The 72089-nt window shown below is 43.3% G+C and overlaps 1 protein-coding gene across 1 annotated transcript; it reads left to right on the plus strand.

Moving 5' to 3' along the window:
- The first annotated feature begins 21775 nt into the window (after positions 1–21775).
- Positions 21776–24833, plus strand: LOC124701051 (tryptamine benzoyltransferase 1-like). Its single transcript, XM_047233106.1, has 3 exons — positions 21776–22135; positions 22217–22321; positions 23973–24833. The coding sequence occupies exons 1-3, from the start codon at positions 21776–21778 to the stop codon at positions 24831–24833; spliced, it is 1326 nt and encodes a 441-aa protein (XP_047089062.1).
- The last annotated feature ends 47256 nt before the right edge of the window (positions 24834–72089 follow it).

The raw sequence follows: 72089 nt of genomic DNA on the forward strand, positions 1-72089 counted from the left end.
GAATTGGACGAAATCAACGCCCAGGTTCCTATTTTGCCCGGAAGCATCCAGAACACCCGAGAGTCGCGAGAGGGGGGCCACACAGGCCCCAGATGATAGGCCGGCGCGGCCCACCCCCTGGCCGCGCCGCCTTATGGTGTCGTCGCCTCGTTGACCTTCCGACTCCGCCTCTTCGCCTATTTAAAGGTCCCTGACCTAAAACCTCGATACGGAAAAGCCACGGTACGAGAAACCTTCCAGAGCCGCCGCCATCGCGAAGCCAAGATCCGGGGGACAGGAGTCTCTGTTCCGCACGCCGCCGGACGGGGAAGTGCCCCGGAAGGCTTCTCCATCGACACCACCGCCATCTTCATCAACGCCGTTGTCTCCCATGAGGAGGGAGTAGTTCTCCATCGAGGCTCGGGGCTGTACCGGTAGCTATGTGGTTAATCTCTCTCCTATGTACTTCAATACAATGATCTCATGAGCTGCTTTACATGATTGAGATCCATATGATGAGCTTTGTATCGCTACTAGTTGTGTGCTACTCATGTGATGTTATTAAAGTAGTCTATTCCTCCTTCATGGTGTAAAGGTGACTAGTGTGTGCACCATGTGGTTCTTGTCGTAGGCTATGATCATGATCTCTTGTAGATTGTGGAGTTAATTATCATTATGATAGTATTGATGTGATCTATTCCACCTTCATAGTGTAATGTGGACAGTGTGTGCACTATGTTAGTTCTTGGTTTATTTTGCAATGATCTATTATGCTCTAAGGTTATTTAAATATGAACATTGAATTGTGGAGCTTGTTAACTCCGGCATTGAGGGTTCGTGTAATCCTACGCAATGTGTTCATCATCCAACAAAAGAGTGTATGTAGCACATATGAGAAAGAGTTATTTATTATGCGATCAATGTTGAGAGTGTCCACTAGTGAAAGTGTAATCCCTAGGCCTTGTTCCTAAATATCGCTATCGCTCGCTTGTTTACTCGTTTTACTTGCGTTACTACTGCTCATACTTATTCATACCACCTGTATTTCACTATCTCTTCGCCGAACTAGTGCACCTATTAGGTGTGTTGGGGACAGAAGAGACTTCTTGCTTTGTGGTTGCAGGGTTGCATGAGAGGGATATCTTTGACCTCTTTCTCCCTAAGTTCGATAAACCTTGAGTGATCCACTTAAGGGAAACTTGCTGCTGTTCTACAAACCTCTGCTCTTGGAGGCCCAACACTGTCTACAAGAATAGAAGCACCCGTAGACATCAGCTACCTTTAAAATTCCATCATTCGCCTTTGCAATATATAGCTCATGGGACAAATAGCTTAAAAACTATTGTGGTATTGAATATGTACTTATGCACTTTATCTCTTATTAAGTTGCTTGTTGTGCGATAACCATGTTTCTGGGGACGCCATCAACTATTCTTTGTTGAATATCATGTGAGTTGCTATGCATGTCCGTCTTTTCTGAAGTAAGAGAGATCTACCACCTTAATGGTTGGAGCATGCATATTGTTAGAGAAGAACATTGGGCCGCTAACTAAAGCCATGATTCATGGTGGAAGTTTCAGTTTTGGACATATATCCTCAATCTCATATGAGAATAATATTTGTTGCCACATGCTTATGCATTAAAGAGGAGTCCATTATCTGTTGTCCATGTTGTCCCGGTATGGATGTCTAAGTTGAGAATAATCAAAAGCGAGAAATCCAAAATGCGAGCTTTCTCCTTAGACCTTTGTACGAGCGGCATGGAGGTACCCCATTGTGACACTTGGTTAAAACATGTGTATTGCGATGATCCGGTAGTCCAAGCTAATTAGGACAAGGTGCGGGCACTATTAGTATACTATGCATGAGGCTTGCAACTTGTAAGATATAATTTACATAACTCATATGATTTATTACTACCGTTGACAAAATTGTTTCATGTTTTCAAAAAAAAAGCTCTAGCACAAATATAGCAATCGATGCTTTCCTCTTTGAAGGACCTTTCTTTTTACTTTTATGTTGAGTCAGTTCACCTATTTCTCTCCACCTCAAGAAGCAAACACTTGTGTGAACCGTGCATTGATTCCTACATACTTGCATATTGCACTTGTTATATTACTCTATGTTGACAATTATCCATGAGATACACATGTTATAAGTTGAAAGCAACCGCTGAAACTTAATCTTCCTTTGTGTTGCTTCAATACCTTTACTTTGATTTATTGCCTTATGAGTTAACTCTTATGCAAGACTTATTGATGCTTGTCTTGAAGTACTATTCATGAAAAGTCTTTGCTTTATGATTCACTTGTTTACTCATGTCATTACCATTGTTTTGATCGCTGCATTCATTACATATGTTTACAAATAGTATGATCAAGGTTATGATGGCATGTCACTTCAGAAATTATCTTTGTTATCGTTTTACCTGCTCGGGATGAGCAGAACTAAGCTTGGGGATGCTGATACGTCTCCAACGTATCGATAATTTCTTATGTTCCATGCCACATTATTGATGATATCTACATGTTTTATGCACACTTTATGTCATATTCGTGCATTTTATGGAACTAACCTATTAACAAGATGCCGAAGAGCCAGTTGCTGTTTTCTGCTGTTTTTGGTTTCAGAAATCCTAGTAACGAAATATTCTCGGAATTGGACGAAATCAACGCCCAGGGTCCTATTTTCCCACGAAGCTTCCAGAAGATCGAAGGAGAGTCGAAGTGGGGCCACGAGGTGGCGTAACACCAGGGCGGCGCGGCCCAGGCCCTGGCCGTGCCGACCTATGGTGTGGGCCCCTCGTGCCGCCTCTTTACCTGCCCTTCCGCCTACAAATAGCCTCCGTCGCGAAACCCCCAGTACCGAGAGCCACGATACGGAAAACCTTACTGAGACGCCGTCGCCGCCAATCCCATCTCGGGGGATTCTCGAGATCTCCTCCGGCACCCCGCCGGAGAGGGGATTCATCTCCCGGAGGACTCTTCACCGCCATGGTCGCCTCCGGAGTGATGAGTGAGTAGTTCACCCCTGGACTATGGGTCCATAGCAGTAGCTAGATGGTTGTCTTCTCCTCATTGTGCTTCATTGTTGGATCTTGTGAGCTGCCTAACATGATCAAGATCATCTATCCGTAATACTATATGTTGTGTTTGTCGGGATCCGATGGATAGAGAATACTATGTTATGTTAATTATCAAGTTATTACCTATGTGTTGTTTAAGATCTTGCATGCTCTCCGTTATTAGTAGAGGCTCCGGCCAAGTTTTCGCTATTAACTCCAAGAGGGAGTATTTATGCTCGATAGTGGGTTCATGTCTCCGTGAATCCGGGGAGTGACAGAAACCCCTAAGGTTATGGATGTGCTCGTTGCCACTAGGGATAAAACATTGATGCTATGTCCGAGGATGTAGTTATTGATTACATTACGCACCATACTTAATGCAATTGTCCGTTGTTTTGCAACTTAATACCGGAAGGGGTTCGGACGATAACCTCGAAGGTGGACTTTTTAGGCATAGATGCATGCTGGATAGCGGTCTATGTACTTTGTTGTAATGCCCAATTAAATCTCACTATATTTATCATGACATGTATGTGCATTGTTATGCCCTCTCTATTTGTCAATTGCCCGACTGTAATTTGTTCACCCAACATGCTTTTATCTTATGGGAGAGACACCTCTAGTGAACCGTGGACCCCGGTCCTATTCTTTACATCGCATACAATCTATCGCAATACTTGTTTCTATCGTTTTCTGCAAACAATCATCCTCCACACAATACGGTTAACCCTTTGTTACAGCAAGCCGGTGAGATTGACAACCTCACTGTTTCGTTGGGGCAAAGTACTTTGGTTGTGTTGTGCAGGTTCCACGTTGGCGCCGAATCTCCGGTGTTGCGCCGCACTACATCCCGCCGCCATCAACCTTCAACGTGCTTCTTGACTCCTACCGGTTTCGATTAAACCTTGGTTTCTTACTGAGGGAAACTTGCCGCTGTGCGCATCACACCTTCCTCTTGGGGTTCCCAACGGACGTGTCAACTACACGCATCAGTCCTCAGATCTATTTTTTAAATTTAAACTTTTTCAGATATAAAAAGGAAAAAAAAACTGATGAAGAAACCTATTCCGGATAGTTGGGCCGCCCGAGCAGGGGCGAGCCGAGACGACCCGCTGCGTGCTGCATTATTCCCGCAAGCGAGCGGGGAATAGGGCGCCCCCTCGGATGGGGTACTGATATAATGAAATTTCTATTTGTTTTCTGAATATTTTTAAAACATTTTAAAAATATGAATAAAAAATTAGCACAAAATTTTTGAACAAATTTTATTTCTGAACAAAAACAATTTAATTTTTTTGTGAACAAATTTTATTTTTGAACAAAAAATTTATGAACAAATTTTTTTAGCAAAAATGCTAAAATAAATAGGTTATCAGATCTAATTTTTTTTTAATTTAAACTTTTTTCAGATATAAAAAGGAAAAAAAAACTGATGAAGAAACCCGTTCCGGATAGCTGGGCCGCCCAAGCAGGGGCGAGCCGAGACGAGCCGCTGCGTGCATGCATTATTGATGCGTGTAGTTGACACGTCCGTTGGGAACCCCAAGAGGAAGGTGTGATGCGCACAGCGGCAAGTTTCCCTCAGTAAGAAACCAAGGTTTAATCGAACCAGTAGGAGTCAAGAAGCACGTTGAAGGTTGATGGCGGCGGGATGTAGTGCGGCGCAACACCGGAGATTCCGGCGCCAACGTGGAACCTGCACAACACAACCAAAGTACTTTGCCCCAACGAAACAGATGAGGTTGTCAATCTCACCGGCTTGCTGTAACAAAGGATTAACCGTATTGTGTGGAAGATGATTGTTTGCAGAGAAAATAGTAAAAACAAGTATTGCAGCAGATTTGTATTTCAGTATTAAAAGAATGGACCGGGGTCCACAGTTCACTAGAGGTGTCTCTCCCATAGGATAAAAGCATGTTGGGTGAACAAATTACAGTCGGGCAATTGACAAATAGAGAGGGCATAACAATGCACATACATGACATGATAAGTATAGTGAGATTTAATTGGGCATTACGACAAAGTACATAGACCGCCATCCAACTGCATCTATGCCTAAAAAGTCCACCTTCAGAGTTATCATCCGAACCCCTCCAAGTATTAAGTTGCTAAATAACGGACAATTGCATTAAGTATGGTGCGTAATGTAATCAACAACTACATCCTCGGACATAGCGCCAATGTTTTATCCCTAGTGGCAACAAGACAACACAACCTTAGAACTTTCTCACATCGTCCTGGTGTCAATGCAGGCATGAACCCACTATCGAGCATAAGTACTCCCTCTTGGAGTTAAAAGTAAAAACTTGGCCGAGCCTCTACTAGAAACGGAGAGCATGCAAGATCATAAACAACACATGTATAATAACTTGATAATTAACATGACATAGTATTCTCTATCCATCGGATCCCGACAAACACAACATATAGAATTACGGATAGATGATCTTGATCATGTTAGGCAGCTCACAAGATCCAACAATGAAGCACAATGAGGAGAAGACAACCATCTAGCTACTGCTATGGACCCATAGTCCAGGGGTGAACTACTCACTCATCACTCCGGAGGCGACCATGGCGGTGTAGAGTCCTCCGGGAGATGATTCCCCTCTCCGGCAGGGTGCCGGAGGCGATCTCCTGGATCCCCGAGATGGGATCGGCGGCGGCGGCGTCTCGGCAAGGTTTTCCGTATCGTGGCTCTCGGTACTGGGGGTTTCGTCACGGAGGCTTTAAGTAGGCGGAAGGGCAAGTCAAGAGGCGGCACGGAGGGCCCACACCATAGGCCGGCGCGGCCAGGGGTGGGGCCGCGCCGCCCTAGGGTTTGGCCACCCCGTGGCCCCTCTTCGTCTCGTCTTCGGACTTCCGGAAGCTTCGTGGAAAAATAGGCCCTCGGGCGTTGATTTCGTCCAATTCCGAGAATATTTCCTTACTAGGATTTCGAAACCAAAAACAGCAGAAAACAAGAATCGGCACTTCGGCATCTTGTTAATAGGTTAGTTCCGTAAAATGCACGAATATGACATAAAGTGTGCATAAAACATGTAGGTATCATCAATAATATGGCATAGAACATAAGAAATTATCGATACGTCGGAGACGTATCAAGCATCCCCAAGCTTAGTTCTCGCTCGTCCCGAGCAGGTAAAACGATAACAAAGATAATTTCTGAAGTGATATGCCATCATAACCTTGATCATACTATTTGTAAACATATGTAGTGGATGCAGCGATCAAAACAATGGTGATGACATGAGTAAACAGGTGAATCATATAGCAAAGACTTTTCATGAATAGTACTTCAAGACAAGCATCAATAAGTCTTGCATAAGAGTTAACTCATAAAGCAATAAATCAAAGTAAAGGTATTGAAGCAACACAAAGGAAGATTAAGTTTCAGCGGTTGCTTTCAACTTGTAACATGTATATCTCATGGATAATAGTCAACATAGAGTAATATAACAAGTACAATATGCAAGTATGTAGGAATCAATGCACGGTTCACACAAGTGTTTGCTTCTTGAGGTGGAGAGAGATAGGTGAACTGACTCAACATAAAAGTAAAGAGAATGGTCCTTCAAAGAGGAAAGCATCGATTGCTATATTTGTGCTAGAGCTTTTATTTTGAAAACATGAAACAATTTTGTCAACGGTAGTAATAAAGCATATGAGTTATGAAAGTTATATCTTACAAGTTGCAAGTCTCATGCATAGTATACTAATAGTGCCCGCACCTTGTCCTAATTAACTTGGACTACCGGATCTTTGCAATGCACATGTTTTGACCAAGTGTCACAATGGGGTACCTCCATGCCGCCTCGTACAAAGGTCTAAGGAGAAAGCTCGCATTTTGGATTTCTCGCTTCGATTATTCTCAACTTAGACATCCATACCGGGACAACATGGACAACAGATAATGGACTCCTCTTTAATGCATAAGCATGTGGCAACAATTTTTATTCTCATATGAGATTGAGGATATGTGTCCAAACTGAAACTTCCACCATGAATCATGGCTTTAGTTAGCGGCCCAAAGTTCTTCTCTAACAATATGCATGCTCCAACCATGAAGGTGGTAGATCTCTCTTGCTTCGGACAAGACGGACATGCATAGCAACTCACATGATATCCAACAATAGTTGATGGCGTCCCCGTAAACATGGTTATCGCTCAACAAGCAACTTAATAAGAGATAAAGTGCATAAGTACATATTCAATACTACAATAGTTTTTAAGCTATTTGTCCCATGAGCTATATATTGCAAAGGTGAATGATGGAATTTTAAAGGTAGCACTCAAGCAATTTACTTTGGAATGGCGGATAAATACCATGTAGTAGGTAGGTATGGTGGACACAAATGGCATAGTGGTTGGCTCAAGTATTTTGGATGCATGAGAAGTATTCCCTCTCGATACAAGATTTAGGCTAGCAAGGTTATTTGAAACAAACACAAGGATGAACGGTACAGCAAAACCCACATAAAAGACATATGGTAAACATTATAAGACTCCATACCGTCTTCCTTGTTGTTCAAAACTCAATACTAGATGTTATCTAGACTCTAGAGAAACCAAATATGCAAACCAAATTAGCAAGCTCTAAGTATTTCTTCATTAATGGGTGCAAAGTATATGATGCAAGAGCTTAAACATGAGCACAACAATTGCCAAGTATCAAATTATCCAAGACATTTTAGAGTTACTACATGTAGCATTTTCCAATTCCAACCATATAACAATTTAACGAAGGAGAAACTTCGCCATGAATACTATGAGTAGAGCCTAAGGACATATTTGTCCATATGCAACAACGGAGCGTGTCTCTCTCCCATAAAGTGAATGCTAGGATCCATTTTATTCAAACAAAACAAAAAACAAAAACAAACCGACGCTCCAAGCAAAGTACATAAGATGTGGCCGAATAAAAATATAGTTTCGAGGGAGGAACTCGATAATGTTGTCGATGAAGAAGGGGATGCCTTGGGCATCCCCAAGCTTAGACGCTTGAGTCTTCTTAATATATGCAGGGGTGAACCACCGGGGCATCCCCAAGCTTAGAGCTTTCACTCTCCTTAATCATATTGCATCATACTCCTCTCTTGATCCTTGAAAACTTCCTCCACACCAAACTCGAAACAACTCATTAGAGGGTTAGTGCATAATAAAAATTCATATGTTCAGAGGTGACACAATCATTCTTAACACTTCTGGACATTGCATAAAGCTACTGGACATTAATGTATCAAAGAAATTCATCCAACATAGCAAAAGAGGCAATGCGAAATAAAAGACAGAATCTGTCAAAACAGAACAGATCCGTAAAGATGGATTTTATTAGGCCACCAGACTTGCTCAAACGAAAATGCTCAAATTGAATGAAAGTTGCGTACATATCTGAGGATCATGCTCGTAAATTGGCATAATTTTCTGAGCTACCTACAGGGAGATAGACCCAGATTCGTGACAGAAAAAGAATTCTGAAACTGCGCAGTAATCCAAATCTAGTACTTACTTTTCTATCAAAGACTTTACTTGGCACAACAAAACATAAAACTAAGATAAGGAGAGGTTGCTACAGTAGTAAACAACTTCCAAGACACAAATATAAAACAAAGTACTGTAGTAAAAACATGGGTTGTCTCCCGTAAGCGCTTTTCTTTAACGCCTTTCAGCTAGGCGCAGAAAGTGTAACTCAAGTAACATCAAGAGACGAAGCATCAACATCATTACCAGCGGTGTTGGGAGTTTTATCAATTTTAGGCCTATAGTAATTCTTTGGTTTAGGCACCTTAGAGACATACATGAATTTTTGCTCCTTACCCACATAAGCTTTCTCATTAAATTTAAGAGAAGAAAAAGTTGAACCCAATTTTCTCATAGCTTCTTCAAGTTTACCAATTCTATGGGTTTGATTATCATGGATAGCACAAGTTTCTAGAGTAGCAATTCTTTCATTAATTCCTCCTAGGATTTTATCAAGTTTATCAGTATTATCAAGTAATATTTCCAATTTAGTTTCAACGCTACAATTTTTCTCTATGGTTTCCAATTTTTTTATAACATCCTCAAGGGAGGTTTCACTTTTAGTTTCATTAACAGGTGGTGTTCCAAATAAACTCTCAATAACGCAGCTAGCTTCTAAAGCGGGAGCACCTAGGAAGTTACCTCCCGCGAGACAATCAAGAACATATCTATTCCAGCTAGAGATACCAACATAAAAATTCCTGAGTAGAATAGTAGTGGAGTGTTTCTTACTGCACCTATTATGGGCATCACTAATTCTATACCAAGCATCTTTTAAACATTCTCCCCCTTGTTGCTTAAATGAACGAACTTCAACTTCGGGATTACTCATTTTAGCGATAGTAAATAAAGCAAACTAGATAAAGTAAATGCAAGTAAACTAATTTTTTTGTGTTTTTGATATAGCAAACAAGACAGTAAATAAAGTAAAGCTAGCAACTAATTTTTTTGTATTTTGATATAAGTGCAGCAAACAAAGTAGTAAATAAAATAAAGCAAGACAAAAACAAAGTAAAGAGATTGAGAAGTGGAGACTCCCCTTGCGAGCGTGTCTTGATCTCCCCGGCAACGGCGCCGGAAATTTGCTTGATGCGTGTAGTTGACACGTCCGTTGGGAACCCCAAGAGGAAGGTGTGATGCGCACAGCGGCAAGTTTCCCTCGATAAGAAACCAAGGTTTAATCGAACCGAGTAGGAGTCAAGAAGCACGTTGAAGGTTGATGGCGGCGGGATGTAGTGCGGCGCAACACCGGAGATTCCGGCGCCAACGTGGAACCTGCACAACACAACCAAAGTACTTTGCCCCAACGAAACGAGTGAGGTTGTCAATCTCACCGGCTTGCTGTAACAAAGGGTTAACCGTATTGTGTGGAAGATGATTGTTTGCAGAGAAAATAGTAAAAACAAGTATTGCAGCAGATTTGTATTTCAGTATTAAAAGAATGGACCGGGGTCCACAGTTCACTAGAGGTGTCTCTCCCATAGGATAAAAGCATGTTGGGTGAACAAATTACAGTCGGGCAATTGACAAATAGAGAGGGCATAACAATGCACATACATGACATGATAAGTATAGTGAGATTTAATTGGGCATTACGACAAAGTACATAGACCGCCATCCAACCGCATCTATGCCTAAAAAGTCCACCTTCGAGGTTATCATCCGAACCCCCTCCAGTATTAAGTTGCTAAACAACAGACAATTGCATTAAGTATGGTGCGTAATGTAATCAACAACTACATCCTCGGACATAGCGCCAATGTTTTATCCCTAGTGGCAACAGCACAACACAACCTTAGAACTTTCTTTCACTGTCCCAGGTGTCAATGCGGGCATGAACCCACTATCGAGCATAAGTACTCCCTCTTGGAGTTAAAAGTAAAAACTTGGCCAGAGCCTCTACTAGAAACGGAGAGCATGCAAGATCATAAACAACACATGTATAATAACTTGATAATTAACATGACATAGTATTCTCTATCCATCGGATCCCGACAAACACAACATATAGAATTACGGATAGATGATCTTGATCATGTTAGGCAGCTCACAAGATCCAACAATGAAGCACAATGAGGAGAAGACAACCATCTAGCTACTGCTATGGACCCATAGTCCAGGGGTGAACTACTCACTCATCACTCCGGAGGCGACCATGGCGGTGTAGAGTCCTCCGGGAGATGATTCCCCTCTCCGGCAGGGTGCCGGAGGCGATCTCCTGGATCCCCCGAGATGGGATCGGCGGCGGCGGCGTCTCAGTAAGGTTTTCCGTATCGTGGCTCTCGGTACCGGGGGTTTCGTCACGGAGGCTTTAAGTAGGCGGAAGGGCAAGTCAAGAGGCGGCACGGGGGCCCACACCATAGGCCGGCGCGGCCGGGGGTGGGGCCGCGCCGCCCTAGGGTTTGGCCACCCCGTGGCCCCTCTTCGTCTCGTCTTCGGACTTCCGGAAGCTTCGTGGAAAAATAGGCCCCCGGGCGTTGATTTCGTCCAATTCCGAGAATATTTCCTTACTAGGATTTCGAAACCAAAAACAGCAGAAAACAAGCAATCGGCACTTCGGCATCTTGTTAATAGGTTAGTTCCAGAAAATGCACGAATATGACATAAAGTGTGCATAAAACATGTAGGTATCATCAATAATATGGCATAGAACATAAGAAATTATCGATACGTCGGAGACGTATCAATTATTCCCGAAAGCGAGCGGGGAATAGGGCGCCTGATGACCCACAAGTATAGTGGGTGTATCGTAGTACTTTCGATAAATAAGAGTGTCGAACCCAACGAGGAGCAGAAGGTGTTGACAAGCAGTTTCGATGAAGGATTCACTGTAAATGCTCACAGACAAATATTCAGGGGGTTTTGATATAGCAAATAAATAAAATACAATTAAGTAAAATGCGAGAGTAATAATTGCAGCGAGTGGCCCAATCCTTTTTAACACAAAGGACAAGCCGGTTTGTTTACTTATGATTACCAAACGTTCTTGAGGACACACGGGAATTTAGTCTAATGCTTTCGCTTCATATAGTTGATTAATCTTCATTGTTTTGATAAGTGTTGTGTGGGTGAACCTATGCTAATGCACCGCCCTTCCTAGGACTAATACATACTTGTGATTAAACCACTTGCAAGCATCCGCAAATACAAGAAAGTAATTAAGATAAATCTAACCACAGCCTTAAACTCTGAGATCCTGCTATCCCTCATGCATCGATATATCAACGGGTATTCAGGTTGCTGTCACTCCGGCAACCCCACAATTAGCAAACGAATACAAGATGCATTCCCCTATGCCCATAAAGGTGAAGTATCATGTAGTCGACGTTCACATGACACCACTAGAAGAATAACACCACAACTTAAATATCAAACCATTAAATATTACTCAACATAGTTCACTACTAACATTTAGACTTCACCCATGTCCTCAAGAACTAAACGAACTACTCACAAGACATCATATGGAACATGATCAGAGGTGATATGATGATGAATAACAATCTGAACATAAACATTGGTTCAATGGTTTCACTCAATAGCATCAATAACAACGAGTAATCAATACCGGGAGAGTTTCCCCTATGAAATAATCAAGATTCAACCCTAGATGTTACAACGGAGACGAGGTGCAGCGCTGGAGATGATGGTGTCGGCGGTGGAGATGATGGTGATGATGATCCCAATGAAGTCCAGCTCGATGGCGGTGACGATGGCGACGATTTCCCCCTTCGGGAGGGAATTTGCCCAGCAGATTTCAGCCTGCCGGAGAGCGCTTTTCTCTCTGGTATTTTCCGCCCCGCAGAGGCGGCTGTGTCTATTCTCGATGATCCCCCGCAGCTTAGGGTTTTCGGGAGATGAAGTACGCGAAGGAGAGATGGCCGAGGGGGGTCATGGGCCCCCTCCCCACATGGCGGCGCGGCCAGGGTGGAGCCCGCGCCGGCCTATGGGAGGGCCCATGGCGGCCCTCCTCGGCCTCCCCTTTTGGTTGGCTCCGTCTTCTGGAAAAATAAGAGCTTCGGTATATTTTCCGTCAATTGTTGATCTTCAGAAATATTGTATCCTGACGGTGCTTTTTCCAGCAGAATTCTGACTCCGATGAGTGATTCTCCAATAATAATGAAACATGCAAAATAGGTGAAATAACATAAGTATAATCTCTAAATATAAAATATATCAATGAATAACAGTAAATTATGATATAAAATAGTGATGCAAAATGGACGTATCAGCGCCCCCCTCGGACGGGGTGCTGACATAATGAAATGGGCTTGGCACATTTAGCTAGCGATCGTGGACGAGCTGATTCTCTTTTCTTTTCCCACTTACGTTCACTATTGAGTTTTTTCTGGATTCGAACATTTTAAACAATTTTTGAACATCAATAAATTCTGAATCTCAACTTTTTTAAAAATTTAATATTTTTGAATTTCTTCGAATGTGATTGTTTTGAACAATTTTCAAATATCAAAAAAATTAATTTTTAAAAAATTTGAACCTTTTTCGAATTCCATCAGCTTTTTGAATCTCATCAATTTATGAATCTGAACAGTTTTCGAATCTGATCAAAATATTCGAATCTGAACATTTTTTGCATTTGAATTTTTTTGAATATGAACAGTTTTTGAAAACAAACAATTTTTGAAATCCCAAAATCCAGACAGAAACCCAGAAAAGCCGGAAAAACCATAAAAAAAACTGCAAATCCCGGGAAAAAAACAAGATTCACGAACAATGGGCCCAGGCCCATGTACTGCGGCGGGGTGTGCGACGCCTCACGGTGGCCGACCTTTGCGGCGTATAGGAATTGCCCTGGGACGCCTATGCGTTCGGCCTCGAATCTGCGGCCTCGCCAGCCCATTCAAGTGGGCCTATTATACAAAGGGAGATTGTCTTTGCTTCGCCAGCTTGACAGGGGAGCTCCTATTGCCCGCATTGAGCGGGAGCGAGTCTCCCTCCCGCCTGAAGCACCAGCTTATGGGCCTCCCTGCAGCGGCCCAATAAAAGGTACTTCCTCTTTTTTCGTTATCTTTTTCTTTCTGTTTTTTTCATTTGTAAAGCATTTTAAATCTGAAGTTTTAGAAAACCGAACATTTTTCATAATTATTTTTTAAAAGAGTAAACATTTTTTAGAATGAACAAATTTCAAAGTAAACATTTTTTTAAACTGAACTTTTTCAAAATCTAAACAATTTTTAATTTTGAACAATTTTTAAATCTGAATAATTTTTAAATTTGAGAAAAGTTCAAAATTCAAATCTGAGCATATTTAAATAAAAAACGAAATCTGAACAAATTTCGAATATGAACAAATTTCATAGTCTGAACAAATTTCGAAATTTGAATAAATTTTAAATCTAAACAAATTTTAAATCTGAACAAATTTTTGAAAAGTTCGAAATTGAAAAATTTATAGGTTCGAAATAAACTGAATAGAAAACCCTTTTTTTAACATGAGAACATAAAATCGTTAAAAAACCTAAATTCTGAAGGAAAGGAAACAACGAAAAAACAGAACCTGAAGGGGACGAAGCAGTCTCCTTAGATGGGCCCGGCCCATAACTGGCTTCCCTAAGCGGCGTCCCAGATAACGTCCGCAATGAGCGGATAATAGGTTTTGCCGCCAGCTTGCGTCTCTACACTGTTCGCAATTGGGCCAGCCAATCCGGATCCGCTTGAGCCTACTCGACCGGTCGGGATTTCTCAGCCGAAACAACATTCAGATGGGACGGTAGCTTGGACTGTTACCTGCATGGCTCATGTGGCTGATCGTATTGCGTCTAAACCCAAAGATCTTTGTGCTGCTCTTTAGACTAGTTACTAGGAATCTGCTTGCTGAATACTTGGCATGATAAAGAATAACACCTGGCAGCTTGCTCCTCCCCGACCGGGTATACATGTGATTGATTCAAAGTGGGTGTTTAAAATCAAGAAAAATTCTACGTCAAAAAAAAATCAAGAAAAATTCAGATGGATCTATTCATTGCTATAAAGCCTTGTTGCTAAAGGATTTCGGCAGAGTTATGAGCTGGACTATGATGACACGTTTAGTCCGGTTGTCAAACCAACTAGCGTTCGGATATTCAGATTGCAAAAGTATCCGGAATCTCCATTGGCAGCAAGCAGTTCCCTTTCTTTTCTCGAGGCAGGAGGGAATGAAAGGCGAATTAAAGCTACAATATGACCTGGAAAAAGAGACTAACAGCTGCTGAAGGTGATATTTTAGGATCGATTCATCAGGTAGGATGAAATGAGAGAAAGGGAAGATGCTGCCTCGACATCTGTTTTTCAGTGGTTACAATATCCGAATGGTACGTATACTTGAGGAGGAGGTGTTTATGCGACAACCTACAGGTTTTGAGGATCCATCACGACCGCCACATTTGTGTCAGCTTCAGAAGGCTATTTATGGAGTTAAGCAAGCTTCGCTTGGCATGCTCGCCTCAGTTCTGTGCTTGGCTCTCTTGATTTTCGTGCTTCTACCACTGATACTTCACTATTCATTCTGACTAGGCCTGATCTCACTATGTTTGTACTGTTTTATGTTGATGATATCATTGTGATCAGTTCCTCTACATCAGCTACTCCTAAGCTGATTTGTGAGATGCATACTGAGTTTGCTGTCAAAGATCTTTGTGATCTTCACTATTCCCTTGGTATTGAGGTACATTATCAGTCTTCCGGCCTTATACTTACTCAGAAAAAATATGCTATGAAGCTTCTTCAGCGTGTTGGTATGCTCAAGTGTACCCCAGCTTCTACTCCGATGACTATTGTTGACAATTCTGCACATGAGGGTGTTCTCCTATCTGCTGATGACGCTACTCGCTATCGTAGTGTCGTTGGAGATTTACAGTAACTTACTCTCACATGACCAAATTTTTCCTTTGATGTCAACAAAGTCTGTCAGTTCTTGCATGCTCCTAGAGATCCTTATTGGACAGCTGTTAAGCGCATTCTTCGATATGTTCGACTCACTGTTTCACATGGATTGACTCTTCGACTTACGCCCTTCTTTGATGCAGACTAGGCTGGTAATTCTAACGACGGGCGATCCACCGGGGGATATGCTCTCTTTTATGGAGGTAACTTGATCGCCTGGAATGCGCGTAAGAAGGCCAATTTGTCACGATCTAGTACCTAGTCTGAGTATAAGGTACTAGAAACTGCAACAGATGAGATTATTTGGGTGGAATCTCTTATGCGAGAATTGGGTATATCACATGGTCGAGTACCTATATTGTGGTGTGATAATATTGGAATTATATATTTATCATTAAATCCAGTCTTTCATGCCCGTACTAAACATATTGAAGTTGATTATAACTTTGTAAGAGAAAGGATAGCCCAAGGCAACTTCAAATCAAGTTTATTTCTACTAAGGATCAAATAGGTGATATATTCCCGAAGCCTCTTGCATTACCTGTGTTTGAGGCATGTCGACATAATCTCAACCTTATGGAGCCAGTAGAGATTGAGAGATGGTGATAAACTCTGTATACTTCACGGTTAGCTTACTAACTAGCTAGGATAGGTGTAGGTTGATTCTTGTTCTTGTTGTATACAGCTGAATAAGCCCATGACGTGTGCCTTTGTATCTCATTGTAACCGAGCTATACTGATCAATATATACTCAGGACGTGACCTTTTGATAGGCACGATCCTTACCACTACACCACTCGTAACTTTATAAAAAAAAAATTGAATTCAAATTCAGGTTGAAAAAATCATTCGGTAAATTATGTTCGAATTCAATGCTTCTGTTCATATCATCAGAGGGATTTTAGATTATGTGCATGTTGATGTATGGGGATTTTCCCACAAGAATTCTCGTGGTGGTGCAAATTAAATGCTTACTATCATTGATGATTACTCCAAAAAAATGTGGTCTTTCTTTTTGAAACATAAATTTGATATATTTGATGCTTTTTCAAAGTAGAGAGTTATGGTAGAGAAGGAAACAGAAAAGAAAGTTAAATTGCTTCATATTGGCAATGGAATGTAGGTTTTGCAAGTTAACGGGATAGCGGAGTTAACATTAATCAGGGAGTTGCTGTGATTTTTTCAAGAATACACCCTGAAAGGTGTATCGATCATATAGAAGAAAGGCCAAGACGGCCGAAACAACGGCACAAAGCCTACAACTCCACTCCACGATACAACGGTACTCCATGGTACAACGTTACACCACGATACACCGCCAAGCGGTAGACAACACACCCTCTACAAACCCAATGATAAGCGACTCGCCTTGCCCACCACGAGTGGTGATAAGAGGAGCAGAAGGCCTCAGGATTGCGTCACGAACCAAGCAAGACACCCCATGGCATGTTCTCGACTCCAAGACAACCGGACAAACATACATCCCCTCATAAGCCTAGAGAGTCGGTGAGGAGGAGGCAGGGTCCGGATGGACTCGGGGAAAATGCCAAGGAGGAAGTGCCGCCATGCCGTACATTGCGCCCCTAAAGCGCAAGCTCAGGGTAGCAGCCAACACCGGTAGCGCATCAATGCCCGCAGACTCCAAATGTCGCATCGGCCACTCCCCTGATGTCCAAGACGACGTCTTCAAAAAGATGATGACATCGTGGTGCCGCCGCCACCCGGTCTGATCATCGTACCTAGGTTTTCCACCAGAATCTGATAGGAGGGGGCACGGTGAAGGCCATGAGCACGCCTTCAAGAAGGAAACGGCGCCCGCAGGCGTCGCCATGCTCTGCTTGGACTCCGCCTAGCCGGGCTTTCGCTCCGGCTGAACACCATGACCACAAGACTGCCCGAAGAAGGACTGGAGATGAAAGGGAAAAGATGATAGCCGCTGGTTTGCGCCACTACCGTCGAGAGGAGAGAAAACACCGGTGTAGGAGAAGGGCGCCGCCCACCATCGGCACCACCATGGCCACTGAAGCCTACACCGCCGCTGCCTGCACCACCTCGGTGCTAGCCAGCCGTAGCGGCGGTGCTAGCCAGCCGTAGCGGCCATGGGCAACCAACGCCACCACTCCGCATGCGTGCAACCGCCGCTAGAAATGCCGGCCCGCCCAAGCCCAACTCGGCCCAAGCCGGCCTGGAGCTCACTGTCGCCCTGCAGGAGCGCCTCCGATAAGAGGCGGCCGAGCCAGGTTGTTGTCGTCGACCGTGCACACCACCGGGAACCTGCAGTACCTCACCGCCGGGCCACGCGCCGTCGCCGCCCGAAACTGACGCCACCGCGTATGCGCTCGGATAGGTCCCTGCCGCCGGCGTTGCCGCCCGGTTGTTGAAATGTAAATCTTGATCGCCAAATCTGCTTTATATTATTTAAAGACTTTATATTCGTTATCACCCACTCCCCGAACACATCCAAACAAAACTTTCATTGGTTAACACCACTTTACACAGAACTAGCACACTGCCCGTGCTTCGCTACGGAATCGTAATAACAATAATATTCTAGTAATTTCATGACTTATGACTTGTAAAATATACATGCTCTATTAAAGATGCATAATATTGCATAATATTTAGTTACCCTAGACAATTTTAGATAAATCAAATGAACATGATTTTTCTTGCCTAGTGTGTACACTAATTCGCAGACGCTAATGCCCATTGTTAAACTATGCGAATTGTTGTAAGCCATTGCCTAGTTAGCTATAAGTTGTTGGATGCAATTGAACGGAAGATGAAGGTCATTACTATACCGATACAGTAATTATCGTACTGCAGGCGACGACACGTGCCAGATAGACATCAATGCTCTCTTTTCTTCCAGAAATTCCTTTTTTGTCCTGCAGCGATATAATGTTAATCGAGATATCATAAAACATCAATGTGCAACTTTCAGTGAATCCTATAATCACTCCACATAAGCAAGAAAATTGACCCCAAAAATGAAGGGGCTTCAGGTTTCAATATGTCATTTGTACTATATTAACTTTGCACGCACATAATTTTTTTTAATAGCCATAGCTTAAAAGATCACATGCTAACACTTTCAGTTATGCCACACTATATTCAACACGCAAAGGAAGAAACATCACTGAACCCTTTCTTGACATGTTGTATTTTCTTTACAGCGGGTAGAAAATCAATTATATGTCTAGCCTCGTTGATGCATGCGGAGCGCCGGACTTTATTCAATCAGAGTCGGCGTTGATTAGAGTGTGAATTGTAACACCATCAACTTCTCTCACGCATCTGCTCCAAGCCATCGCACTGTGGCTGAGCACCTGTTCCACTACCTCCAACTCGCGTCAATGGATGCCGCCGCGGTGGCTATGTCCAGGTTCTGCCGCTGCTTTCCATCCATGTAGTCGTCACCCCCGCTTTCGTCCAGGTCCTGCTTCCCGTCAGCGTAGTCACAGTCGTATGCTGCTTACTCCAGCCAGATCGATGATAAATCGACTGGGTTGCAGCGATGCACCATCAGCTGTTGGCTTCAGTCAGATGGAGGGAGGCGTTGTCGCGCGGGGGAGGCCTCCCTCGCCGTAGACACCCGCGCTTTTGACGAGGAAAATGGGGAGGAGGGGACGCGCGGTGGAGGCCGCACTTGCCGGCGGCAGTCTGCTGCAGTCGATGACGAGAAAATAGGGAGAGCTCGTCGGCGCTTGCCAGCGGCAGTCCATTGAGGCTGTCGAGGATAACTCGCTCTTCGACGCTGGTTGGCCGAAGCGCACCATCGGCGCAGGGGGTGCTGCGCGTCGTTGAGCCGGCCGATGGCGGAGCAGGGCCACGATGGGATCCTGGGAGGCAATCGGGAAGTGGATAGGGTCGAGGGCTATTCTATACCTATATCTAATTTGGACCTGGCCCGCTTGGCCCGTTCGGTAGCGAGGTCGTTCGATGGTGCGACGTACGCGTACGAACACACGGATCCAAATTTAATAGTAGAGATAGTCGGAAAGACAAGGGTTAATGTGTTCTCCAAAGTAACTCACCAACTCCGAAAAATACAAAATACAAGACTAATCCGACCCCCGACCCCCGACCCCAACCCCAACATATAGATTTACGTTTCAACAACCAAAATCAAACAACCTGCAGCACTTCACGGACGGTCAGGACAGATAATGATTTTTTAAAGATGGAAACATATAGTAGTCCAAAAAGTTATAGTCCATGTGGATGCGAATTTCTTACTCAAGGGTGCTATATACCCCCCAGAAACATCAAAATTTGTGGTAATTCCAAATGTTGAAAAAAAATAAGAATTCTCCCTGAAAACGAAAGATGATCAAGTATTATATTCGTATAAAAATATTTGGCTCGAAATGATGCCCATGATATCCTGGGGAAAAAGATAAATTTATGACTAATATAGCGTGAATAGTACATGGACATTGGACTTGTTTGATTTTGTTTTTTCTACCAGGATACCATGAGAATCATTTCAAGCCAAACATTTCTATACGAGTATAATACTTTATCATTTTTGGGTCTTAATTTTTTTTGGATTTTTTTGCCCTTTTAAAAATTACTATATATTTTTTAGAATGTCATGGGTGCTTGCTACCCATGAACATGGATGCATTTCTATTGTTCATATACTCATAATACATACTCCTTTCATCTATAATAAATGTCTCGACTTCACTAAAATTTAGATCTATCTGGAACCATTTTAACATGTAGGTACATCTTAATTTATCAAAGTTAAGATATATATCTTTTTATAATCTGAGGGAGTAATATTTTAGCTGCCTGCTCTCCCTGGAAGAACAGCAAAGAAAAATGGCCCAATCTAAACAAAGAGAAATGATCTCCGCATGGGTACTTAATTATTAGGACGCTGCTACGCGGTGCTATAGCACCGGTTAGTCTACCGGAGTGCCCCACCCAGATTAGGAAATAAATTAGTTCGGTACGCCCGCGTTTCCAGAAACAGAAATCCTAATCCCACACATTTCTCGTACCGTACTGACCGGGTCGGCACGCGAACTGTAGAGAACAGCATTCTCGTTTCCTATGCTGTAGGCAAGTTCTTGACAAGAATAAAAGAGGGAGGGAGCTGCCCCGTAAAAAATTCACTTGATCGATGAAGAAAAAAGATAAAGTTACATCCACATTAACCAAACCTGAGATCACAAAAGAATACTAGTGTTTACCTTTGATCCATTCAAACATTCTAGATGTAGAAAAATATTTAAAAATACATCCAAATACCTAAAATTTCATCTAAAATTGGGAGAAAACAGGTGAAATTTTTCATCAATCTGGATGTAGAAAGAAGGTGGGAAATACATCCGGTTACAAAACTAGACCCGTAATTGAGAGAAAAATCACTATTCTTACATCCAAATACCTTTACTTACAGAATTGAGAAAAAAAAGAGCAGGAAAGTACAACCCGGAATACCAAACTTACAACCAGCATGACAGCTCGTCCAATACTAGATGAAAAATCTACATCCCAAATTACTTCTCAAATCGAGCGGATCCAGATTCACCTGGGCTAGGATAGGCTGCGGGAGACTGGATGTCTGGAAGAAGGTAACAGCATCCGAGCTCGTGCACGCCTCCATCGCGGTGCGCCCGTCGGGAGCTCGTGCGCGCCGGGCCGGGCTGGTGAGTCCCCGGCGGAGGTCGTCGTTCCGGGCCGCGCTGGTAAGTCGCCAGCGGTGGTCGAGCACGTCAGGGCCGGGCGGCCGCCATGGGATGAGCATCACCGCGGCATCCAGTTTCTAGCCTTGGGGAGACGAGATGCGGATTTGCAGACGAAGACATCGCTCGAATACTAGGATGCTGATTTATTGCCTTTACAGGCTGGCCACGTGCCGCACATGATTCCCAAATCAACCACCGCTTCAGATGAAGCGTTAGATGGAGATCCGACGGACATGACCGGAGAGCACTGTGGAAGACAATAGAGTGCCCTGGCAACAATTAGAAATCGGGTAATTATTAGCCTACGACAGGGGACGCGCTGGCTGTTGCATCAACCTGCACTACGCCATGATTCGTCACCTTACTTTGTATCTAGTCAATTTTAATACTACGTTCGGTTCACTCATTTTAATTTATATGTAGTCTACTTTCAAATATTTAAAGTGTCTTATACTAACAGACAGATGAGTAGAGTTAGTATAATTTAATATCTACAAGATAACGTGGGGGTTTTCCTCAAGGTACGTACTCTGACCTGAACAAGATACAGTACATACTCTGACCTGAACAAAGCCCGCTGTTTACTCCAGCTTACGGTCAGCGTAAGCATAGGTAGAGGCTACAATTGATGGAGATTACGAGCCGCATGATGCTGAAGCCAGCATACTCCGCCGCGCACCCTCTCGCCGGGGAGAAGGTCCCGCTGACCGTCTTCGACCGCGCCGCCTCGGACAAGTTTGTCTCGGCCGTGCGCGTGTACCCTGCGCCGGCACCGTCCAACGATGCGCTCAAGGAGGGACTACTCAGGGCTGTCGCGCTGTACCCACACTTCGCGGGGCGCCTCGCCGTCGACGGTCACGGCCGGCCGTTTCTCCACATCAACAACGAGGGCGTCCTTGTGATCGAGGCCACCATGCCGACCGACCTGGCAGATGTGTTCCCCGGCGCCGCAAACGTCCCCGACGACCTCTATCCGACGCCGCCTGAGGTAACTTGATTGCGCCTTGCTTTACTACAATTCAGTGAAATCGTTAGCTACCACTGACTGTTGTTTCTGCAGACACGACAGGAGAAGGTCGACGCGGCGCTGCTGCAGATCAAGCTGAACCGGTACAAGTGCGGCGGCCTCGTGATTGGCTCTTCCTGCCACCACCACACCGCCGACGGACACTCCATGTGTTGGAAATAATCTAAACTATTCAAGTTTGGGTTATTTTCCACGTAGTCTATCGCGTTAGTTGAGTTGGTCTAGGACACTATGTGTGTCCTATTACTAGTAGGTTTAGTGGTGTCCGGTTTGGACAAGCAGTATGTGTGTTTTTCCAAGTCATAGACTCATAGTCCTATACGTGTTAGAGTTTAGAATCAGCTAGTTAATTAGGTATGTCTAAGGGTCTTGTCCGTGTAGGTTTAGTACTAGTCTTCTGGGTCGGTTTGCAACTTACGGATCGTGGACATAGTTAGGATGACTTGCGTGTATATAAGCAGGCCAAGGTCATAAGTTTGTATTGTGAGTTGAGAAAACATAAATAAAGAAAAGAATAGAGGGCACGATATGTGCCCTTGGCGATAAACTTTGTGTTTACGTGTGTTCGTGTAGTTTCATGTGATTGATCCGTGGGTGAATTCCAACAATTGGTATCAGAGCGAGGTCCAAGATTTGAAGCCACGCTTGCCCCGGGGAGGCGACCCTACTAGCGCCTCGGGGCAGGCGACCGTCGCTCAGCGAAGCGGCTGGGTGGAGCAGGCATCGCGCTGTTGTTAGCGAGGCGGCGGGCGATCGTTGCTCGGTGGAGCAACACGGAAGGGTTGATAGTGTGTTGTCATTGGCGAGGCGAGGTGGTGGATGATCGTTGATGGGAGAGGTGGTGCCGAGGTGTGGTACGGGAGTCTCATCAAGATCATCATCCGGGAGTTTCGTCAAGGTCGTCTTCGGAGGAGTCCGATGAGTCAAAGAGTCAAGTGTGTGCACGTCTATACGTGCGGTCGTCGTTGTCATCGTCTGTGTGAGTCGACGTTGTGTCCAAGTGCTCGTCTCTGTGAGGGTCCGTTGCAGTTGAAGCGCGTCACGTTCGAGGAATTGCCCGGGAGCAAGGATCGACGTGAGCGAAGACAAGTTGGCGAGGAGGCCATCTGCGTGTCTCGGTGAGAAGATCAAGCTTGGCGTGTAGTGGGACAGTGACCAGTTAAATTAGTAACGACGTGAAGACTGATGGTGTGTCCAGTCTTGCACGTTGCACGCGTAGATGCGACCGTGTGGGCTGGTAGTCCGGATCATGCGTTGGAGTTGAGTCGACGAGCCGCGAATCTGCAAGGAGTCAAGACCAGAAGAAGTACAAGGAGACGACAAGTTTAGATTAGGGAGAGATTGTTGGAAATAATCTAAACTATTCAAGTTTGGGTTATTTTCCACGTAGTCTATCGCGTTAGTTGAGTTGGTCTAGGACACTATGTGTGTCCTATTACTAGTAGGTTTAGTGGTGTCCGGTTTGGACAAGCAGTATGTGTGTTTTTCCAAGTCATAGACTCATAGTCCTATACGTGTTAGAGTTTAGAATCAGCTAGTTAATTAGGTATGTCTAAGGGTCTTGTCCGTGTAGGTTTAGTACTAGTCTTCTGGGTCGGTTTGCAACTTACGGATCGTGGACATAGTTAGGATGACTTGCGTGTATATAAGCAGGCCAAGGTCATAAGTTTGTATTGTGAGTTGAGAAAACATAAATAAAGAAAAGAATAGAGGGCACGATATGTGCCCTTGGCGATAAACTTTGTGTTTACGTGTGTTCGTGTAGTTTCATGTGATTGATCCGTGGGTGAATTCCAACACCATGGGCACCTTCTACGCCGTGTGGTCAAGAGCTGTGCGCGAGGGCAAGGACTTTGTGGCGCCTTCCCCTTTCCTTGATCGTGCGTCCACAGCCGTGCCTCGCAGTACGCCGGCGCCCGTGTTCGACCACGGCTCCATCGAGTTCAGGCGAGAAGCTAACCGCAGCAGCTCCCGCGCCGTCCTACCGGTGGACAAGGACAAGATCAAGAGCATCACCGTGCACTTCCCGGCGGAGTTCATCGCCGAGCTGAAATCAAGTGTTGGCGCCCGTTGCAGCACGTTCCAGTGTCTCCTCGCGCACGTCTGGAAGCGGATCACGGCGGCGCGGTGCCTGAACCCGGAGGTGTTCACGCAGCTGAGGGTGGCCGTGGACTGCAGGGGCAGGGCCAAACCTCGCGTCCCCATGGACTTCTTCGGGAACATGGTGCTTTGGGCATTCCCTAGACTCCAGGTCAAGGACGTGCTGGGCCTCAGCTACGGCGACGTGGTCGGCGCCATCCGCGACGCCGTGGCCCGCATCGACGAGGAGTACATCCAGTCGTTCGTGGACTTTGGCAGGTTGGCGGCCGATGAGGAGCTCGTTGCGGCGACGTCTACTGTCGACACGGTGCTCTGTCCGGACATAGAGGTGGCGAGCTGGCTGGGGCTCAAGCTGCATCAGGCCGACTTTGGCACCGGGCCGCCTTCCGCGCTCCTCAAGCCGGACATGCATAAAGAGGGAGTGATCATCTTAGTGCCATCGCCCATGGCAGACGGCGCCGTCGACATCATTGTGGCCCTGTCTGAGGATCACGTCGCGGCGTTCAACAAGATTTGTTACTCCTTGGACGATACAATTTTTCTCCCATCCAGGATGTAAGAAAGCATGATATCATACAGTTATATTCTGGTCATACTTTTTACGAAAAGTCAAGATGTACAAATCAAACAAAGAGATTGTGGCCGCTTCATGATATCACATGATTTTCCTTTTGAGAAGAACATTGAGTCAGTGACTGACTCTCCACGGGCAGCAATTTCTTTCACGATATCACACAAGTGTATTTATTTGGGTTTTCTTTTTTTTTTGAGAGGTGTTTATTTGGGTTTTCTATCATTGCACCCCCATAGTTCTCACGAATATTATGACGTTGCCACCATGAATCGATAAAAAAATGGATAGAGGTCAATAACTTTGGCGTAGTTGTTGTGTCTGCTGGAATTTTTGGGCATTTGGTATTTGGCCCATGATCTATTATTAAAATCTGAAACTCATATGGTCCATCCCAAAAATCAGTGGCAGCACTAGTGGGGACTAAAGTTTAGTCCCACATTGTTAGTTGGGAGAGAGTTGGAGTGATATATAAGGTGGATTGTTCTAGTCCTAGTAAGTGAGTGAGAAGAGAGAGAGCCCTCGCGCACTCCTCCTCCTCCACCGCCTCGCCTCGTCACACATGTCACGACGCGCCGTGGGTTGTGGGAATCTCGCCGAGCCGAGCTTATCTTTTTGCTGTTTTCGAAATTAATTGTGTAATCAATTATAATTATGAGTCATTAACGGACGCGTTAACTCAGCCGTTTCATTCCGGTTTTTCTGGATCGTGGACTCGTAAGTGGGCTGCGCCTCACGACCTTCCCGAACCGCACTATATAAGCGCGGACGCACTACCCTAGCATGTACGAGACACATACGCGACTACCAGTTTCCAGTTCATTGCGCCGCCGCATTCGTCTTCCTCATCCTGTCCGTCGGCGTGCACCGACTGCCGGGACAGTAGGCCTCCGGAACCCTGCCTCTCGTTAACCTGTACGGGTGAGGGGCAATCAGGTTTTTGGGGAGCGCTCCGGCGCGACTACTGGCATCATGACGTCATCATCGGACGACGGGTTCCTCCACACCGATAACTTCTTCCCAGGCCTCAGCGACTTCTTCGACAACCTCAACATGGGCGACAACAACGCTGCTGCAAAGTATGTGATCTTGTCGTTTCTCTTTCAGTTTCTGTTAGAGTCTCTTCTTCTAGTTTCTGTGGTAGATGCGATCGGTTTGTCTTGTTTAGATGTGATCTGTTCATCTATCTTACTATGCATGATTAGTTTATTTGTTGTTTTCATAGTCATGATTTATCAATTACTTGTACGGATTATTTCATATGGATATTTGCTTATATAAGTTCAACAATCCAAAAACCTGATTTTAGGCAAATCAATTCAAAGGCAGTTCTATGGTTTACAAACCTAGGCTGTTTTAGCGCCACAGATGCTAGAACTGAGGGACCTCTTTCTGCAGAGGAGCAGGAAAAGTTTGAGAAGGTCGACGCCATGTTTAGGGCGGCTTTGTTCAGCATTCTTGGGGACAACATTGTTGACCCGTACATGGCTTTCGACCACGGTAAAGATGCGTGGGATGCGCTCAAGGCCAAATTTGGGGTCTCGGACGCTGGCACTGAATTGTATGTCATGGAGCAATACTATGACTACAAGATGACTGATGAGCGCTCCCTGGTTGAGCAGGCTCATGAGATTCAGTCCCTTGCCAAAGAACTTGAGCGGTTTAAGTGTACCTTACCGGACAAATTTGTGGCCGGTGGCATTATTGCAAAGCCTCCTCCTTCGTGGAGGAACTTTGCTACTTCTCTGAAACATAAGAGACAAGAGTTTTCCGTTTCGGATCTCATTGGCTCGCTTCATGTGGAAGAGAAGGCGAGAGCAAAGGACACACGCGTTCGTACTTTTGAGGGAAGTTCTAGTGCCAATGTGGTACAGAAGAAGAACTTCCAATCTCACAAGTCTAAGAATAAGAACAATGGAAAAGGCAAGTTTGACGAGAAGAACAAAGCCTCTAACTCAACCAACTTCAAGAGGAAGACTCCTTATAAGAAGAAAGGGAACTGCCATGTTTGTGGCACTCCTGGATATTGGGCTCCTGATTGCCCAGAACGCCATGATCGGCGTGGGAACAATGGCAAGTCCGCAAATGTTGTTATTGGCGTTGATACTGAGATGAAGGACGTTGGGTACAGTATTTCTCGTACTGTCCTTTCAGTATGTAATTCTCCTGATTGGTGGATAGACACCGGAGCCAATACACATGTATGTTCTGATGTTTCTATGTTTTCTTCTTATCAGGTTGCAAGGACTTCCTCCGTGCTGATGGGAAACGGCTCACGTGCTTCTGTTCGTGGTGTTGGTACGGTGGATCTGAAGTTTACTTCGGGAAAGACCATCTAGCTGAAGAATGTGCAGCACGTTCCCTCCATTAATAAGAATCTCGTTAGCGGATCTCTTCTATGTCGAGATGGTTTTAAGTTGGTTTTTGAGTCCAATAAAGTTGTAATTTCCAAGTGTGGACAATTTGTTGGAAAAGGCTATGTGTGCGGAGTCTTGTTCCGCTTATCTTTGTCATACTTATGTACTCAAATTATTAATCATGTTGCCAATGATAGTGAGTCCGATATTTGACATTCACGATTTTGTCATATTAATTTTGGGTGCATGACGCGGCTAGCGAATATGAATATAATTCCGAAATTCGCTATTGTCAAGAAATCCAAGTGCCCAAGTGCCAAGTATGTGTGCAAGCTAAGAAACCACGTAAGTCTCACAAGACTGCGGAGGCAAGAGACTTGGCACCGCTGGAGCTTATACATTCGGATCTTTGTGAAATGAATGGTGAATTGACAAAAGGAGGGAAAAGATACTTCATGCCCTTAATTGATGACTCTACTCAATATTGTTATGTGTACCTCCTGAAATCTAAAGATGAAGCTCTTAATCACTTCAAAATCTTTAAAGCTGAAACAGAAAACCAACTAGATCGAAAGATCAAGCGGCTAAGGTCTGATCGTGGTGGAGAGTATTTTTCCAACGAGTTTGATTCTTTTTGTGTGGAACATTCTATCATCCATGAGAGGACGCCTCCCTACTCACCTCAGCCAAATGGGGTGGCCGAAAGAAAGAACCGTACTCTAACAGATTTGGTTAACGCCATGTTAGATACATCGGGTCTATCCAAGGCATGTTGGGGGAGGCGATATTGAATGCATGTCTTGTCCTAAACCGTGTCCCCACAAAGAACAAAACCATTACCCCTTTTGAGGAATGGGAAAGGAAAAGGTTGAAACTCTCTTACCTACGAACTTAGGGCTGTATGGCGAAAGTAAATGTGCCGATACCCAAGAAGCGCAAGCTTGGACCAAAAACCGTAGATTATGTTCTTCTGGGATATGCATTTCATAGCATTGGCTACAGATTTTTGATAGTAAAATCTGAGGTATCCGACATGCATGTTGGTACAATTATGGAGTCGAATGATGCGACTTTCTTTGAGGACATCTTTCCCATGAAAGACAAGTCTTGCCCATCAAATCAGGAGATGCCTAGTTCATCAAGTCAGGAGTTAGTTACAATTCCTGAACCTACCATTGTGATATAACACTATGATAATCATGTGGAGGACGACAATGAAGCTCCCAAAAGGAGCAAGAGACAGAGGACTGCAAAGTCCTTTGGTCATGATTTCATTGTGTACCTCGTGGATGATACTCCCACTTCTATTTCAGAAACCTATGCATCTCAGCATGCTGACTACTGGAAGGAAGCTGTCCGTAGCGAAATAGACTCCATCTTAGCTAATGAAACTTGGGAGGTTACTGGTCGTCCTTATGGGTGCAAACCTGTAGGATGCAAGTGGGTGTTCAAGAAAAAGCTTAGGCCCGATGGTACTATTGAAAGGTACAAGGCACGACTTGTGGCCAAGGGTTATACTCAGAAAGAAGGCGAAGACTTCTTTGATACATACTCACCTGTAGCTCGACTGACCACTATTCGAGTACTACTTTCCTTGGCTCATCAAATGGATGTTAAGACAGCTTTCCTGAATGGAGAGCTCGATGAGGAAATTTATATGGAGCAGCCTGATGGATTTGTAGTAGATGGTCAAGAAGGAAAGGTGTGTAAGTTGTTGAAGTCTTTGTATGGGCTTAAGCAAGCGCCTAAGCAGTGGCATGAGAAGTTTGAAATAACTTTAACTGCTGAAGGCTTTGTTGTAAACGAAGCTAACAAATGTGTATACTATCGCCATGGTGGGGGCGAGGGAGTTATTCTTTGTCTCTATGTCGATGATATATTGATATTTGGGACCAACCTTACTGTGATTAAGGAGGTCAAGGAGTTCCTATCTCGTTGTTTTGAGATGAAGGACTTGGGAGTAGCTGATGTGATCTTAAACATCAAGCTGCTGAAGGATGACGATGGTGGGATAACATTGCTTCAGTCTCACTATGTGGAAAAGATCCTGAGTCGCTTCGGGTATAGCGACTGCAAATCTTCTCCAACACCTCATGATCCTAGTGTGATAATTCGTAAGAATAAAAGAATTGCTAGAGATTAATTGCGATATTCGCAGATCATTGACTCTCTTATGTATTTAGCCAGCGCCACGAGGCCTGACATCTCCTTTGCTGTAAGTAAACTCAGCCGTTTTGTGTCTAGACCTGGAGATGTTCATTGGCATGCTCTTGAAAGAGTTTTGCGCTATTTGAAAGGCACTTCGAGTTATGGCATTCACTATACTGGGTATCCAAGGGTACTTGAGGGTTATAGTGATGCAAATTGGATATCTGATGCTGATGAGACTAAGGCCACAAGTGGTTATTTGTTTACACTTGGAGGTGGCGCTGTTTCCTGGAAGTCTTGCAAGCAGACCATCATTACGAGGTCAACTATGGAAGCAGAACTCACAACATTAGACACAGCCACTGTTGAAGCAGAGTGGCTTCGTGAGCTCTTGAGGAACTTACATGTGGTTGAGAAACCAATACCCGCTATTCCTATGAACAGTGATAATCAAATTGTGATCGTCAAAGTAAACAGTTCTATGGATAATATGAAGTCATCAAGGCATGTGAAGAGGAGACTGAAAACTGTCAGGAAAATGAGAAACTCCGGAGTTATAGCGTTGGATTATATCCATACGTCTAGAAACTTGGCAGACCCCTTCACAAAGGGACTATCACGAAATGTGATAGAAAATGCATCGAGGGAGATGGGTATGAGACCCACACTATGAGCTGCCCACGGTGGTAACCCACTCTATGTGATCGGAGATCCCGTGAATTAGAGCTGGGAGACAAGATGTTGGTCAGCTGGGAGGATAGTATATATCCCTATAGCAATTTTACCACTCTGTAAGATGCAATACTCTCCTAATCTGCATGGCAGGTTGATAATTATCTTAATGTGTTCTAAGTGGCTTATTTTAGCAGAGATGTTGTCCTGCAGAATATCTTTTAAAGAACACACCTATATGAGTCTGATTGTTAAACGTCGCAATCTATGAGAGTTGGGTGCTTGATGGCGTGTAACTCACACGTTCGTTGGGAACCCCAAGAGGAATGTATGATGCGCACAGTAGCAAGTTTTCCCTCAGAAAGAAACCAAGGTTTAATCGAACCAGTAGGAGCCAAGAAGCACGTTGAAGGTTGATGGTCGCGAAATGTGATGCGGCGCAACACCGGGATTCCGGCGCCAACTAGGAACCTGCACAACACAACCCAAGTACTTTGTCCCAACGAAACAGGTGAGGTTGTCAATCTCACCGGCTTGCCGTAACAAAGGATTAAACGTATCGAGTGGAAGATGTTTGCAAAGAAAACAAGTAAAACAAGTAGATTGTATGCTATGTAAAGAATAGGACCGGGGTCCACAGTTCACTAGAGGTGTCTCTCCCATAAGATAAAAGCATGTTGGGTGAACAAATTACAGTCGGGCAATTGACAAATAGAGAAAGGCATAACAATGCATATACATGACATGGTAAATATAGTGAGATTTAATTGGGCATTACGACAAAGAACATAGACCGCCATCCAACTGCATCTATTCCTAAAAAGTCCACCTTCATGTTATCGTCCGAACCCCCTCCAGTATTAAGTTGCAAAGCAACAGACAATTGCATTAAGTATGGTGCGTAATGTAATCAACAACTACATCCTTAGACATAGCATCAATGTTTTATCCCTAGTGGCAACAAGACATCCACAACCTTAGAACTTTCCGTCACTCGTCCCGCATTCAATGGAGGCATGAACCCACTATCGAGCATAAATACCCCCTCTTGGAGTTAAGAGTAAAAACTTGGCCAGAGCCTCTACTAATAACGGAGAGCATGCAAGATCATAAACAACACATGAACAATAGATTGATAATCACCATAATCATAGTACTCTCTATCCATCGGATCCCGACAAACACAACATATAGAATTACATATAGATGATCTTGATCATGTTAGGCAGCTCACAAGATCCAACAATGAAGCACAACAAGGATAAGACGACCATCTAGCTACTGCTATGGACCCATGGTCCAGGGGTGGACTACTCACTCATCACTCCGGAGGCGACCATGGCGGTGTAGAGTCCTCCGGGAGATGAATCCCCTCTCCGGCAGGGTGCCGGAGGCGATCTCCAGAATCCCCCGAGATGGGATTCGCGGCGGCGGCGTCTCAGTAAGGTTTTCCGTATCGTGGCTCTCGGTACCGGGGGTTTCGCGACGGAAGCTTTAAGTAGGCGGAGGGTCAGCGCGGGGGCCACACGAGGGGCCCGGGGGATAGGGCCGCGCGGCCAAGGGCTCGGCCGCGCCGGCCACCCCCCGGCTGCCTCGTGGCCCCACTTCGTTAGGTCTTTGGTCTTCCGGAAGCTTCGTGCAAAAATAGGACCCCGGGCGAAAGTTTCGTCCAATTCCGAGAATATTTCTTTACTAGGATTTCGAAACCAAAAACAGCAGAAAACAAGAATCGGCTCTTCGGCATCTTGTTAATAGGTTAGTTCCGGAAAATGCATAAATATGACATATAATGTGCATAAAACATGTAGGTATCATCAATAAAGTAGCATGGAACATAAGAAATTATCGATACGTTGGAGACGTATCAGCATCCCCAAGCTTAGTTCTCGCTCGTCCCGAGCAGGTAAAACGATAACAAAGATAATTTCTGAAGTGACATGCCATCAAAATCTTGATCATACTATTTGTAAACATATGTAATGAATGCAGCGATCAAAGCAAAGGTAATGACATGAGTAAACAAATGAATCATAAAGCAAAGACTTTTCATGAATAGTACTTCAAGACAAGCATCAATAAGTCTTGCATAAGAGTTAACTCATAAAGCAATAAATCAAAGTAAAGGTGTTGAAGCAACACATAGGAAGATTAAGTTTCAGCGGTTGCTTTCAACTTGTAACATGTATATCTCATGGATATTGTCAACATAAAGTGATATAACAAGTGCAATATGCAAGTATGTAGGAATCAATGCACAGTTCACACAAGTGTTTGCTTCTTAAGGTGGAAGGAGATAGGTAAACTGACTCAACAATAAAAGTAAAAGAATGGTCCTTCAATGAGGAAAGCATCGATTGCTGTATTTGTGCTAGAGCTTTTAGTTTGAAAACATGAAACAATTTTGTCAACGGTAGTAATAAAGCATATGAGTTATGTAAATTATATCTTACAAGTTGCAAGCCTCACGCATAGTATACTAATAGTGCCCGCACCTCGTCCTACTTAGCTCGGACTACCGGGTCTTCGCATGCCATGTTTCAACCAAGTGTCACAAAGGGGTACCTCCATGCCGCCTGTACAAAGGTCCAAGGAGAATGCTCGCATTTCGGATTTCTCGCTTTTGATTATTCTCAACTTAGACATCCATACCGGGACAACATGGACAACAGATAATGGACTCCTCTTAAATGCATAAGCATGTAGCAAAGTTATTATTCTCATATGAGATTGAGGATATATGTCCAAAACTGAAACTTCCACCATGATTCATGGCTTTAGTTAGCGGCCCAATGTTCTTCTCTAACAATTTTGCATGCTCCAACCACTAAAATGATAGACCTTCGGACAAGACGGACATGCATAGCAACTCACATGATATTCAACAATAGTTGATGGCGTTCCCCAGAAACATGGTTATCGCACAACAGGCAACTTAATAAAATATAAAGTGCATAAGTACATATTCAATACTACGATAGTTTTTAAGGCTATTTTGTCCCATGAGCTATATATTGCAAAGGTGAATGATGGAATTTTAAAGGTAGCACTCAAGCAATTTACTTTTGAATGGCGGAGAAATACCATGTAGTAGGTAGGTATGGTGGACACAAATGGCATAGTAGTTGGCTCAAGGATTTTGGATGCATGAGAAGTATTCCCTCTCGATACAAGGTTTAGGCTAGCAAGGTTATTTGAAGCAAACTCAAGGATGAACAAGTGCAGCAAAACTCACATAAAAGACATATTGTAAACATTATAAGACTCTACACTGTCTTCCTTGTTGTTCAAAACTCGGTACTAGATATTATCTAGACCTTAGAGAAACCAAATATGCAAATCAAATTTTAGCAAGCTCTATGTATTTCTTCATTAATGGGTGCAAAGCATATGATGCAAGAGCTTAAACATGAGCACAACAATTGCCAAGTATCACATTATCCAAGACATTTTAGAATTACTACATGTAGCATTTTCCAATTCCAACCATATAACAATTTAACGAAGAAGAAACTTCGCCTTGAACATTATGAGTAAAGCCTAAGGACACATGTGTCCATATGCAACAGCGGAGCGTGTCTCTCTCCCACAAAGTGAATGCTAGGATCCATCTTATTCAAACAAAAACAAAAACAAAAACAAACCGACGCTCCAAGTAAAGAACACAAGATGTGACTGAATAAAAATATAGTTTCGGGGAGGAACCCGATGATGTTGTCGATGAAGAAGGGGATGCCTTGGGCATCCCCAAGCTTAGACGCTTGAGTCTTCTTAAAATATGCAGGGGTGAACCACGGGGGCATCCCCAAGCTTAGAGCTTTCACTCCTCTTGATCATAGTATATCATTCTCCTCTCTTGACCCTTGAAAACTTCCTTCACACCAAACTTCAAGCAAACTCATTAGAGCGTTAGTGCACAATTAATAATTCACTCATTCAGAGGTGACACAATCATTATTTTCACTTCTGGACATTGCATAATGCTACTGGACATTAGTGGATCAAAGAAATAAATCCAACATAGCAAAAGAGGCAATGCGAAATAAAAGCAGAATCTGTCAAAAACAGAACAGTCCGTAAAGACGAATTTAGAAATGGCACCAGACTTGCTCAAATGGAAAAACTCAAAACTAATGAAAGTTGCGTACATATCTGAGGATCACGCTCGTAAATTGGCAGATTTTTTCGAATTTTCTACAGAGAATTGTGTCCAGATTCGTGACAGACAGCAATGCTGTTTCTGCGCAGCAATCCCAAATATAACATCAACTTTGGCATAGAAACTTTACTTGGCACAAAAACATGATAAGGAGAGGTTGCTACAGTAGTAAACAACTTCCAAGACTCAATAAAACAAAAAATTGCTGTAGGTAAAAACATGGGTTGTCTCCCATAAGCGCTTTTCTTTAACGCCTTTCAGCTAGGCGCGAAAGTGCAAATCAAGTAACATCGAGAGTAGAAGCATCAACATCATAGCTTGTTCTAATAATAGAATCAAAAGGCAACTTCATTCTCTTTCTAGGGAAGTGTTCCATACCTTTCTTGAGAGGAAATTGATATTTAATATTACCTTCCCTCATATCAATAACGAGCACCAACAGTTCGAAGAAAAGGTCTTCCCAACACAATTGGACAAGATGCATTGCATTCGATATCCAAGACACCAAAATCAACGGGGACAAGGTTATTGTTAACCGTAATATGCACATTATCAATCCTCCCCAAAGGTTTCTTTTTAACATTATCGGCAAGATTAACATCCAAATAACAATTCTTCAATGGTGGCAAGTCAAGCATATCATAAATCTTTTTAGGCATAACGAAATACTTGCACCAAGATCACATAAAGCATTACATTCAAAGTCATTGAATTTCATTTTAATGATGGGCTCCCAACCATCTTCTAACTTTCTAGGAATAGAGGTTTCAAGTTTTAGTTTCTCTTCTCTAGCTTTTATGAGAGCATTTGTAATATGTTTTGTAAAGGCTAAATTTATAGCACTAGCATTAGGACTTTTAGCAAGTTTTTGTAAGAACTTTATAACTTCAGAGATGTGGCAATCATCAAAATCTAAATCATTATGAGCTACAGCAATGGGATCATTGTTCCCAAGGTTGGAAAAAATTTCAGCAGTTTTATCACAAGCAGTTTTAGCAATTTCAGGCAATTTTGTACGCTTTGCACTAGGAGTAGAAACATTGCCAACACCAATTATTTTACCATTGATAGTAGGAGGTGCAGCAACATGTGAAGAATTAGCATTACTAGTGGTGGTAATAGTCCAAACTTTAGCTACATTATTCTCTTTAGCTAGTTTTTCATTTTCTTCTCTATCCCACCTAGCACGCAACTCAGCCATTAATCTTATATTCTCATTAATTCTAACTTGGATGGCATTTGCTGTAGTAGTAATCTTATTATCAATATCATCAGGTTTAGCAGCCATTTTATTAATTAAAGAGGATTGCGATGCGGACATATATGAGATTCGGGTTTCAGCATTTGAAATTTTAGTTTGCAACCCAGAAATCTCCCTATTCAAGTTTTTAAGTTGATTTCCTATATTCTTCAACAAGGTAGATTGTTCATTCATAGTTTTAGTAAACAATTGATTTTGCTCATATTGCGATTGCATAAAGTTTTTAGTGGATCTTTCAATTTCTAGCATCCTTTCCTCATATCTTCCATAAGTATTACCATAGTTGTTCCTATAAGCATTGTTGTTGAAATTATTATTTTTAATGAAATTCACATCAACATTTTCTTCTTGAGCAACCAATGAAGCTAAAGGAACATTATTTGGATCAACATTAGATCTACCATTCACAAGCATAGACATAATCACATCAATCTTATCACTCAAGGAAGAGGTTTCTTCAACAGAATTTACCTTCTTACCTTGTGGAGCTCTTTCCGTGTGCCATTCGAGTAATTTATCATCATATCATCAAGAAGTTTTGTAGCCGCCCCCAATGTGATGGACATAAAGGTACCTCCAGCAGACTGAATCCAATAAATTCCGCGAAGAAAAATTTAGTCCTGCATAGAAGGTTTGGATGATCATCCAAGTAGTCGAGTCCATGGGTTGGGCAATCCTTTACCAAAGTTTTCATTCTCTCCCATGCTTGAGCAACATGTTCAGTATCTAATTGTTTAAAATTCATTATGCTACTTCTCAAAGATATAATTTTAGCGGGAGGATAATATCTACCAATAAAAGCATCCTTACATTTAGTCCATGAATCAATACTATTCTTAGGCAAAGATAGCAACCAATCTTTAGCTCTTCCTCTTAATGAGAAAGGAAACACTTTCAATTTAATAATATCACCATCTACATCTTTATACTTTTGCATTTCACAAAGTTCAACAAAATTATTGAGATGGGCAGCAAGCATCATCGGAACTAGCACCGGAAAATTGTTCTCTCATGACAAGATTTAGTAAAGCAGGTTTAATTTCAAAGAATTCTGCTGTAGTAGCGAGGTGGAGCAATAGGTGTGCATAGGAAATCATTATTATTTGCATTTGTGAAGTCACACAACTTAGTATTTTCAGGGGTATTCATTTTAGCAACGGTAAATAAAACAAACTAGATAAAGTAAATGCAAGTAACTATTTTTTTTGTGTTTTTGATATAGAGAGCAAGACAGTAAACAAAGTAAAACTAGCAACTAATTTTTTTGTGTTTTGTTTAGGTGCAGCAAACAAAGTAGTAAATAAAATAAAGCAAGACAAAAACAAAGTAAAGAGATTGAGAAGTGGAGACTCCCCTTGCAGCGTGTCTTGATCTCCCCGGCAACGGCGCCGTAAAAAGAGCTTGATGGCGTGTAACTCACACGTTCGTTGGGAACCCCAAGAGGAAGGTATGATGCGCACAGTAGCAAGTTTTCCCTCGGAAAGGAACCAAGGTTTAATCGAACCAGTAGGAGCCAAGAAGCACGTTGAAGGTTGATGGTCGCGAAATGTGATGCGGCGCAACACCGGGGATTCGGCGCCAACTAGGAACCTGCACAACACAACCCAAGTACTTTGTCCCAACGAAACAGTGAGGTTGTCAATCTCACCGGCTTGCTGTAACAAAGGATTAAACGTATCGAGTGGAAGATGTTTGCAAAGAAAACAAGTAAAACAAGTAGATTGTATGCTATGTAAAGAATAGGACCGGGGTCCACAGTTCACTAGAGGTGTCTCTCCCATAAGATAAAAGCATGTTGGGTGAACAAATTACGGTCGGGCAATTGACAAATAGAGAAAGGCATAACAATGCATATACATGACATGGTAAATATAGTGAGATTTAATTGGGCATTACGACAAAGAACATAGACCGCCATCCAACTGCATCTATGCCTAAAAAGTCCACCTTCAGGTTATCGTCCGAACCCCTCCGAGTATTAAGTTGCAAAGCAACGGACAATTGCATTAAGTATGGTGCGTAATGTAATCAACAACTACATCCTTAGACATAGCATCAATGTTTTATCCCTAGTGGCAACAAGCACATCCACAACCTTAGAACTTTCCGTCACTCGTCCTGCATTCAATGGAGGCATGAACCCACTATCGAGCATAAATACCCCCTCTTGGAGTTAAGAGTAAAAACTTGGCCGAGCCTCTACTAATAACGGAGAGCATGCAAGATCATAAACAACACATGAACAATAGATTGATAATCACCATAATCATAGTACTCTCTATCCATCGGATCCCGACAAACACAACATATAGAATTACATATAGATGATCTTGATCATGTTAGGCAGCTCACAAGATCCAACAATGAAGCACAACAAGGAGAAGACGACCATCTAGCTACTGCTATGGACCCATGGTCCAGGGGTGGACTACTCACTCATCACTCCGGAGGCGACCATGGCGGTGTAGAGTCCTCCGGGAGATGAATCCCCTCTCCGGCAGGGTGCCGGAGGCGATCTCCGAATCCCCCGAGATGGGATTCGCGGCGGCGGCGTCTCTGTAAGGTTTTCCGTATCGTGGCTCTCGGTACTGGGGGTTTCGCGACGGAAGCTTTAAGTAGGCGGAGGGTCAACGCGGGGGGCCACACGAGGGGCCCAGGGGATAGGGCCGCGCGGCCAAGGGCCTGGCCGCGCCGGCCACCCCCCTGGCTGCCTCGTGGCCCCACATCGTTAGGTCTTCGGTCTTCTGGAAGCGTCGTGCAAAAATAGGACCCTGGGCGAAAGTTTCGTCCAATTCCGAGAATATTTCTTTACTAGGATTTCTGAAACCAAAAACAGCAGAAAACAAAGAATCGGCTCTTCGGCATCTTGTTAATAGGTTAGTTCCAGAAAATGCATAAATATGACATATAATGTGCATAAAACATGTAGGTATCATCAATAAAGTAGCATGGAACATAAGAAATTATCGATACGTTGGAGACGTATCAGTGCTCTCTATTAAACTCATGAAAGGCTTTGGAGTATGACGTATAAGCTCCAAACCGCGAGGAAGCCTCGCGGCAGCCTAGTATCGGTCTAGGCTTTGTATGAAGCTAGTGCGCAGAAAACTTGTAGTTCAAGGCATAGTCCAATATCCAAATTGCAACCTAGTGTAATATGAAGCTTTAAGTAGAAGTTCAACTTAACAGTCTCCACGTCATACCAGTATATAAAACAATGCTCTAGAAACTTACTGATGAGATGTGTGAATGAGAGTTTGTGGGGGATTGCTGGAATTTTTGGGCATTTGGTCTTTGGCCCATGGCCCATTATCAAATTCTGAAACTCACATGGTCCATCCCAAAAATCAGTGGCAGCACTAGTGGGGACTAAAGTTTAGTCCCACATTGCTAGTTGAGAGAGTTGGAGTGGTATATATATAAGGTGGACTGTTCGATCTAGTCCTAGTAAGTGAGTGAGAAGAGAGAGAGCCCTCGCACACTCCTCCTCCGCCGCCCGCCTCGCCTCGCCACGCCTTCCGGTTTTCTGGATCGTGGACTGGTACGTGGGCTGCGCCTCACGACCTTCCCGAACCGCACTATATAAGCGCGGACGCACTACCCTATCCTGTACGAGACACATACGCGACTACCAGTTTCCAGTTCATTGCGCCGCCGCATTCATCTTCCTCATTCCATCCGTCGGCATGCACCGACTGCCGGGACAGTAGGCCACCGGAACCCTGCCTCTCGTGAACCTGTACGGGTGAGGGGCAATCAGGTTTTTGGGGAGCGCTACGGCGCGACTACTGGCATCACGACGTCGTCATCGGACGACTAGTTCCTCCACACCGACAACTTCTTCCCAGACCTCAGCGACTTCTTCGACAACCTCAACATGGGCGACAACGACGCTGCTGTGAAGTATGTGATCTTGTCGTTTCTCTTTCAGTTTCTGTTAGAGTCTCTTCTTCTAGTTTCTGTGGTAGATGCGGTCGGTTTGTCTTGTTTAGATGTGATCTGTTCATCTATCTTACTAGTCTGCATGATTAGTTTATTTGTTGTTTTTATAGTCATGGTTTGTCAATTTTCATATAGATATTTTCTTATATAAGTTCAACAGTGTCTACACCACTGGATTGATGTGCCGCCAGCTACCGTTTGGTCTGGATAACTTGCCGTCTGTTTGACTTGTTTTCTTACATGTGGGTCCCACTTCACTTCGACGTTCTGGCTCGTTTTCTTATATGTGGGTTCTACTTCGCTTCAACAATGTGAACATTATACGTATATGCGGGCCCCATCACCAATAAGAAAGAACACTCACGTCTGAGGTTTGAGGTTTTTACACCCCATTTTTGTGCCATTTCCCATATTTTCTCGCTCGCTTCTCTACTCCCCTACTATGCTCCTCCCGCCGCCACTATTCCATCATCCACCGTCGTGCACTCTCCAGGCATTTACCTTAAACCGTTAATGCATGCCTAGCCGCCATCGTGCCTCCCTTCTGGTCCATGTTCTCTTTTGTTCATGCTCTGGTGGCTAAAAACGAAGTATCTGCGTCGTTGGCAAACCTTGAAATGTAGATCTGAAGCAGAACTCGGTGCGGAGATGGATCCTATAGCAACAGAGATCGTGCGCGGGGGCGGCGCAGAGGCAAACGTAACTCGAATGTGCCATTCATCATCCCTGAAGAGTACAAATTGAAATTATTTTTCTACTATTTTAGTAATTTAATTAGCTACGCTTCCCATTCATAATCGCAAGGATATGTGTTGGCCAGCTGGCTGAGGTTCAGGCTGCATCAGGCCGACTTTGGCACCGGGCCACTTTCCGCGGTCTTTCAAGCGAGGCATGCATAAAGAGGGGTTGATTATCTTAGACTACTCATAGTTCATAATGGGAGTAGTAACATCACATATTTTAAGATATTTTGGTGATATGGCATAATAATAAATGAAAAAAGGAGTGAGGTGATAATTAACTATGTTACCATAACATCACGCATTTCAAGACAAGACGAGAGTCTACCATATAATAAATAACATAATGCATGAAACCATACGGTTAATATCCACTATGGATGTACTAACATAAACTAGTAACATATGCATGTTACTAATCTAAGTTAGTCCCCACTATGATCAGCCTTAATGCCATCGCTAATGGCAGAGGGCACGATGTTCGACATCATTATGACCATATCGATGGATCACGTCACGGCGTTCAACAAGATTTGCTACTCCTTGGACGATTCAAGCGAGAAATCGCTATTTAAGAGATTTCTAATTCTACTAAATTGTTATGTGCTTCCAATTCCACCGCATTCGTTCAACTTATCTTGCCAGATACAATTTTCCTCCCAACGAGGATGCAAGAAAGCATGATATCATGCGGTTATATTCTGGTCATCTTTTTTCTATGAAAAGTCGCTAGGTGGTCAAAGTTCCATTTGTATTTATTATGATTATTTTTAAGCTGTTTGTAATGCCGTTGATAAGTCGGCAAAATTGTCGCAAAAGAAGATGTATATAAAGCAAATAAAGAGGTTATCGCCGCTTCATGATCCTACATGATTTTTTTTTGAGGAAAATAGTGATAGACTCTCCCACCGGCAACAATTTCTTCCACAGTATAACACAAGAGTATTTTATATGGGTGACGTGGGCACTACCCTTCGGGTAACCGACGTTGCCCTATCTTATATTTCCTGGCTGGAGGCCCATGAAGGCACTTGGAGGCGAAGCGGCCCATCCGGACGGTGCATCAGAAGATTCCTTGGCAAGCAAGACGAAGAAGCAGCCGATCAAGGAAAGATTAGATCTCAAACTACTGTAAACCTAGTCGTGTTCGGTTAGACCTCTTGAGACCTGGCCTCCTATATAAAGGCCAGGAGAGGGGCTGCCGAGGGACACGATCAATCTTAGCAATCTTAGCCACCAAAAGCTTAGAGCTAGGTCATCAATAAGCTTAGCATCTCGACGAGATCTCAGCCGAATTATTCGGCACCCCATCGAGGGACGTAAGGGTTTTACCTCATCGAGGGCCCCGAACCTGGGTAAATTGCTCCCCCGTTTGTCTGTGAACCGATGTCTCGTATCAGCCTGCAGGATTCCGTCAACCCTAAGCCCCTATCGGAGGGCATTGTCGAGGAGCACCCCCGACAATTGGCGCCGTCTGTGGGAACCCTGCTGGCGCAAGATCGGTCATCGGCAGATCCGATCATGTCATCGACGTCTTCATCGACACCGTCATCACCAAATCTGGGAAGTCCGATTCGATTCGGCTCCTATGAGTTCACGCCGCACAGCGATTCTTCTCGATCAAACTTTTCGGATCTACAAGGAAACATGGAGATGACCATCGGCAGCGTCCACTACAACGTCAACGCAGAAGGAATTCTTCAGCTGCTGGAATCACCTACCTCCGGATCGACGAGTCCTAGCGCGTCATCATCACTCGACCTGTTGGCTGGTCTGACAGGATCGATGAGTTCGCCCGTGCCCTCGACTCCCCGTTCGGCGTCTTCCATGTCGGTAGGATCCGATGATCCCATATCTTCGGAGTTAACCTCGTACTACTGCTTGGACTGCGACGCCAGGCACGGCTTGGGGTCGAACGACACACCGTTCATCTGTAATGCCCAATATTCATCGGGAGAAGACAGTGTCGACAGCACCGTCCGAGGAACCACCCGAAGATCGGCGCATCATCAGGTTTACGCCGCCAACAACACAGGAAACACAAGGCACGGAGGAGACGGAGACCGCACGCCTCGTTCTAGTAGGCGAGCAAGCTTCGAGAACAGCGTCAGCAACCGCGACAGCGATTACACCATCGCAAACGAAGAGTGGGCGGCAGCTAGGGCAGCCGTGCTTAACAATACCCCGCTCCCCGCAGGAACCTCGGTTGGAACCTTAAATGCTTACCGCTCTATACTAGAGAAAAACCGGGAGCACCTGTCGAAAGAACAAGCCACCCTCGAGAGACGTCTATCTGCAGCAGACTGATCCAGCGAGCGACGGAGAGCTTCGCAAGGAAGCGCCTCTAGAAGTACTCATGGGGCAGGCAAGCACCGGTCAAGGCTGTCCAGGCTTTTGGAAGACGACGCTAGAGAAATAAGGTCGAACCTAACCAAGTCCTTTATGACCACGGACACCGCAGGCATGCCACGGCCGAAAAACGTTGCGAGGGCAACTGCCAATCTCGCGCCCTGAAGGATCCATGGCTCAAGCTCACCGAGGCGCCCTGGAAAGTCTCGCGATATTGGGAAAAAATCTAGTCCCGCAAAAAGAGAAGACCACGGCACAGGTTAGTGGTTCAAAATATCATGCGAGAGATGCTCGGGATGAAATCACCCAGAGCCGGATCGATAAAGCAAGGCGACGACGCGCCGCCAGGAAGGACGACGATAGTGATTCTTCGGATGAGGATCAGGAGTATGATGGCGAACTCAGGGGAGCCGATTGCTTGAGTTACAAAATCCGCGAGACGATGCCACCCAAGAAGTTCAAGCCTACTCCCACCGACGCTGCCAAGTATGATGGGCAGCAAGAACCAAGATCTTGGATAGACGATTACCTGCAGACTGTGATTCTGCATAAGGGGAACCAGATAGCAGCAATGCAGTGCTTGCAGCTCTACTTAAAGGATTCAGCGCGAGCCTGGTTAAGGGGGCTGCCGAAGGGTTCCATTAAATCATGGGACGACCTAGTGGACGCCTTTGTTGCTAATTTCCAGGCAACATACAAGAGACCCATCGGGATTGAAGAGTTACACAACTGCCAGCAGAAGCAGAAGGAGTCGATGCGCTCATACATCGGGAGATTCACCAAACTCCTAAACGCTGCCGAAGATGTATCTGTTGACAGAGCAATCGACGCTTTCAGCGATGGCGTCCGACGTGAAAGCTACATAGAAGAACTCGGACGCAAAAAGCCAAAAACCATTACCAAGCTAATGGAAATCGCAAACAGCTGGGCTGATGGTGAGGACAACGTGCGAAGACCGCGGCAGCGCAGCGATGATGAAGATGACGACCAGCCGAAGCACGACTCGGTCAGCCGAAGGGATCGTCACAAGAGAAGGAAGAACCGCAACTATGACGACAACAACCTGGTAGCCGCAGGATACTCCGATCGACATGACGATCGGTATGACGAAAGAAGAGACGACCGACATGACAGCAATCGGAACAACTCTGGGAACCGTGGCAACTATAAACCACGGCAGCAGAGGACTCCTGAGCTACCCTACGCAGAGCAGTTCAACGCCCCCTGTTACCTACACTCATACGTCGATTCCAAGGACGGCAAAACGAAGTCAAGTCACCTTCTCAGGGACTGTCGGCAGTTCCTCGATATGCACAAACTCATCCAGCAGTCAGGACAGCAACCGTTACCACCTCCACCCCCACCACCACAGCACCAAGTCCAGCAGGCTCAACCTCATCAACCCAACGAGGCGTTCCCACCACCACGCGGGCAGATGAGCATGATCCACTGGACAGGTGTCTCGAGAAGAGAGATGAAGAAGCTCACCCGAGAAATTAATCTGGCCGAAAGCATCATGGCGAACATCCCCGAGTATGTCGAGTGGTCCTCTCAGAACATTACGTTCAGTCGAGCAGATCACCTGATGACCATACCAAAACCAGGACACGCTGCCCTAGTAGTCGAGGCACAGATAGGGGGATTCAAGATGAGCAAAGTCTTTATGGATGGTGGAAGCGGGTTAAACCTGATTTTCGTCGACACAATCAAGAGTATGGGGATCACCATGAGGATGCTAGAAGAGACAGACACCTGCTTCCATGGGATTCTTCCAACTGCACCGGGTTACTCTCTTGGCAGAGTTTACCTGAATGTCGTCTTCGGCAGAACCGACAATTTCAGGAAGGAAAAGATCGAGTTTGAAGTAGTGAACTGAGAGTCACAGTATCACGCTATACTCGGAAGACCAGCTTATGCCAAGTTCATGGCTGTGCCGCATTATGCATATCTCAAGCTGAAAATGCCTAGGAACAACGGGACAAACATCACAGTCTATGGAAGTTTCTCACGCTCGGACAATTGTGATCGCGACTTTCAAAGGATTGATGCGAAGTTTGGGAGCAAACAAGAAATTATCAATCCTCCATCCAAGCTGTCAATACGGGAAATCAAGGAGGACAAACAGGACAGGGAAATCAAGAAGAAGCCAGCCGACCTTGCTCTTAAAGCCTCGGCAGCAGAAGCTTCGGCACCTAAAGCTTCGGCAGCAAAGGGCTCGGCAGTTGACGGCACAGAAGGCATAGAGGATAACAAGACGCTGGCAACCACCGCCCAGACCCTTGGTGAAATCAACAACGCTGCAGCAACCACTAACATGGTGAAAAAGCCAGAAGACGAGAAGAACCCCTTCCTTGCTTAAGCAATTTATTAGCATTTACTTTTTCCTTTTATTTTAAACAGGGTCTTCCTTTTTTTGCCGTCTAGCCTCGTGCTTACCTTATTAATGAGAACTTAAGTTTCGATCTTTTGTTAAGCATTGCAGTAATTCAAAACGAGTAAGCCGCATCACTATGCAACATAGTTCGCGGCAGAAGATCGTGTTTCAAAAAAGAAAAGCCTCTACGAGTGCTAAAAGATACAAAGTACACAAGGATGCTAATCCTTCCCTCTTCTATAGATGCCTCCACGAGTGTCGTAAATAGCAAGAATACACATAATTCAACCCACGTTCGATATTTTACTTATGGAAATATCAACGAACAACGGGCTTATCGGCAGGACCACTGCACCCGAAATATTCGGGAGTGCCTGACGAAACATACATCGGTTGAAAGCAAAGTTGCGAATACAACAGGTTTAGCAAAACCTAGAACACGAGCTGATCACTCAAATGTTTTGCTGACCAACGAGTACACATACATTTAACGGGCAATTAAGATTCGCTCCTCCAAAACTTGCCAACGGCATTAACACGGTAAAAATACATCTACATGTATACACCGAATACAAAGCTTCGGCTAAACAATCTTACACACCTGGATAAAGTAGCCAGAAAAAAATATTTACAAGGTAATATCAATTCCTGAATTCACCCTTGTGGAGTTTCCCTTTCTTCAGGTACCTGTGAATCCTTCTCAAGCCTGTCGACAATTATATTGGCGGGCAACAATACCTTCGGATACAGTACCTCTAAATCGCTAGTCGCGTTGGCAATAGACAGAAGATTTGCTGAAGGATAACGTGCAAGCACAAGAGAAAGTGTAAACCTAGGCCCTGCAAAAACTTGAGCCCGCGCCAAGTCTCGGATCTTCTTGGCATTTCTAAATTCAGACATCAAAGTCAGCAACGTAGGGGGAACCGCGTTTAAAGGGAACATTGTCTTCCAAACCACCCTCATTGCTTTGTAGCACTTGTCGAAGAAATGATGGACTTGTTGAGCTCGATCCTGAAATTGTGCAACAGTCGAAGCCTTCGAGTGTTCCCGCCAGAAAATCTCTTCGGCTGAGGATAGTTGCGTTAAAGCGTGGACACGCTCGTGAATCCGTTTGTTCTCCTCCGCACGGTTCAGAGCTATGACTGGCAAAAAAATAATTAGAGGCTCAGACAAGGTGTTGTTGAAAAAGGACGTTGGGATCAAAAAACTTACAGTTCAAGCTCTCGGTAGCCTTATGCAGCTCAGTAAGAGCATACCGCTCCACGTCAGCTGCAATCTCGCTCTTCTTATTGACAATAGCGGCTAAGGCGTAAGTGCTGCGGAGGTCCTTTTCCATTTGAGCGATCCGATCCTTCATACGTTGGATCCGATCACTTTCAGGAAGAGTACCCGAAGAGTCATCAACAAACGAAGGTACTGGGAAAACCTGCAGGAAAGCAGCGTTAAAAAGAGTGACAAGATATGGTCGATAAGAGCGCTCAAAGAAACTTCCATCGGGAGAAGTGCAAGTAAAAATATCATAATAGAGGTGTGCTGGCAATACTGCCAAAACACGGAGTTTATTACAAACACAAGTTCCACAACAAAGCAAAGTTTCACATCAGCCTGAAGATAAGTTCGTTACAAATTTCAAGGAGCTTGGGTCTGAGTCGATAGACTGGGGCCGGTCGATGTTTTTCTTGACGAAACTAGTTCAAGGAGCTGGCGAGCACAAGTAAGAGCAGGCGTTGTAAAGACACTTAAGTCAACAAATTGCCCATCTTGCCCTTTCGGCAGCTCCTTAGTCATCTCTTTGATGTTAGCCTTAAAGCCATGACCCATCATAAGTTGGAAGGCAAGAAGGGCACCATAGGTACGCGGGGTGCGCTTGAATACCTCGATAACCTCCTTGGTGTCTGATACGTCTCCAACGTATCGATAATTTCTTATGTTCCATGCTACTTTATTGATGATACCTGCATGTTTTATACACATTATATGTCATATTTATGCGTTTTCTGGAACTAACCTATTAACAAGATGCCGAAGTGCCGGTTCTCGTTTTCTGCTGTTTTTGGTTTCGTAAATCCTAGTAACGAAATATTCTCGGAATTGGACGAAATCAACGCCCAGGTTCCTATTTTGCCCGGAAGCATCCTGAACACCCGAGAGCCGCCAGAGGGGGGCCCTGTGGGCCCCAGATGATAGGGTGGCGCGGCCAGGGCTGGGCCCGCGCTACCCTATGGTGTGGTCGCCCCTTCGACCTTCTGACGCCGCCTCTTCGCCTATATAAAGGTCCCTGACCTAAAAACCCTTACGGAGGAAGCCACGGTACGCGAAACCATCCAGAGCCGCCGCCATCGCGAAGCCAAGATCTGGGGGACAGGAGTCTCTGTTCCGACACCCTGCCGGAGCGGGGAAGTGCCCCCGGAAGGCTTCTCCATCGTCACCGCTGCCATCTCCACCGCCATCTTCATCACCGCTGCTGCTCCAATGAGGAGGGAGTAGTTCTCCATCGAGGCTCGGGGCTGTACCGGTAGCTATGTGGTTCATGTCTCTCCTATGTAGTTCAATACAATAATCTCATGAGCTGCCTTATATGATTGAGATTCATATGATGATGCTAGTCAAGTGAGTTTTACTTATGTGATCTCCGGAGACTCCTTGTCCCACGTGTGTAAAGGTGACAGTGTGTGCACCGTGTGGGTCTCTTAGGCTATATTTCACGAAGTACTTATTCACTGTTGAAGAGCGTAGTGAAGTGCTTATTTATATCTCTTTATGATTGCAATGTGCATCGTATCACAATTTATCTATGTGCTACTCTAGCAAAGTTATTAAAGTAGTTTTATTCCTCCTGCATGTGTGCAAAGGTGACGAGTGTGTGCACCGTGTTAGTACTTGGTTTATGCTATGATCATGATCTCTTGTAGATTGCGAAGTTAACTATTGCTATGATAATATTGATGAGATCTATTCCTCCTACATATGCATGAAGGTGACGAGTGTGCATGCTATGCTAGTACTTGGTTTAGTCTTTTGATCTATCTTACACTAAAGGTTACTTAAACATGAGCATTATTGTGGAGCTTGTTAACTCCGGCATTGAGGGTTCGTGTAATCCTACGCAATGTGTTCATCATCCAACAAAAGTGTAGAGTATGCATTTATCTATTCTGTTATGTGATCAATGTTGAGAGTGTCCACTAGTGAAAGTCTAATCCCTAGGCCTTGTTCCTAAATACTGCTGAGTTACTACTGCTTGTTTATTGTTTTACTGCGTTACTACTGCTACAATACTACCACCATCAACTACACGCCAGCAAGCTATTTTCTGGCACCGTTGCTACTTGCTCATATATATTCATACCACCTGTATTTCACTATCTCTTCGCCGAACTAGTGCACCTATTTGGTGTGTTGGGGACACAAGAGACTTCTTGCTTTGTGGTTGCAGGGTTGCATGAGAGGGATATCTTTGACCTCTTCCCCCCTGAGTTCGATAAACCTTGGGTGATCCACTTAAGGGAAAACTTGCTGCTGTTCTACAAACCTCTACTCTTGGAGGCCCAACACTGTCTACAGGAAAGGAGGGGGAACGTAGACATCAAGCTATTTTCTGGCGCCGTTGCCGGGGAGGAAAGGTAAAAGGTACTCACACTCCGGATCTCGGCTACTAAGCTATTTCCCGGCGCCGTTGTAAGTACTCGAAGCTATTTCCTTTAGACTCTGCAATTGCGACATTTGGTTTCTTGTTTACACTAGTTAGGCATAATGGAAAACAACAAAAATATGAGAGATCTTTATGAACTTTATCTTGAATTAGGACATGATGTGTTTGAAGAGAGAATTAAAAAACCCATGGAAATTTATATGCATTCTAATGGGAATGTTATTAATATGAATGCTTTGAACACCATTGTTGCTAATGCTATGGAAAATTCTAAGCTTGGGGAGGTCGGTTTTGATGAAAATGATCTCTTTAGCCCTCCGGGTATTGAGGAGAAAGTTTATGTTGATTATGATATGCCTCCCATTTATGATGATTATAATGATAGTAGTCTTTTGTTACCACCTGTTATGGAGGATAAATTTGATTATGATTACAATATACCTCCTATATTTGATAGCTACTTTGTTGAATTTGCTCCCACTACAACTAATAAAATTGATTATGCTTATGTTGGGAGTAGTAATTATTTTATGCATGAGACTCATGATAAGAATGTTTTATGTGATAGTTATATTGTTGAGTTTGCTCATGATGCTACTGAAAGTTATTATGAGAGAGGAAAATATGGTTGTAGAAATTTTCATGTTACTAAAATGCCTCTCTATGTGCTGAAATTTTTGAAGCTACACTTGTTTTATCTTCCTATGCTTGTTACTTTGCTCTTCATGAACTTGTTTATTTACAAGATTCTTATGCATAGGAAGCATGTTAGACTTAAATGTGTTTTGAATTTGCCTCTTGATGCTCTCTTTTGCTTCAACTCTTATTTCTTGCGAGTGCATCATTAAAACTGCTGAGCCCATCTTAATGGCTATAAAGAAAGAACTTCTTGGGAGATAACCCATGTGTTTTTTTACTACAGTACTTTGTTTTATATTTGTGTCTTGGAAGTTGTTTACTACTGTAGCAACCTCTCCTTATCATGTTTTTGTGCCAAGTAAAGTTTCTATGTCAAAGTTGATGTTATATTTGGGATCGCTGCGCAGAAACAGCATTGCTGTCTGTCACGAATCTGGGCACAGTTCTCTGTAGAAAATTCGAAAAAATCTGCCAATTTACGAGCGTGATCCCCAGATATGTACGCAACTTTCATTTGTTTTGAATTTTTCCATTTGAGCAAGTCTGGTGCCATCTTAAAATTCGTCTTTACGGACTGTTCTGTTTTTGACAGATTCTGCCTTTTATTTCGCATTGCCGCTTTTGTTAAGTTGAATGAGTTTCTTTGTTCCATTAACTTTCAGAAGTTATGTGCAATGTCCAGAAGTGTTAAGAATGATTGTGTCACCTCTGAACATGTGAATTTTTGATTATGCACTAACCCTCTAATGAGTTTGCTTGAAGTTTGGTGTGGCAGAAGTTTTCAAGGGTCAATAGAAGAGGGTGATATAATGTGATCGAGAAGAGTGAAAGGTCTAAGCTTGGGGATGCCCCGGTGGTTCACCCCTGCATATTTCAAGAAGACTCAAGCGTCTAAGCTTGGGGATGCCCAAGGCATCCCCTTCTTCATCGACAAAGTATCAGGTTCCTTCTCTTGAAACTATATTTTTATTCGGTCACATCTTATGTACTTTACTTGGAGCGTCTGTGTGTGCTTTTATTTTTGTTTTTGTTTTGTTATCTTAGTTCTCTGAATAAGTTCATCCTTGTGTGGGAGAGAGACACGCTCCGCTGGTTCGTATGAACACATGTGTTCTTAGCTCATAATATTCATGGCGAAGTTTCCTCTTCGTTATATTGTTATATGGTTGGAATTGGAAAAATGCTACATGTAGTAATTGGTAAAATGTCTTGGATAATGTGATACTTGGCAATTGTTGTGCTCATGTTTAAGCTCTTGCATCATATACTTTGCACCCATTAATGAAGAAATACATAGAGCTTGCTAAATTTGATTTGCATATTTGGTCTCTCTAAGGTCTAGATAATATCTAGTATTGAGTTTTGAACAACAAGGAAGACGGTGTAGAGTCTTATAATGTTTACAATATGTCTTTTATGTGAGTTTTGCTGCACCGGTTCATCCTTGAGTTTGCTTCAAATAACCTTGCTAGCCTAAACCTTGTATCGAGAGGGAATACTTCTCATGCATCCAAAATCCTTGAGCCAACTACTATGCCATTTGTGTCCACCATACCTACCTACTACATGGTATTTCTCCGCCATTCCAAAGTAAATTGCTTGAGTGCTACCTTTAAAATTCCATCATTCACCTTTGCAATATATAGCTCATGGGACAAAATAGCCTTAAAAACTATCGTAGTATTGAATATGTACTTATGCACTTTATCTTTTATTAAGTTGCTTGTTGTGCGATAACCATGCTTCGGGGAACGCCATCAACTATTGTTGAATATCATGTGAGTTGCTATGCATGTCCGTCTTGTCCGAAGGATCTATCACTTTAATGATTGGAGCATGCAAATTGTTAGAGAAGAACATTGGGCCGCTAACTAAAGCCATGAATCATGGTTGAAGTTTCAGTTTTGGACATATATCCTCAATCTCATATGAGAATAATAATTGTTGCTACATGCTTATGCATTTAAGAGGAGTCCATTATCTCGTTGTCCATGTTGTCCCGGTATGGATGTCTAAGTTGAGAATAATCAAAAGCGAGAAATCCAAAATGCGAGCTTTCTCCTTAGACCTTTGTACGAGGCGGCATGGAGGTACCCCTTTGTGACACTTGGTTGAAACATGGCATGCAAAGATCCGGTAGTCCAAGCTAAGTAGGACGAGGTGCGGGCACTATTAGTATACTATGCATGAGGCTTGCAACTTGTAAGATATAATTTACATAACTCATATGCTTTATTACTACCGTTGACAAAATTGTTTCATGTTTTCAAAATAAAAGCTCTAGCACAAATACAGCAATCGATGCTTTCCTCTTTGAAGGACCATTCTTTTACTTTTATTGTTGAGTCGGTTTACCTATCTCCTTCCACCTTAAGAAGCAAACACTTGTGTGAACTGTGCATTGATTCCTACATACTTGCATATTGCACTTGTTATACTACTTTATGTTGACAATATCCATGAGATATACATGTTATAAGTTGAAAGCAATCGCTGAAACTTAATCTTCCTTTGTGTTGCTTCAATACCTTTACTTTGATTTATTGCTTTATGAGTTAACTCTTATGCAAGACTTATTGATGCCTGTCTTGAAAGTGCTATTCATGAAAAGTCATTGCTTTATGATTCAGTTGTTTACTCATGTCATTACCATTGTTTTGATCGCTGCATTTATTACATATGTTTACAATATGATCAAGGTTATGATGGCATGTCACTTAAGAAATTATCTTTGTTATCGTTTTACCTGCTCGAGACGAGCAGAACTAAGCTTGGGGATGCTGATATGTCTCCAACGTATCGATAATTTCTTATGTTCCATGCTACTTTATTGATGATACCTGCATGTTTTATACACATTATATGTCATATTTATGCGTTTTCTGGAACTAACCTATTAACAAGATGCCGAAGTGCCAGTTCCTGTTTTCTGCTGTTTTTGGTTTCAGAAATCCTAGTAACGAAATATTCTCGGAATTGGACGAAATCAACGCCCAGGTTCCTATTTTGCCCGGAAGCATCCCGAACACCCGAGAGCCGCCAGAGGGGGGCCCTGTGGGCCCCAGATGATAGGGTGGCGCGGCCAGGGCTGGGCCCGCGCCACCCTATGGTGTGGTCGCCCCTTCGACCTTCTGACGCCGCCTCTTCGCCTATATAAAGGTCCCTGACCTAAAAACCCTTACGGAGGAAGCCACGGTACGCGAAACCATCCAGAGCCGCCGCCATCGCGAAGCCAAGATCTGGGGGACAGGAGTCTCTGTTCCGGCACCCTGCCGGAGCGGGGAAGTGCCCCCGGAAGGCTTCTCCATCGACACCGCTGCCATCTCCACCGCCATCTTCATCACCGCTGCTGCTCCCATGAGGAGGGAGTAGTTCTCCATCGAGGTTCGGGGCTGTACCGGTAGCTATGTGGTTCATCTCTCTCCTATGTAGTTCAATACAATAATCTCATGAGCTGCCTTACATGATTGAGATTCATATGATGATGCTTGTAATCTAGATGTCATTATGCTAGTCAAGTGAGTTTTACTTATGTGATCTCCGGAGACTCCTTGTCCCACGTGTGTAAAGGTGACAGTGTGTGCACCGTGTGGGTCTCTTAGGCTATATTTCACGAAGTACTTATTCACTGTTGAAGAGCGTAGTGAAGTGCTTATTTATATCTCTTTATGATTGCAATGTGCATCGTATCACAATTTATCTATGTGCTACTCTAGCAAAGTTATTAAAGTAGTTTTATTCCTCCTCGCATGTGTGCAAAGGTGACAGTGTGTGCACCGTGTTAGTACTTGGTTTATGCTATGATCATGATCTCTTGTAGATTGCGAAGTTAACTATTGCTATGATAATATTGATGAGATCTATTCCTCCTACATATGCATGAAGGTGACAGTGTGCATGCTATGCTAGTACTTGGTTTAGTCTTTTGATCTATCTTACACTAAAGGTTACTTAAACATGAGCATTATTGTGGAGCTTGTTAACTCCGGCATTGAGGGTTCGTGTAATCCTACGCAATGTGTTCATCATCCAACAAAAGTGTAGAGTATGCATTTATCTATTCTGTTATGTGATCAATGTTGAGAGTGTCCACTAGTGAAAGTCTAATCCCTAGGCCTTGTTCCTAAATACTGCTGAGTTACTACTGCTTGTTTACTTGTTTTACTCGTGTTACTACTGCTGCAATACTACCACCATCAACTACACGCCAGCAAGCTATTTTCCGGCACCGTTGCTACTTGCTCATATATATTCATACCACCTGTATTTCACTATCTCTTCGCCGAACTAGTGCACCTATTTGGTGTGTTGGGGACACAAGAGACTTCTTGCTTTGTGGTTGCAGGGTTGCATGAGAGGGATATCTTTGACCTCTTCCCCCTGAGTTCGATAAACCTTGGGTGATCCACTTAAGGGAAAACTTGCTGCTGTTCTACAAACCTCTACTCTTGGAGGCCCAACACTGTCTACAGGAAAGGAGGGGGAACGTAGACATCAGTGTCAACCGCGAAGGCTTCGACTAATTGCCCCAGAGTCTTGTCCTGCTTGAGCTTGGGGAAAATCATCTGATGCATCCGCGCCAGGGCACCTTTCCCCTTCTCAAGAAGCTCCCGCGTGAGCTGGTGGGAGGTGAGAGCCATCGACACACCATTCGTTGGAGAGTTGTTTGGAACCGTGTCCAAAGCAGCAGCAGGAATGTTGGCGGCTTCTACAAAAAGATAAAATTGGAAAAGATCATTGATAAAGGAATGAATCCGTAAGAGTAGTAATCGGCAGCGGCGTATAGAAGAGTTTACCAAGAAGAGCCAAGGAAGACTGCCGAAGGAGCTCATCCTTTTCGGCTGCCCGAGTCTCCTCCTCTTTCAGCCTCTCCTTCAGCTTGCCCAGCTCTTCCTTCAGGGAGTCGACTTCCTGGCGGGCCATGGCAGCCTTTTTAATGGCGCTGTCTAACTTCGAAGAGGAAGATTTAACTTCCTCCTGCAGCCGAATATTGTTCGCCTCCAGAGAGGTAAATTGAGAGTCAAAGGCCTCCAAGGAAGATATAACACTTCGCAAGTCCTTAGAGAAAAAAAGAAGAGGGGATGTTTTACAAGGAATTAATAGACAAGGCATATTTCAAGAAATTCGCGTTGTATTCAAAAGGAACTTACAGAAGGAGGAGTCATGGCGGCGGCAGGAGCATCCTTCCCCTTGGAGAGGGAAGAAGCAGTCGAAGCTTGAGCTGCGGGAGCTGCTTGAGGAGCTGAAGCTTCGGAAGCTGCCACGGCCGGCGAAGCAGCATCAGATTTAGCTTTCTTGGACGGAGGCTCGATGAAACCTTCGTCCCTGCAAAGAGAGAAATGTTCGCTGAAGGTGATACGTCGCAAACGTATCTATAATTTCTTATGTTCCATGCTACTTTTATTACAATACTTGAGTGTTTTACACATACTTTACAGCGTTATTTTACATTTTCCGGCACCAACCTATTAACAAGATGCCGAAGTGCCGATTCTGTCGTTTTTCGCTATTTTTGGTTTCAGAAATCCTAGTAAGGAAATATTCTCGGAATTGGACGAAATCAACGCCCGGGGTCCTATTTTTGCACGAAGCTTCCGGAAGACCGAAAGGGAGACGAAGTGGGGCCACGAGGTGGCCAGACACCAGGGCGGCGCGGCCTGGGCCTGGGCCGCGCCCCCCTGTTGTGTCGGCGCCTCGTGTCGCCCTTTGACCTACCCTTCCGCCTACTTAAAGCCTCCGTCGCGAAACCCCCTGTACCGAGAGCCACGATACGGAAAACATTACTGAGAGGCCGCCGCCGCGAATCCCATCTCGGGGGATTCGGGAGATCGCCTCCGGCACCCTGCCGGAGAGGGGAATCATCACCGGAGGGGCTCTACATCATCATGCCCGCCTCCGGATTGATGCGTGAGTAGTTCATCCTTGGACTATGGGTCCATAGCAGTAGCTAGATGGTTGTCTTCTCCGCTTGTGCTTTCATTGTTATAGATCTTGTGAGCTACCTAACATGATCAAGATCATCTATTTGTAATGCTACATGTTGTGTTTGGTGAGATCCGATGAATAGAGAATATTATGTTAAGTTGATTATCAATCTATCATATATGTGTTGTTTATGTTCTTGCATGCTCTCCGTTGCTAGTAGAGGCTCGGCCAAGTTGATACTTGTAACTCCAAGAGGGAGTAATTATGCTCGATAGTGGGTTCATGCCTCCATTGAATGCGGGATCGTGACGAGTAGGTTCTAAGGTTGTGGATGTGCTTGTTGCTACTAGGGATAAAACATTGATGCTTTGTCTAAGAATATTTGTGTTGATTACATTACGCACCATACTTAATGCAATTATCCGTTGTTCGCAACTTAATACCGGAAGGGGTTCGGATGATAACTCTGAAGGTGGATTATTTAGGCATAGATGCATGCTTGGATAGCGGTCTATGTACTTTGTCGTAATGCCCTGATTAAATCACATAGTAATCATCGTTGATATGTATTGAATCTTTATTTGTCAATTGCTCGCTTGTAATTTGTTCACCCAGCATGTTAGTTATCTTATTGGAGAGACACCACTAGTGAACTGTGGACCCCGGTCCATTCTTTACATCTGAATACATTCTACTGCTTTTACTGTTCTTTGCAAACAAACACCATCTTCCACTCGATATGTTTAATCCTTTGTTTTCAGCAAGCCGGTGAGATTGACAACCTCACTGTTACGTTGGGGCAAAGTACTTTGATTGTGTTGTGCAGGTTCCACATTGGCGCCGGTTTCACTGGTGTTGCGCCGCACTACATTCCTCCACCAACAACCTTCACGTGCTTCTTGGCTCCTACTGGTTCGATAACCTTGGTTTCATACTTAGGGAAACTTGCTTCTATACGCATCATACCTTCCACTTGGGGTTCCCAACGGACGTGTGCATCTACGCGTATCAAGCTAAATTTCTGGCGCCGTTGCCGGGGAGATCAAGACACGCTCGCAAGGGGAGTCTCCACTTCCAATCTCTTTACTTTGTTTTTGTCTTGCTTTATTTTATTTACTACTTTGTTTGCTGCACTTAAAACAAAACACAAAAAAATTAGTTGCTAGCTTTACTTTATTTACTGTCTTGTTCTCTATATCAAAAACACAAAAAAATTAGTTACTTATCTTTACTTTATTTGCTTAGTTTATTTTATTACTGTTATAATGGGTACTCCTGAAAATACTAAGTTGTGTGATTTCACTAGCACAAATAATAATGATTTTATATGTACTCCTATTGCTCCACCTGCTACTACAGCAGAATTCTATGAAATTAAACCTGCTTTACTGAATCTTGTCATGAGAGAGCAATTTTCTTGTGTTAGTACTGATGATGCTGCTGCCCATCTTAATAATTTTGTTGAACTTTGTGAAATGCAAAAGTATAAGGATATACATGGTGATATTATAAAACTGAAATTGTTTCCTTTCTCATTAAGAGGAAGAGCTAAAGATTGGTTGCTATCTTTGCCTAAAAATAGTATTGATTCATGCACTAAATGTAAAGATGCTTTTATTAGTAAATATTATCCTCCTGCTAAGATTATATCTTTGAGAAGTAGCATTATGAACTTTAAGCAATTTGATAATGAACATGTTGCTCAAGCATGTGAGAGAATGAAATCTTTGGTAAAGAATTGCCCAACCCATGGACTGACTACTTGGATGATCATCCAAACCTTTTATGCAGGATTGAATTTTTCCTCGAGGAACCTATTGGATTCAGCTGCTGGAGGTACTTTTATGTCCATCACCCCGGGCGCCGCAACTAAATTACTTGATGATATGATGATCAATTACTCTGAATGGCACACTGAAAGAACTCCTCAAGGTAAGAAGGTAAATTCTGTTGAAGAAACCTCTTCTTTGGGTGATAAGATTGATGCTTGATGACCCACAAGTATAGGGGGTGTATCATAGTATCTTCGATAAGTAAGAATGTCGATCCCAACGAGGAGCAGAAGGTGTTGACAAGCAGTTTCGATGAAGGATTCACTGTAAATGCTCACAGACAAGTATTCAAGGGGTTTTGATGTAACAGATGAATAAAGTACGAGTAAGTAAAGTGTGAGAGAAATAATTGCAGCGAGTGGCCCAATCCTTTTTAGCACAAAGGACAAGCCGGTTTGTTTACTTATAATGACCAAACGTTCTAGAGGACACACGGGGATTTTAGTCTAGTGCTTTCGCTTCATACAGACTAATTAATCTTCATTGTTTTGATAAGTGTTGTGTGGGTGAACCTATGCTAATGCACCGCCCTTCCTAGGACTAATACATACTTGTGATTATACCCCTTGCAAGCATCCGCAACTACAAGAAAGTAATTAAGATAAATCTGACCACAGTCTTAAACTCTGAGATCATGCGATCCCTCTTGCATCGATATACCAACGGGGGCTCAGGTTTCTGTCACTCCGGCAACCCCGAAATTAGCAACCAAATACAAGATGCACTCCCCTAGGCCCATAAATGGTGAAGTATCGTGTAGTCGACGTTCACACGACACCACTAGAAGAATGACACCACAACTTAAATATCATAACATTGAATATTACTCAACCATAGTTCACTACTAACATTTAGACTTCACCCATGTCCTCAAGAACTAAACGAACTACTCACGAGACATCCTGTGGAATACAATCAGAGGTGATATGATGATGAATAACAATCTGAACATAAACCTTGGTTCAATGGTTTCACTCAATAGCATCAATAACAAGTAGAAATTAACACCGGGAGAGTTTCCCCTATCAAACAATCAAGATCCAACCCAAATCGTCACAGCGGTGACGAGGTGCAGCGGTGGTGATGGCGGTGTAGATGGTGGAGATGATGATGATGATGGAGATGATGTCCAGCTCGATGACGATGGCGATGGCGTCGATTTCCCCCTCCGGGAGGGAATTTCCCCGGCGGATTCCTGCCCACCGGAGATTGGAGCTCTTTTCTCTCTGGTGTTCTCCGCCCCGCAGAGGCGGCTGTAACTCTTCATGAGGTACCCTCTGTGGCTTAGGTTTTCGGGACGAAGGCATACGCGAAGAAAAGGAGGCCAGAGGGGCTGTGGGCCCCCTCCTCATAGGGCGGCGCGGCCAGGCCTTGGGCCGCGCCGGCCTATGGGGTGGGCCCACCTCGGGTCCCCTCTTCTCCCCCTTCTGGCTCCCTCTGTCATCTGGAAAAATAGGATTTTTGGTATAATTTCCTTCCACAGTTGATCTTCCTAAATATTGCGTTCTGACGGTGCTTTTTCCAGCAGAATCCTGGCTCCGGTGCTCGATCCTCCAATAATTATGAAATATGCAAAATAGATGAAATAACATAAGTATTGTGTCCCAATATGAAATATATCAATTAATAACAGCAAATTATGATATAAAATAGTGATGCAAAATGGACGTATCAACTCCCCCCAAGCTTAGACCTCGCTTGTCCCCAAGCGAAACTGAGCTCGATAAACAAGACCACATGTTTATGGAGTGAAGAGTCGATAAAGAAAATACGGACAAGAAGCATCATATTGATTCACACAAGATATTCTAATACACATTCTCTTCATATAACTCAACTTGAAATAAGTAAAGAGAAATCACAAGTAAAGGTGCATAGGAAATCATAGATGGTTATGGCAAACTTTGTTCTTGGTCAGAGAACTACTAACGGATTGTACTTATCTTCTAAACAAAGCTTTCATATTAGAATTTATATAGCAGGGCTTTCATTCTCAATCATAACAATCTCCTCATAATCATTGATAATTTTCAAAGTCATATTCATTCAGGTAAAATTTGTACTAAACAAGAAAGTATAAAGGACATGATTAGCTCAATCATAGCATAAATGGTTGGTTCACAACAACTCAATTGCTTGCTTAAGACAGAGGGAAATAGGTTTACTGACTCAACATAAAAGTAAAAGATAGGCCCTTCGCAGAGGGAAGCAGGGATTAAATCATGTGCTAGAGCTTTTCAAGTTTTGAAATCATATAAAGAGCATAAAACTAAGATTTTGAGCGGTGTTTGTTGTTGTCAACGAATGGTAGCGGGCACTCTAACCCCTTGCCAAACGAACCTTCCAAGAGCGGCTCCCATGAGGGACGGCATCTCTACCAGCAAGGTAGATCATCCCCCTTCTCTTTTGTTTACACATGTATTTTAGTTTTATTAATGATGACACTCCCCCCAACCTTGGATTTCTCAATCCATGGCTAACCGAATCCTCGGGTGCGTTCCAACATTCACATACCATGGAGGAGTGTCTATTGCAAAATTAAGTTGCTTACTGATAAATCAGGGCAAAACATGTGAAGAGAATTATTAATGAAAGTTATTAATTGGGGCTGGGAACCCCGTTGCCGACTCTTATTGCAAAATTATTGGATAAGCGGATGTGCCACTAGTCCATTGATGAAAGTCCGCCCAACAAGATTGAAAGATAAAACACCACATACTTCCTCATGAGCTATAAAACGTTGACACAAATAAGGAGTAGCATAGTTTGAATTATTTAAAGGTAGCACATGAAGTATTTACTTGGAATGACAGAAAATACCATGTAGTAGGTAGGTATGGTGGAAACAAATGGCATAGGTTTGGTCTAAGGTTATGGATGTATGAGAAGCATTCCCTCTCAATACAGGTCTTTGGCTAGCAAGGTTTGATAGCAAGCATAAAGGTTGAAGGAAACAAACAAATATACATGCGATAGAAACAATCATGCATCTTTCTCATAAGCACAAGCAATTTTAACTTCAGAATACTAAACTCATTAGCATAAAGATAATAGAGTAATATATCTACATGTATTTCTCTCTTCTATTTAAACATCATGGTGTTGTTGCTATTGACCAATGCTAAGTTTGCCAAAACCAAATAGATTTACTTGATGCTCCCAAAGTGATATCAATACTAATGTCAAGAGTAATCATATAATAGAGATTGCAAACTAAAATAAGGTGTGCAAAAAGTAAATGATAATACTTCTCATTAATATTCCATAACGATAACTCACACCAACGGATACATAGATAACCAGCTGATACGTCTCCAACGCATCGATAATTTCTTATGGTCCATGCTTGTTTTATGACAATACCTACATGTTTTATACACACTTTATGTCATATTCGTGCATTTTCTGGAACTAACCTATTAACAAGATGCCGAAGTGCCAGTTCCTGTTTTCTGCTGTTTTTGGTTTCAGAAATCCTAGTAACGAAATATTCTCGGAATTGGACGAAATCAATGCCCAGGTTCCTATTTTGCCCGAAAGCATCCAGAACACCCGAGAGCCGCCAGAGGGGGGCCCTGTGGGCCCCAGATGATAGGGTGGCGCGGCCTGGGCCCTGGCCGCGCCAGCCTATGGTGTGGGCACCCCCTCGACCCTCCTGCGCCGCCTCTTCGCCTATTAAAAGCCTCCGTCGCGAAAACCCTGATACGGAGGACGAAACACACAGAAACCTTCCAGAGCCGCCGCCATCGCGAAGCCAAGATCTGGGGGACAGGAGTCTCTGTTCCGGCACCTCGCCGGACGGGGAAGTGCCCCGGAAGGCTCCTCCATCGACACCGCCGCCATCTCCACCGCCATCTTCATCACCGCTGCTGCTCCCATGAGGAGGGAGTAGTTCTCCATTGAGGCTCGGGGCTGTACCGGTAGCTATGTGGTTCATCTCTCTCCTATGTAGTTCAATACAATAATCTCATGAGCTGCCTTACATGATTGAGATTCATATGATGATGCTTGTAATCTAGATGTCATTATGCTAGTCAAGTGAGTTTTACTTATGTGATCTCCGGAGACTCCTTGTCCCACGTGTGTAAAGGTGACAGTGTGTGCACCGTGTGGGTCTCTTAGGCTATATTTCACAGAATACTTATTCGCTGTTATGAATGGCGTAGTGAAGTGCTTATTTATATCTCTTTATGATTGCAATGTATTTTGTATCACAATTTATCCATGTGCTACTCTAGCAATGTTATTAAAGTAGTTTTATTCCTCCTGCACGATGTAATGGTGACAGTGTGTGCATCCGTGTTAGTACTTGGTTTATGCTATGATCATGATCTCTTGTAGATTGCGAAGTTAACTATTGCTATGATAGTATTGATGTGTATTATTCCTCCTACATAAGCATGAAGGTGACGAGTGTGCATGCTATGTTAGTACTTGGTTTAGTCGTTTCGATCTTTCATGCACTCTAAGGTTATTTAAATATGAACATTTAATTGTGGAGCTTGTTAACTCCGGCATTGAGGGTTCGTGTAATCCTACGCAATGTGTTCATCATCCAACAAGAGAGTGTAGAGTATGCATTTATCTATTCTGTTATGTGATCAAAGTTGAGAGTGTCCACTAGTGAAAGTCTATTCCCTAGGCCTTGTTCCTAAATATCGCTATCGCTGCTTGTTACTCGTTTTATCGCGTTACTACTGCTGCGTTACTACTGCTTGTTTACTTCCTACAATATTACTACCATCAACTGCATGCCAGCAAGCACTTTTCTGGCGCCATACTACTGCTCATATTCATTCATACCACTTGTATTTCACTATCTCTTCGCTGAACTAGTGCACCTATTAGGTGTGTTGGGGACACAAGAGACTTCTTGCTTTGTGGTTGCAGGGTTGCATGAGAGGGATATCTTTGACCTCTTCCTCCCCGAGTTCGATAAACCTTGGGTAATCCACTTAAGGGAAACTTGCTGCTGTTCTACAAACCTCTGCTCTTGGAGGCCCAACACTGTCTACAAGAATAGAAGCACCCGTAGACATCAAGCACTTTTCTGGCGCCGTTGCCGGGGAGGAAAGGTAAAAGGCACTCCTACTTCGGTTCCAGGTAACAGTACTTTTCTGGCGCCATTGTGTGTGTGCTCGAAGCTATTTCCTTTAGACTCTGCAATTGCGACATTTGGTTTCTTGTTTACACTAGTTAGGCATAATGGACAACAATGACCTTTTTATTCTATTTCCTGATTTAAGACATGGATGGTTTGATGCGAAAATTAAAAAACCCATGGAACATATTAATATGAATGCTTTGAACACTATTGTTGCTAATGATATGGAAAATTCTAAGCTTGGGGAAGCTGGCTTTGATGAGCATGATATTTTTAGTACCCCAAGCATTGAGGAGAAAATTTACTTTGATGATACTATGCCTCCTATATTTGATGATGAGAATAATAATGATAGCTACTTTGTTGAATTTGCTCCCACTACAACTAATAAAATTGATTACGCTTATGTTGGGAGTAGTAATTATTTTATGCATGAGACTCATGATAAGAATGCTTTATGTGATAGATATATTGTTGAGTTTGCTCATGTTGCTACTGAAAGTTATTATGAGAGAGGAAAATATGGTTGTAGAAATTTTCATGTTACTAAAACACCTCTCTATGTGCTGAAATTTTTGAAGCTACACTTGTTTTATCTTCCTATGCTTGTTACTTTGCTCTTCATGAACTTGTTTATTTACAAGATTCCTATTCATAGGAAGCATGTTAGGCTTAAATGTGCTTTGAATTTGCCTCTTGATGCTCTCTTTTGCTTCAACTCTCATTTCTTGCGAGTGCATCATTAAAACTGCTGAGCCCATCTTAATGGCTATAAAGAAAGAACTTCTTGCGAGATAACACATGTGTTTTTTTACTACAGTACTTTGTTTTATATTTGTGTCTTGGAAGTTGTTTACTACTGTAGCAACCTCTCCTTATCATGTTTTTGTGCCAAGTAAAGTTTCTATGTCAAAGTTGATGTTATATTTGGGATCGCTGCGCAGAAACAGCATTTCTGTCTGTCACGAATCTGGGCCTAAGTCTCTGTAGAAAATTCGAAAAAATCTGCCAATTTACGAGCGTGATCCTCAGATATGTATGCAACTTTCATTAGTTTTGAGTTTTTCCATTTGAGCAAGTCTGGTGCCATTTTAAAATTCGTCTTTACGGACTGTTCTGTTTTTGACAGATTCTGCCTTTTTATTTCGCATTGCCTCTTTTGCTATGTTGGATTCATTTCTTTGATCCATTAATGTCCAGTAGCTTTATGCAATGTCCAGAAGTGTAAAGAATGATTGTGTCACCTCTGAATGTGTGAATTATTAATTGTGCACTAACCCTCTAATGAGTTTGCTTGAAGTTTGGTGTGAAGGAAGTTTTCAAGGGTCAAGAGAGGAGTATGATATACTATGATCAAGAGGAGTGAAAGCTCTAAGCTTGGGGATGCCCCCGTGGTTCACCCCTGCATATTCTAAGAAGACTCAAGCGTCTAAGCTTGGGGATGCCCAAGGCATCCCCTTCTTCATCGACAACTTATCAGGTTCCTTCTAGTGAAACTAAATTTTTATTCGGTCACATCTTATGTACTTTGCTTGGAGCGTCTGTTTGTTTTTATTTTTGTATTGTTTGAATAAGTTCATCCTTGTGTGGGAGAGAGACACGCTCCGCTGGTTCATATGAACACATGTGTTCTTAGCTTTTAATGTTCATGGCGAAGGTTGCAAACTGCTTCGTTCATTGTTATTCGGTTGGTTAAGGAAATGTTGCATGTGGTAGTGGTATAATGAAACACTTGCATAATCTTGTAGATCATTGAGCTTTGATAACTTGATTCTTTGCAAATGTTTTGAGGTATTTAGATGGTAAAACTTGTTGGTTGAATAAGTTAAAATTAGTAGTGGATTGTTGTCTTTAAGCTTGTGCCGTACTACAAACTCTATTTAAATAGTTGAAGGCGTAGTTGGACTTGATAGCTTTCCATGTCTAAAGGTTCATCGTAATGACTAAGTTGTGCTGAAGGTCGGTGAAATATTAAATCATGCTCTTAATGTTGAACCTGCTAGATGTTTGCAATAATCTTGTGAGTTCTTTTTGACTAATGTTAAGCTACGGTTTTTGGCACTTCCACCATCCATATTTGCTAGCCTCTTCGGTACTGTGCATTGCCTTTTGCTCACATTGAGAATTGTGCATACTTCGCCGGTACATCCAAACTCGTGGGAGGACTTTCTCTTGTTCTCCTACACATAAGCCCATACATCTCCTCAAAACAGCCACCATACCTACCTACCACAGCATTTCCATAGCTGTTCCGAGATATATTGCCATGCAACATCCATTTTACATTACATGCCATGTTGTCATTTATTATTTGTATATTGCTTTGCATGATTCTATACAGACTGATGTGTGGTTTACCCATGTTACGCTAGATCATTGCACATCCTGCTACACTGGCAGAGGCATACAGTTTCATACATCATGTTTTATTCATTATGAGTTATTTGTACCAAAAAGTGTGTTGTCATATTAGGATGTTGCCCCTAAAAGTGAAAAGAGCCATGGAGGCCATCAAAAAGAAAAGAAAAAAAAATAGAAAATAAAAAGAAAAGAAAGAAAGAAAAAAAAAGAATAAAGAAAAAGGGGGCAGCATTACTATCTTTTATCCACACTTGTGCTCATGTTTAGCACCTGCATATTCATAGTCATCATTTGTGCTCATGTTTAGCACCTACACTCCATATGAGAGAGTTTTCATGTTTTACTAGTATAACTATGTGGGGAATTTACACTATAGAACTTGGGTTGTATATTCCAATGATGAGCCTCCTCAAAAGTGCTCTAGGTCTTCGTGAGCAACCAAGTTGGATGCACCCCCACTAGTTCCATTGGAGAGCTTTCATACACATATAGCTCTATGTGCATCCGTTGCATGGCAATCACTACTCCTTGCATAGCTTCGATTATAAGACTTCCTCTTGTCTAGTAATCACTTATAGCTTTGTAAGACTTTCTCTCATTGGCCTTCCAAACCCCCATTAACGTTCTTTATGCCATAACATCCTGGTGCTAATACCAAATGCTTGCGCTCACCGGTTGAGTAGACTTCGAAACAGTTGATTCATGACGTTCATGTTTATGTTTACTTGACTGAATCCTTCTTATGTTGTGAAAATTTACTTGATGCTTGGAATGAAGGATAGAACTTCTACGCTGAATACTTAACACATCTTTAATGAACTTTGTGCGGTTTCATGTCTTTGAAGCAATAGTTCATGAAAACTTCTAGCTTGTTTAACTCTTGCATTATCATCTCTTATATCAATATAGACATTTGCTTTGAGTGATTTGATCTCAGTTCACATGCTTTACATCATTATTGGATCAAGATTATGTTGGTAGCATGTCACTTAAGAAATTATCTTTGTTATCGTTTTACCTGCTCGGGACGAGCAGAACTAAGCTTGGGGATGCTGATACGTCTCCAACGTATCGATAATTTCTTATGTTCCATGCTTGTTTTATGACAATACCTACATGTTTTATACACACTTTATGTCATATTCGTGCATTTTCTGGAACTAACCTATTAACAAGATGCCGAAGTGCCAGTTCCTGTTTTCTGCTGTTTTTGGTTTCAGAAATCCTAGTAACGAAATATTCTCGGAATTGGACGAAATCAACGCCCGGGTTCCTATTTTGCCCGGAAGCATCCGGAACATCCGAGAGCCGCCGAGAGGGGCCCCTGTGGGCCCCAGATGATAGGGTGGCGCGGCCTGGGCCCTGGCCGCGCCAGCCTATGGTGTGGGCACCCCCTCGACCCTCCTGCGCCGCCTCTTCGCCTATTTAAAGCCTCCGTCGCGAAAACCCTGATACGGAGGACGAAACACACAGAAACCTTCCAGAGCCGCCGCCATCGCGAAGCCAAGATCTGGGGGACAGGAGTCTCTGTTCCGGCACCCTGCCGGACGGGGAAGTGCCCCCGGAAGGCTCCTCCATCGACACCGCTGCCATCTCCACCGCCATCTTCATCACCGCTGCTGCTCCCATGAGGAGGGAGTAGTTCTCCATTGAGGCTCGGGGCTGTACCGGTAGCTATGTGGTTCATCTCTCTCCTATGTAGTTCAATACAATAATCTCATGAGCTGCCTTACATGATTGAGATTCATATGATGATGCTTGTAATCTAGATGTCATTATGCTAGTCAAGTGAGTTTTACTTATGTGATCTCCGGAGACTCCTTGTCCCACGTGTGTAAAGGTGACGAGTGTGTGCACCGTGTGGGTCTCTTAGGCTATATTTCACAGAATACTTATTCACTGTTATGAATGGCGTAGTGAAGTGCTTATTTATATCTCTTTATGATTGCAATGTATTTTGTATCACAATTTATCCATGTGCTACTCTAGCAATGTTATTAAAGTAGTTTTATTCCTCCTGCACGATGTAATGGTGACAGTGTGTGCATCCGTGTTAGTACTTGGTTTATGCTATGATCATGATCTCTTGTAGATTGCGAAGTTAACTATTGCTATGATAGTATTGATGTGTATTATTCCTCCTACATAAGCATGAAGGTGACGAGTGTGCATGCTATGTTAGTACTTGGTTTAGTCGTTTCGATCTTTCATGCACTCTAAGGTTATTTAAATATGAACATTTAATTGTGGAGCTTGTTAACTCCGGCATTGAGGGTTCGTGTAATCCTACGCAATGTGTTCATCATCCAACAAGAGAGTGTAGAGTATGCATTTATCTATTCTGTTATGTGATCAAAGTTGAGAGTGTCCACTAGTGAAAGTCTATTCCCTAGGCCTTGTTCCTAAATATCGCTATCGCTGCTTGTTACTTGTTTTATTGCGTTACTACTCGCTTGTTTACTTCCTACAATATTACTACCATCAATCGCACGCCAACAAGCACTTTTCCGGCGCCATACTACTGCTCATATTCATTCATACCACTTGTATTTCACTATCTCTTCGCCGAACTAGTGCACCTATTAGGTGTGTTGGGGACACAAGAGACTTCTTGCTTTGTGGTTGCAGGGTTGCATGAGAGGGATATCTTTGACCTCTTCCTCCCTGAGTTCGATAAACCTTGGGTAATCCACTTAAGGGAAACTTGCTGCTGTTCTACAAACCTCTGCTCTTGGAGGCCCAACACTGTCTACAAGAATAGAAGCACCCGTAGACATCACCAGCTAAGAGAGATACTTCCACATTGCAAACTATTCCATATGATAACTTCCCTACTCATGATATGACACTACTTGATAGTAAAAGATAAAGGTAGTGATGATGTGATACCGCGGCACTCCCCCAAGCTTGGAACAAACCAAGGGGATGCCAATACCGATGATGAATTACTCCTTCGGTGATGATCGCGAATCCTTGCCATCATCAGACTTCCATGGAAGAGGCTCTCCATCAACAAAAGACATCTTGGTCTCCGGAAACCTGAAACTAGCAGCATGACTTATGCGTTTAAACCTGTTTTCATACTCACAGTTTTGATTATGAACATCATAGAGTTGAGCTTGGAGTTTGTTGGTGGTGTCCTGAAGTGAGAAGATATCGTCCCACAACTTTGCAGTCTCCCTCTTGTGTCCATCAATGAGTTCAGACACAATCTTGTGAAAGATGTCCACTTCACGCGCAGCCATCTTCTTGTAGTTGAAGACCTCCTGTTCCAGTTTCTCCATCCTGTCTTCCAAGCTCCCTTCTCCTTTAGGACCCTGGACATCTTTGATCTGCAACTCTCCATCTACGAGCAGCAATTCTTTGGGGTGCATCTTCAGCTCGTTCATGTACGGGTTGACGACGTCCTCGAAGAAGCTGTCCTTCTGAGTTCCCGACGAAGACATGGTGGATCTAGATCCGAAGCAGATCCTGGCAGAAAACAGCTCGAAACAAAACACGACGAGAAAACGATATACGGACCTCCAGGGGTCCGGGGGATTATATAGCAAATATTTTGACGACAAAAGGGAGGTTCCAGATCGAACAAGAGTCGGAGGGGGACAACGAGGCGGTGTCCTCATAGGGCGGCGCGGCCAGGCTGGGGCCCGCGCCGGCCTATGGGGGCACGCCCTCGTGCGTTTCCTTCACTCCGTTTCGATCTCGTAATTTTTCATATTTTCCAAAAACAGCAAAAATATTGTTCGGAAAGCTAAACGCGAACTTTTTATTACTAAAACTGTTACCTATTCAAAGTCGGACTCTGCAGAACTGTCAATTTGATCTTTGATGAAAGCTTCCGGAGTTATCACTTGGATAATATCAATATCTCCATTATAAGAATCTCCAGAAAGATAATGCTTGAGTCTTTGTCCATTCACTACTTGTGTGGCGTTACCTTCCAAAGAGCTAATTTTTATTGCTCCTGAACGGTATACCTCCTCAATAACATATGGTCCTTCCCATTTTGAGAGTAATTTCCCTGCAAAGAGTCTAAGACGAGACCGATACAATAGGACTTTGTCCCCAACATTAAATTCTCTTTTAATAATTCTTCTATCATGCCACTTCTTAACTTTCTCCTTAAAAAGTTTAGCATTTTCATAAGCTTCACTTCGCCATTCATCTAAAGAACTCAATTGTAGCAATCTCTTTTTACCGGCAAGTTTGAAATCTTTATTAAGTTCCCTTACAGCCCAATAAGCTTTGTGCTCTAGTTCTAAAGGTAAATGACAAGCTTTTCCATAAACCATTTTATACGGTGACATACCCATGGGATTTTTATAAGCAGTTCTATAAGCCCATAGTGCTTCCTTTAACTTACTAGCCCAATTCTTTCTAGATTTATTAACAGTCTTTCCCAAAATAGCTTTAATTTCTCTATTTGATAATTCTACTTGACCACTAGTTTGAGGGTGATAAGCGGAAGCAATTCTATGATTAATACCATACTTAGCAAGAGTTTTTCTAAAACCTCCATGAATAAAATGAGAACCTCCATCAGTCATAATATATCTAGGTACTCCAAATCTAGGAAAAATAATATCTAAAAGCATTTTTAAAGAGGTCTCACCATCAGCACTTTTTGTGGGTATAGCTTCTACCCATTTAGTAACATAATCAACAGCGACAAGTATATGAGTGTTACCTTCTGAAGAAGGGAAAGGACCCATGAAGTCGAATCCCCAACAATCGAATGGTTCAATAATAAGAGTATAATTCATAGGCATTTCATTGCGTCTGGAGATGTTACCAACCCTTTGACATTCATCACAAGATAAAATAAACTTCCTTGCATCTTTGAAGAGAGTTGGCCAATAAAAACCTGATTGTAGAACCTTTTGCGCGGTTCTATCTCCAGCGTGATGTCCTCCATAAGCACTACCATGACATTTACTCAATATCTCTTGTTGTTCATATTCAGGAACACATCTTCGCATAATACCATCTACTCCTTCTTTATATAAGTGTGGGTCATCCCAAAAATAATGTCTCAAGTCATAAAAGAATTTCCTCCTTTGCTGAGCTGAAAAGGTTGGAGGCAAGTACTTGGATACAATAAAGTTAGCATAATCGGCATACCAAGGGCTATCTCGCGAGTTCACCTTTATTACAGCCAATTGTTCATTTGGAAAACTATCATTAACAGGAACAGGATCATAAGCAATATTTTCCAATCTAGACAAATTATCAGCAACAGAATTATCAGCACCTTTCCTATCTATAATATGTAAATCAAATTCTTGCAAAAGAAGTACCCATCTAATAAGCCTTGGCTTAGCATCTTTCTTTGTCATAAGGTATCTAATTGCAGCATGATCAGTATGAATCGTGACTTTTGAATCAACAATATAGGATCTAAACTTGTCACAAGCAAAGACTACAGCTAACAATTCCTTTTCAGTTGTAGCATAATTTCTTTGAGCAGCATTGATGGCGTGTAACTCACACGTTCGTTGGGAACCCCAAGAGGAAGGTATGATGCGCACAGCAGCAAGTTTTCCCTCAGAAAGAAACCAAGGTTTATCGAACCAGGAGGAGCCAAGAAGCACGTTGAAGGTTGATGGTGGCGAAATGTGATGCGGCGCAACACCAGGGATTCCGGCGCCAACGTGGAATCTGCACAACAAAACCAAAGTACTTTGCCCCAACGAAACAGTGAGGTTGTCAATCTCACCGGCTTGCTGTAACAAAGGATTAACCGTATTGTGTGGAAGATGATTGTTTGCAAGAAAACAAGTAAAACAAGTATTGCAGTAGATTGTATGCGATGTAAAGAATAGGACCGGGGTCCACAGTTCACTAGAGGTGTCTCTCCCATAAGATAAAAGCATGTTGGGTAAACAAATTACAGTCGGGCAATTGACAAATAGAAAAGGGCATAACAATGCATATACATGATATGATAAACATAGTGAGATTTAATCCGGGCATTACGACAAAGTACATAGACCGCCATCCAACTGCATCTATGCCTAAAAAGTCCACCTTCAGGTTATCATCCGAACCCCATTCAGTATTAAGTTGCAAAGCAACAGACAATTGCATTCAGTATGGTGCGTAATGTAATCGACAACTACATCCTTAGACATAGAATCAATGTTTTATCCCTAGTGGCAACAAGCACATCACAACCTTAGAACTTTACGTCACTCGTCCCGTGTGTCAATGAAGGCATGAACCCACTATCGAGCATAAATACTCCCTCTTGGAGTTAAGAGTAAAAACTTGGCCAGAGCCTCTACTAATAATGGAGAGCATGCAAGATCATAAAAAACACATAAACAATAGATTGATAATCACCATAACATAGTATTCTCTATCCATCGGATCCCGACAAACACAACATATAGTATTACAGATAGATGATCTTGATCATGTTAGGCAGCTCACAAGATCCAACAATGAAGCACAATTAGGAGAAGACGACCATCTAGCTACTGCTATGGACCCATAGTCCAGGGGTGAACTACTCACTCATCACTCCGGAGGCGATCATGGCGATGAAGAGTCCTCCGGGAGATGAATCCCCTCTCCGGCAGGGTGCCGGAGGCGATCTCCCGAATCCCCCGAGATGGGATTCGCGGCGGCGGCGTCTCCGGAAGGTTTTCCGTATCGTGGCTCTCGGTATCGGGGGTTTCGCGACGGAGGCTATAAGTAGGCGAAAGGGCAGGTCAAGAGGCGGCACGAGGGGCCCAAGGGACAGGCCGGCGCGGCCAGGGCCCGGGCCGCGCCGCCCTGTCACCTGGCCACCTCGTGGCCCCACTTCGACTCCCCTTCGGTCTTCTGGAAGCTTCGTGCAAAAATAGGACCCTGGGCGGTGATTTCGTCCAATTCCGAGAATATTTCCTTACTAGGATTTCTGAAACCAAAAACAGCGGAAACAAGAATCGGCTCTTCGGCATCTTGTTAATAGGTTAGTTCCGGAAAATGCGTAAATACGACATATAATGTGCATAAAACATGTAGGTATCATCAATAAAGTAGCATGGAACATAAGAAATTATCGATACGTTGGAGACGTATCAGCATCCCCAAGCTTAGTTACGCTCGTCCCGAGCAGGTAAAACGATAACAAAGATAATTTCTGAAGTGACATGCCATCATAATCTTGATCATACTATTTGTAAACATATGTAATGAATGCAGCGATCAAAACAATGGTAATGACATGAGTAAACAAGCTGAATCATAAAGCAAAGACTTTTCATGAATAGTACTTCAAGACAAGCATCAATAAGTCTTGCATAAGAGTTAACTCATAAAGCAATAAATCAAAGTAAAGGTATTGAAGCAACACAAAGGAAGATTAAGTTTCAGCGGTTGCTTTCAACTTATAACATGTATATCTCATGGATATTGTCAACATAAAGTAATATAACAAGTGCAATATGCAAGTATGTAGGAATCAATACACAGTTCACACAAGTGTTTGCTTCTTAAGGTGGAGGGAGATAGGTAAACTGACTCAACAATAAAAGTAAAAGAAAGGTCCTTCAAAGAGGAAAGCATCGATTGATGTATTTGTGCTAGAGCTTTTATTTTGAAAACATGAAATAATTTTGTCAACGGTAGTAATAAAGCATATGAGTTATGTAAATTATATCTTACAAGTTGCAAGCCTCATGCATAGTATACTAATAGTGCCCGCACCTTGTCCTACTTAGCTTGGACTACCGGATCTTTGCAATGC

Source organism: Lolium rigidum, chromosome 3, assembly GCF_022539505.1.
Source record: "Lolium rigidum isolate FL_2022 chromosome 3, APGP_CSIRO_Lrig_0.1, whole genome shotgun sequence".
NCBI lineage: Eukaryota > Viridiplantae > Streptophyta > Magnoliopsida > Poales > Poaceae > Lolium > Lolium rigidum.

What these genes read in the sequence shown, in the direction of transcription:
- LOC124701051 (XM_047233106.1), top strand. Translation starts at nt 21,776, where the DNA reads ATGGAGATTACGAGCCGCATGATGCTGAAGCCAGCATACTCCGCCGCG. An exon ending in TCTATCCGACGCCGCCTGAG is followed by an intron (nt 22,136 to 22,216) that starts GTAACTTGATTG and finishes CAGACACGACAG; the next exon opens with GAGAAGGTCGACGCGGCGCT. An exon ending in ACACCGCCGACGGACACTCC is followed by an intron (nt 22,322 to 23,972) that starts ATGTGTTGGAAA and finishes GTGAATTCCAAC; the next exon opens with ACCATGGGCACCTTCTACGC.